This window comes from Cyrtonyx montezumae, unplaced genomic scaffold (genome assembly GCF_038088225.1).
Source record: "Cyrtonyx montezumae isolate F1298 unplaced genomic scaffold, pur_monq_1.0 scaffold_9, whole genome shotgun sequence".
NCBI classification, from domain to species: Eukaryota; Metazoa; Chordata; class Aves; order Galliformes; family Odontophoridae; genus Cyrtonyx; species Cyrtonyx montezumae.
Genome location: NW_027072100.1, coordinates 9,090,217 through 9,151,164, shown reverse-complemented (window position 1 = coordinate 9,151,164; position 60,948 = coordinate 9,090,217). Strand labels below are relative to the sequence as shown.

Here is a 60,948-nt window from a genome sequence, read left to right as displayed (position 1 = left end):
GTGGAAGCTCTCCACAGGAGATGCTCTGCTATGTACTTGTGAGACCACTGAGGTGTGATGTGGCCCTTCCACAAATGTGGGCAATTTAAGACGCCCACAAACGTACATTTTAATTAATTCCGTGTCTTACCCCCCTGCGTTTGTCACCCATGCACACTTTAGCTGACAAAGTTTACGGAAACAACTATCATATTTTAGGTTAATCCTGGGTATAAAGACTTTAGGGTGAGTAAGCCAGCGCCTGCGTGGGGAGGAAGGAGAGGGGCACATGCGGCAAGGGGAGAAGAGCTCCCGACTCCTGCTGCCTGAGATGCCCTATCCACGGAGCTCTAGCACACCCTCGGTAAGCAGCAGGATCCCCCATCTCGGGAAAATAAATACATCGGCACTGCCTGGCTCAGCCTCCCGGGGGCGGGCCGTGCCCGGGGGGGCCGGGAGCACCCCAAGGGGGCTCGGGGGGCTCATCCCAACCGCCCCAGCTTTCGGCACAGGAGCGTCCAGCGGAGCATTGCCCTTTTAAGCTGTGGCCCCACTGCCTCCTCCCCGACTCCCGGAGGGGCTCCGGCAGCCGCCGCGACCTCCGTCCCTCCTCCCTCCGCCCTCCCCGCCCGCCTCGCTCCCGGCGGCGGCGAGCGGCAGCTGCGCTCCGTGCTGCGGGCGGGGAGAGCCCCGGGGCTGCGGCGAGCCGGGTGCCCTGTCCCTGCTGCCCCCGTCCCTGCTGCCCCCGTCCCTGCTGCCCCCGTCCCTGCTGCCCCCGTCCCTGCTGTCCCTATCCCGCTGCCTGCCCCGGCGCACTCGGGGACCATGGGATGCTGCACCGGTCGCTGCACCTTGATTTTCCTCTGCACTTTGCAGCTGGTAAGTGGAGGCTCTCCGGGCTCCGGGGGGCTGACCGGGATGGGGATGGGGCTGCCGAGTCGGAGCTGAGCCCACAGTGCCTCGGGGTCGGGGGGGTTCTGGGGTTGTGCCTCCGCAACTTCGTTTGGCAGTGGGGCTGCGCTGCTCCGCTGGTTCTTAAAACTCAGAGAAACGTGGTCGTTACGCTCTTGTTTCTTTTTCTTTTCTTTCCGACTCCTCAATTTATAAGTTTGTGTTTGTATATGAAATGCAACGAAAGAAAATCGGTCTGTCAAAGGTGTCCCGGCGGGTTTGGTGGCGATGCTCAAAACCGAACCACAACTTCCTCCGTGCCAAAAACCTCCCGGTACCTTCACACCTTCTACGTGCGGCTGCAAGAAGGAGTTAAGGCAGCTGGATCCCACCCTGCACCGGAGGGGTCTGTGCAGGCGTGAAAGGAATTATTTCAGCCGTCCTCAGGGGTGATGTGCTTATATGCAGTGTGCTTATGCATCTATTTAGGAATGAACTGGCCGGTGTGAAGAAAGTGTCCCTTGTAGGCAAAGGCTGCTCATCCCCGTGACATCTGTGTGTGTGTCGATGTGAGTGGTGATAACAAAGGTCTGCTTGTTCCTGAGTGTCTGTGCATCCAGCTTGGACCTGGAGGGTCCCTCTCTCGTCAGTAGCTTAGGGTCTCCAGGGCTCCTCCAGCCTTAAAAAGGAAATGACAGCTTATATGTAATTAATTTCATTTCCAAATTTGCTTTATTCTGGAGCATTAGCGGTGTGCAGGAAATGGCAGGCTTTCTCCTAAGTTCTGTTGAATAGTGAGCTAGTGCCAAGGGGCAAATCGAGTTAAAACTCTTTGTTTGGGAGTTGCTTACTGTGACAGCAGCTTATTTTCTGCCAAGAGGCAACCAGCAAGCGGGCACTTGGCTGGAGGTGGGAGAGAGAGATCAATAGAAAAAATGGGAACCTGCTAGTTTTCAAATGTAAGCCGTTGGCCTAAAATGGATGGGATTGGTGGGAGTGCAGCCCTGATAACTGTGAGGAGTGCAGTCAGAAGATGTGGATGGAAGATTTGACACAGTTAAACAAAATGCAGAATAGAAGTTTTTTGCACAAAGCATCTCGCTAGGCATATTTATGAGCGTGCTGAATGGCCAGGGAGTTCATTCAGCCTTCTGGATTATTTCTTTTGATTTTTCACCCGTGATCACAGAAGAAAGAAGCTGCACCCTGTATTACATTAGAAATTGGCATCTCAACACTCACTGTCTCTTAAACCCATCACTGTGTCATCCTGCTTTAAGGCACACACTTGCATGCACTGGAGGGAGGGAAAAAAAAATAAGAGGAAGAAAAAGAGAAAGCCATTGGCTGCTGGTGCTGCTCTTATTTCTGACAAGCGTGGGAGTTTTTTCGTATCCAAGATACAGGGACAAAGAACCCCCAGCATTTTATTTTCCTCAAGACCCTCCTCCTTGAAGAAAAGAATCAGTTCGGCTCATTCTTAAGCAAGTTTGGATGCCTGAGCCACAGCGATTTCCCATGGCACTCGCTGGGTGAATTGGTAGAGCTGGAAAAATGTGAGTTATGGGGAGGGAATTCCTGGAGCTCCACTCTGCTGGGAGTGAGGTCAGGAGATCCTGGCTGCTTCCCAGCAAGTGCTTGGGTGAGGCTGAGCCCCATCCTGGTGCTTATTTTAGTTATTTTCTTGTAAGTCAAACTTGTCTGTAAGTCGTCGCATCACTTCCACATCAGTATGGCCCAGTGACTGCAGGACTCACTGCAGTGGGCTCCACCGAGACAAAACACTGAAGCAATCAGGCCAAGATCATCAATAAATTATAATGACGTGAACTTCCTTTGTTCCTCTCATGTCTCTGCTCCGCTTCATTTGATACTTTGAACCCTTCCCAGCCTTCCCTGTGTGCTGCTGAGCACCGTGTCCCCTGCAGTGCAGGGGTGAATCCTGGCTCCTCGTGGGCAGTGGTTGCTTTGCCTTTCGTTTAAATGGGAGAGAGGATTTCAACTGTGGGATTTCCCTCTCCAGTTCTGCAACTCATCCTTCTGCTTCAGTATATATTCTCCTGTCTGTTCCTCAAGGCTTCATCTGTACACAGTGAATGGAAACATGAGATAATGACACTTCTCCTCACAAAAAAGGAGGAGGATTCACCATGCAGCGTGTTGTTTTGGAGATAGCTTTATTATTAGGTGCAAGTAGTTGAGTTAGTGTACAGGGAAGTGTTTGCAAACTGCAGCTTAAATGTTAAGAAGAAGAAAAAAAAAGAAGAGGCAGAAACTGAACTTATTAATCACTACTGTGCACACAGAGAAAAAGTTTGTGATCCAATTGGAGAGCAGAACAGCCCATGAAGGGAAGGGAGGGCTGCAACGCAGTGTGAATACCAACGAGGTCTGCAGCCCCCATGGGCAGCTCAGGGCTGAGCGAGGCGAGCGGAGCCGAGCAGAGCACGTCTGTCTGGAGAAAATCAGGGCTGGCTCCCCAGCGGTTTGCTAATCAAGAGGGGGAGAGGAAGGCCGGCGTTTGAATAAATAATTTGCCACGTTCCAATTTTAGGTTATTGTTTGCCTGCAACGTCCACCTCAGGCTCCTGCTGCCCATCTGATCTGCGCTGTAAGGAGGTTCAGGTCCTGCTGTGGCTTGCTGCACTGGATCCTGCCTTTCTTCCCAACCCATCCCTGTCTGCAGCAGAAGTCAGGGGGAGCGGCCGGGCCAGGAACACCCTGCAGATGGGAGAGGCACCAGGCTGTTTGGAGCCCAGAATTTGCTTGTCCCATGCAGAAATGAGGGTTGGGAAAGGCTTGTCAAGGGCAAGCTTTCCCAGTGGGTGGGTCATGGGGGGAGAAAGTGCATGAGGACTAGGTCTCAGGCAGTGAAACATTTAAGAAAAGCACTGGTTTTCTGCTTTGCTCTCTGTCGGTCTGAGATTGCACCCAACCGATGTATTTTCTAGGGTAATAAGTGATCATGTCCTGCAAGCACTACGTAAATTTATTTCCACCAAGCTGAGCATGGAAAAAATCTCTCCCTCCCTGTGCCCCGTCCCAATAAATCAAACAACTGCAGTTTCTTTACATTCTGTCCATGAATTGAGAGCTCAGATGCCAAGCAAAGCCTGGAGACAATTTTACAGATACATTATAAATCCCCATAGAATAGGAGCTTCTAATGGAAAAAGTGACTAATACCTCAAACGAGCACAGAGCACGGTGCCCTGGGATGGGACTGCACAACGAGACTAACCAAAAGTAACTATATACCTTTATTTATTTATTTTCTTGTGCTCTCCTTCTCCCTCGCTCCCTTCTTGGCAGTGCCTTTTTAATCTCTTACAGAAGGGGGTGATCGGTGCTGGAAACTATTTGAAATCAGCACAGATCCTTCTCTAACTGCTCCCTTGTACCTAAAGGGGTCGTGTCAGCTTGGGCAGGACATGAAGCAATGGGGTCAGGGTGGAATGGAGCCTGGCAGATAGGCACACAGGATGGTACACACATCAGGGAAGGCAGGATCTGGGCGAAAATAATCCCAGTTAGCTCAGTGTGTGGTGGGCTCAATGTGGTCAGTACATATGGGTCTGCAGAAGGGAGGCTGGAAGAACATCCGTGGGAAGGAGTGAGCAGGACTGTAGTGGATGGGTAGGGAAATGGGTAGTGGCCCATCTCTCCCTGCTCTGCAGCTGCTCGCAGAGCTGGGCAGGTTCCTGCATCTCCTGGGGAGCTCTGAGACTGGCAGCTGGGCCAAGGCTGAGCACAAAGCACCAAAGGCAAGAGCAGGTGCAGGGGTGAGCACATTGTCCCTTTGCTCATCACACTGATTGGGACCAATGTGAAATTACCCTATTCTCCAACTGTCTATCTTCTCCACGTTTTGTGCTCAAATTGTTATCCCTCTAAAAGAGAGACCGTGTGCATGCACAGCAGCCAGCACCATGATGGGTTGAACCTCTCCTGAAGACCACATACAATACTCCATTTTAAATAATAACAGAAGTCAAAAGAGTACATTTGACAGATGCTGTCTTCTCCATGTCTGTTCCAAACAAAGGAAAATTAAGCTGTGCCAATAATAGAGCTCGTCAGCATTTTCCACTGATGTTGACTTTCAGTAGAAACCTGGGGATTTGACTAAATGAATATTTTCGTGAGAAGTATCTGCTTTCCATAGACAATTCTGACTTTTTTTTTCTCCAAAGTTTTGGCCAGAACATTTTGGCAAAAAATCAAAAATGTGCTGGCAAATGCTTGCTGTGCTGGCGGGCATTTTTAATTTTGGAGTTGTGGGGGTTTTCTTACAAAAAGTTGAATTTTTGCAAGTGGAGATTTTTCTTTTTTTTTCTTTTTCTTTTTTCTTTTCCCTTGTGCAGCTGGAGTCAGTAATGCAGCAGTGGTCCGAGCCCAAAATCTCCGAGCAGCACCAAGGAATTGGGGCCTGGGAACACGCAGGGTGTTTCAATGCAGATTGTGTGTTGCCAGCAGTCCACATCTGTGTTTCCTGTAGTGGTGGTGGTACTCACAGGAATCAGATTTCCTTGTGCCCTCTGACCAAAACCCATCCAGTACTTTCTGACCAGGAATGCCATCTGGCAAAGCCCAAGCCAAAATGCAGCTGAGGGCAGGCTGGTGCTGAAGTCAACTCTTCCCGGAGCCCTTGGGCTGTACTTTGGCTGACATCGTGCTCCACTGCTTTGCCTCCTGCCTTTTCTGACCCCGAGCACCAGGGCCATGCAGGAGAAGAAGGAGGTGGATTTTCCCCAGAAGGGAGCCCCTCTCCCCAGGCCGGTTTAGGGTTGGGGCTGGGAGTGTTGTGGCTGCCAGGGGCCCTTCCCAGCTCAGGCTGACGTTGCTCCATTGTGTGTTAATAATATACGGAAACTTGGAGCGTTCTGGCTGGGGTGCAAAATGGAGCTCTTCCAAGAATCTGCTCCAGGGGCCCTCAAGTAGGAACTCTTGGAGAATAAGCTGGATAACAAAGGCCAGATTGTGATTGCTTTTCCTCCAGGAAAACCCTGGAATAGCCCATTGCTTTTTGAGCATTTAGGAAAATGCATATGATCTAGCAAGGTCTAAGTGCCCCAGCTGTAGCTTTCCCTTCTCCCATTAAGCAAGCTGAGTTTGAGGTCAGTAGAATTGAACCTTTCCATTTGAAAAGCAGAGATAATTTCTGATTAAACGGCCTTATGCTCACGGTGTTCCCTTTGTACTGGCTGGAGTAGATGTCATGAGCAGACCTGACTGCCCAGGTTGTGTCCGTAGTGAGCTTTGGTTGAAAGAGACTTTTCAACAAAGTGGGAACATTTTTTATCTCAAAAGTAGTGCATTGTTTTTCCACTCTCTATCTCTAGAGCATGAGAGGAAAAAAAGGACAGTTCTGGCCTCAGAACGAAAATATTCTGGCATTCAGCAATGCTTTCTGGAAATGATGGGGGCTTTATTGTGCCAAACCCCAAATATTTTGAACCTTTCAGAAGTGTTTTCAAGCTTCTGTCAAAAGTTGAAAAGTTTCAGTAAAAAGAAGTTTGGGTTTTGGTGGTTTTGGGTTTTTTTTTTTTTTTTGTGTCCAGGATATTTTCATCTTCCCAGTATCTCTGATGTTGGGAGTTTTGATGTTATTCCTAAATACTAAAGGGAAGCTTCTCACAAAGAAAGCACAGGCTTTGGTGTTGCTCAGTGGCTTGTTGAACTTATTTGTCATCTCCTTATAGGCCAATGCTTTTTGATGTTCTTGTCGAAGGAAACCCAATGAGTAACACCATGCAGAGCTGCCAATCTGAGGTAGTTCATAATCATTCCAAAACCATATAATGATCTTAAGATTCCAAAATAAGAACAAATAACTTCTGCTCTGTTTGTTTGTTGAAATCTGATGAGGTCAGACTCCCACTTCATGTTCTTTGCTATTGTAGGGATTACAAAAGCAAGGATTAACAGTAGTAACAAGTAGGGAAATAGTAATGTAGAATAGTAGTAGAATAGTAGTAATAAGTAGGGAAATAGTAGTAAAAGGAAAGTGGGTGTTAACAGTTGAGATGAGAAAGACCAGTGTCTCAGCAAGGATCCTGCTTCTTGCCACTGTAACAGAACTGCATTTCACATTGAACACAGAAAAGTCAGTGGTGGTGTTGTGCTGGTGTCTCTGTGGGTTAGCTGACTTCTGAAAACCCTCGAGAAGCAAAGCTCAGGAGCTTTGTTTCACTTCATGTTCCATGTTTCATGGGTGAGAGGGAAGTGAGCAGCAGATCTCTGCTGGGGTAGGATCAATTGATTCTCCCTTGACTTTGCTGTAGCTCATTAGCATCAATGGCCTTTTCCAAGGGGTGCTTTTTGCTCTCATTTCCACAAGGACTTAATTGCCATTTTTTCTGGTGTCTGTGGCTGGTTCTCAGTGCAGCTGCTTCTGTGTCAAGATGTTAGGCAGAAATATGTTGTTTATCAGGGAAGTTCTCGTCCCAGATTTTCTCTCAAAGGTGAGAATTCACGGAAATTAGAAGAGCAGCTTATCTAATTCCCTTTTCCCCTTCATCCTGGATGCTGTTTGGATGAATCTTGCTTTAGTAATTGAGGTGTCAGATTCCCTGACACCTTTCAGCTGAAAGGATGATGGTGTGGAAGCGGTGACCTCCACTGCCATCTGCCACAGCCTAATGAAAATATACTGTGGGAATCAAGGCAACAGCTTGCCTTCGTCACCTGCTCGGAGAAGGCAGACATCAGGAGTCACTGTGCCAGCTTCCTTTGCCACCTCTCAGTGACTGGCCAGCCCAGCAGGCAGCTTTCCACCTGCTCTCCAGTCTCTCCAGCAAAATACCTGCTTTCTTCCCTATTTTTCCTTCTCCAGTTCTTTCAACCAATGCTAAAAACTCCAGATTTAGGATCAACAATGTATTTTCTCTGCACTGATGCAGCAAGCACACAGATGACCACTCCAGCCCTGGCTGACAGAAGCACAGGAGCACAGGCTGCCACCCTACTGCAGCAGCACAGCAGTGGGATGGGAGAGCTGAGTGTACATGGGATCTGAACTCCATGCCTTGTGCATCTCAGAGATGAGAACATGTCAAGGCCAGCAGAGAAGGGATGCTGTTGTGCCACCCCTGAGCAGCATGCTGACCTAAGGGAGGTGGGTCAGAATGAGCAAGTGAACAGTCACATGCTCTCCTTCTTCACTGAGCACTTGGAGACCTGAGCAAAGACACAAGAGAACAAGAGCTGAATATTACCAAGGACAGTTTAGTTAAAGCTCTCCAGAGCTAAATATACTTAAGAAAAAATGAATTCTGGTGCTCGAATGAATACACAATGACAGCAAATACATGAAGCCTGGGATGATGTCTCCTGTGAGACCTTTTTGGGAAACAGGGTTCTCTCTCCCTTGTTTGTGGTGACCCTGACAACAGCCTTGGACTCATTGAAGGTGCTGCATTATGTTTTCCAAGTGCTGTTCTCTTGAGATAGTTCATCTGTAAGCACTGTCCCAGCTGAACAGGGAAGGTGAGATAGAGACCATGAAAGAGGGGGATGGGGTATTTTATTACCCATACAGATCTTACAAAACATTGAGCATAACCTCGCATAGATTGCTCTGTATGGTGTACCCAGCCACAATGGATGAACAGCCTTAGCCCAATTAACAGTTTGTCTCTGCCTTCAGCTTCACCTGAAACTATCTCTGTAGTAACCAGTGCTTAATCTTGGTACCAGGAAGGTTAACCTGGAGATCAAGAGGGATCTAAACCCTGATCATAATCAGTTCTGAGGTTTGGACATTATTCTTACAGTAGTACGACACCAAGAGCATTGCTCTGCGTCTTTGTGTTGAGAGGGTACTGGGTGGCACTCTCAGCTCTACAAGCAAACCTTTCCCATACGTGAAGTTCAGCAGATAGATGGTCTGCCTGTGGGGGCTGTGTAGCAGGGTCTCTCACTTTTTCTGCTGTAGTCCAGGTACTCAGGAGCATGTAGCTCCGTGCTATGGGGTGTGGGGACTTCCTCATCCTTCTTCAAAGATTCTGCTCCCGTGATGCTCCATTAAGAGGAAAACAGTCCCATATTTGTGAAAGCCTCAAGTCCAAGTGCTCAAGGGCAAAGATGAGGGCTGTTGCACTTCCCAGAACCCCAAACACCTTTGAGGCTCTGGGTAAAGCAACCCCCATTCCACACTCACAGCACTTCCCTGGAGGGCTGCGAAGAGAATGACCCAATCTCTGGCCACATTCGAAGGCTCTGTGCATTTAGATAGCTTGCACAAATATCTGAGCTACTGGCTCAAATCAGGCCCGGTTCCTAATTTCCCATGGCTCCTGGTAATCCGTTAGCAGCAGATTTCCATGTGTGAGACGAGAATGGGCTCTGACAGGCGGCTGGCATCCGCACCTCCAGCAGACAACACGCTTCTTGTGATATCATTGTGGGAAAGGCAATACACCTGCTTATAGTGTATACGTACAGAATTAAGGGAGAAATCTGATTATCCTAATTACTCAGAAATGCAAAATATGTGCAGAATACAGTGTGGCTAATTAGTCTAGGGGACTTCTGGCTGTTTGGCGGGGTGTTGGGAGAAGTGTAATGGGAGCTCTGCTCTGTGCCCTGAGCTTCTCAAGAGTGTGAAGAAAAGGGAGCACTGGGGCTTTGGAGATACAATAAAGCAAATTGCAAAGCTGAGGAAGGGCAATTCTTTTTTTTTTTTTTTTAATGCATGCCACTTTTCTAAGATTCTGGGTCTTCAAATTGCCCATCTCATTATTCAGAGAGGAAACATTCAAAGGAAGGAAGGATGGGTCTGCCTCGCTGTGCTAACAGCTGCTTTGCTGAGAGCCTGTGCACAGCACCTCCTCAGATGTATCTTTTCCGTGTCCTCTTTGCATTCATGTTGATGCCAACAGATTCTCACATGCTCTCAGAAGCTTGAGAAGAAAGCAGGGGTAGCTGGTTCTGTGAGTGGTGCTGCTTCATTTGCATTTCATGGACTCATTTGCACCATGGAAGTGCATGTTGAAAGAAATCTTCTGGCCCCAAATCTGGCTGCTTTTCCCAAAGGCACAGAGGAAGTCAGGCAGCTGCTGGGCAGGGATGCTGGGTGTGTCCCATGTTCAGATTCAGAGAACCAGGCTGGTTCCTCCAGCCACCAGAGGCACCAGGACAAGGCCCAGGAGGGCTGACAGGGTCCTACAGTCACACAAATCTCTGCCATCAGTCCAAGTTTGGGCCCAGATCTTCTGGATGTAATCGGTGCACAAAACACACACTCATCTATTACTTCTTGTAACCATGCTTCATACTTTTAAATAATCCTGTTCATCATTTAATCCTTACTCTGCCAGAGACTGCCATCTACCTCAAGCTTTTCTAGAATGGTCAGCTTTGTTGCTCTTAGGTTGTTGGTGATATCTAGTGTGCTCAGGATCAGTGCTGTTGTCAGTCGAAACCAATGTGAGCTGGGAAGTCAGCTATGAGATGTTACAGGGGGGTTTGGGCTTCCAGGGTTGCTTCTGAATCATCTTAAAACTGAGTTGTGTGACATCCTGAAGGAACAGATAGGGCGATATAAAAAACTCTGCCATGGCTTCAGACAATAAAGACTGTGTCTCCCTTTTGATGAATAATGGCTCTTTGTTTTATTCCTTAGATGACAGGGCTGTTACAATTGCTGAGAACCATTTCAGTGCTAAATATATAGCTGCATAATAAAGGCTCTACAAACTATGAACTGAGGCTGAATGGCTACTTGAGTGAATCATTTAAAGTATGATGAATTTCTGAAGCAGCTCATGGTGACAGGAGGTGAAGAGCCAGTAAACTCCTCTGCAGATCACTTACCCAAAGGATGCTTTCCTCACACAAGACGTAACCCAGGATTTTGTCTCATGGTGGCTCCCACGGCCACATTAAGTTCACTGTTGAAATTTTGGACGCTATCCTACAAAAACAGGCATTTCAGATGGAGTTCCACTGTTTGGGGACACAGATCTAGCAAAAATCCTGGAAAACCAGTGCTGGCAAACAAAGTGGGCATGAGAATGCAGAAGTAAATCCTTCATTCAGCTGTAACCCGGAGTTAAGCACTCAATGGGATTTTGATGGAGCACATCAGAGAGAGTGATAGCCTGGAGTTGCTTCACCAAGGAGTATAAGCTGTTTCTTGCACCTACAGTGCTTTCACACTAACAGAAGAGGCGATGCATGGATTCCTTTACTGCTTTAAACTTGGAGGATTTCACCTCCAAGTTTTGCCAGATTAAACTTCCTTAAAAGAGTGTGGCAACAAGGATTTGAATTTTCATAATGTGGATTAGTGCTTTTCTATTTTAGCTAATCTTTGCAAGCAGAGCTGCAAGCAAGAAGAGTGAGTAAACCGATAGGAAAGTTTGGAGCAAAGGCAGCCCAAGAATGGGAGTGTACCAGGACTGAGAAACCATCTCACACCCCAAAGGCAGCAATACAGGGAGCAGGAAGGCAGGGCCAAGGGTGGATGAGGCTTTTGTAGCAGATGTTAATGGAGGGCACGTCTTTGTCCCCTTTGGAGACGAGTGTTTGTGAGTGCTCTGCCTCTGAGCTGCCACCCCATGGGTCAGGGCTCAGCCCCTGCAATGTCACCAGGCTGCACTGCTGGGATACAGCTGGCTGAGGTTTGTTGCAAAATAACCAGGCTGCCAAAGTGGAACCTATTTATTGGCCTCTGATTTAAAAGGAGAGGGGGAAATAAAAATGGAGAAGGAAAAAAAAGAAAAAAAAAAAAGGGGGGGGGGAAGGAAGAAAAGGAGGAAGAAAAAAAGAGGGAAAAGAGAAATGCAGCTTGACTGTTGAATAAACCATGAGGCATTGAAGAGCGGGCAGTGAGGAGGATTGAGGCAGGAGCCCTGGGGAGCATTGCAGTGAGGGGACACCAACGTCAGCCGGGAAACAAGGCATGGAGGGGGGGGAGGGGGGCAGCCACTGTGCAACGCGCTCAGAAACTTAATTGGGGAATGAGCTGGTGGGAGGCCAAAAGATGTGTGCGATGAAACTGGGCTGGAAGTCCAAACAAATTGGGCAGCACAACAGAAGAGATAAATTATGCTCATGAAATAAACAATGGCTGAGTGACACTGTATAAACAGTTGCATATAATAACGGCACTGTTTGTCTCAGCCATCCTAATTGGGAGGCTGGGCGGCATCCGATGAAAACTCTGCATTGCACATTTTCCACTTCTAATGAGGAAGATCCCCCCTCCTAAAGAAATCCTCCCCAAGCCCTATTTAGCAGCACTGAAAGGCCTGGTTTCATTCCATTTTCCCACAGCAAACTCATCCTGGCAGGAACTGCATTAGGGAGGACAAGTAGAAAATGATAATAAATTGAGGACTTGCTCTTATTTCGCCTTGTGACAAATCTATCCAGTGGGTGACTCAGGAAGGGTGATAAGAGTATGGATGGGGCTGCTGCTTTCCTTTTGACGCTTGGTCATGTGGAAAATAACCCCATTCGAGCCCTCGCTCAAAAGGGCTTTGCTTTTAAAATAATGCTTTTTAAAAGGCACTGAATCCTGATTTACACTGTTGGAAAGCCAGCAGCTCGTCTCCATCAAAGTGAATGTCATGGGTCTCATTTCATCATCTGCTTGGGTTGAAATGCAGAAACAAAAGGAACACTGCACAGAAAGTAATACAGTCAATGCCATTAATACATGTGAAAGAACTTGTTAAATCTTGGGATATATATATATATTTTTACTGTGTTGCCAGTAAATCTTGGATAAGGATCTCTTGTGTTATCAAACCCCTCTCCAGTATGGCACAGATGACATCTACAGGAGCATGTGGCGGTGTTGGGACAGGGAGCACCGGAACACCGTGGGCTCCCTGACTTCACTCAGCTCATTCCTCTCTGCCCTGTAATGCTTATTCCCAGCAGTGATCTAGTTAGTAGCAGAGAAGTGCTCTCACCCTTTCTCAGCCACCCAGAGCAGATTGTGCTCCATGAGCTGCTTCATCAAACCACCACAGAGAAAAGCTGCTCTCTGGCATTTTTTCAACCAGACATGCCAAAAACTTCACCATCTCCACTGCACATCATCCTCACTTGGTTCATCTGTTTGAGCAGACTGTGTGTCTCTGTTCTCTGGCTTTTCTTGACTTAAGAAAAAGAGAGCTGGATCTCTGCCTGGGTCACAGCTGGGGAGCAGACCTGAGAACTGCTCTTTGCAGTCCTAGGGAGGCCAGGGGTGCTGCATGTGTTACCTGTAATCAGGAAAGTGATGGATCAATTATAAGCAGGATTGATTTTCACCCGGTGAAGCAATGGGATGATGAAAGTCAATAGTGATCGATTCATTTTCCTGCCCTCTGTAGCAGGGAAGCTGTTTATGGGGACTGTGGTTATTGGAAAAGTCCTGAGATACCCCAAAACTTTTGTCAGTCCCTGTTTGTAACAGAACAGTTGTTTTCCTGTTTGTTTCAACTTCAAACCCTTCCTGTCCAAAGCATTTTACTGAAACCAGAAGCTGGGCCGTAAAAATGTTTTCATTTCCAAAATATTCTTTCTTTTTTTCCCAGTCCTTTCCCACCTGGTGCTTTGATGACAGGCCTGGAAGTTTGCTAGTGCATTCTTTAGGGGACAGCAGTCAGTATTTCTTCACCGATATTTATTTTTCATCTGCAAGCATGACAACTTTTTCAAACACATTTTTACACGGGGAATGTTACTCGTGTCCCTTTTTTAACCAGCATAAGCACATTTTCACATTAGGGCGGGTTTTCTTTGGCAGAGCACACACAGCAGAGTGTTACTAGTGATGATTACAGCTCAGCTGTCACAGTATGAGTGATTTTACACTGACGATAGCATGCACGAAATGCAAGCAAATCTCTTGGCCGGGTTGTGGCCAGACTCCTAAAATACTCCAGCTTCTAATTTGCCTGAAAACTTCCAGCATATTGCCGTGACGTGCAGAAGGGAAAGTCTCCTGAGTCAGTTTTGATACGTTAACCAAATACTTCAGCAGTATTAGCTCATCTGCTCTGTTCTGACTTCCCAGCTGCTTATGAGACTGAAGTGACGTCCTCCGATTGCAGAGGGCAAGGTGAGATTAATAGCTGGGGCGAGCAGCAGTGGGGAGTCTGGCAGCAAAGTGACTCAGCATCCCTTGCTGGGTGTCACTGGGATCTGCTCTGGGTGCATTGCCCTGTGACAGGGCTGAACCTGGGGGATGCAGGCGTGGAAATGAGGTGAGGGCTCTGCTCTGTGAGTGTGACAGTGGAGGGGAAGGAGAAGGGGCATGGAAAGGTTCCCAACCTAAAATGTCACTTCTGGTAATCAATATGGGCATGCAGGCATTCAATAAAGACCCCGTTACAATGATGATACCATTCCTGCTGGTGCATTAATATGGAATATTAAAGAAGAATTTTACAAATGCAGCCTAAATCTCTAACTATCCTCTGCTCAAAATGAGGGTATTATTTCTAATTTCACTGTATAGGTGGGAACAGAAGGTTAACACCTCTGCTGGTCCACTTCGATGGAGCTAAGCCAAACCCAGGAGACAGATCTGTGTATAGGAACACTCTGGTTTGTGCTGGCTGGGGTGGGAGACAGGCTGAGTGCTGGTGCACTGATACACCTGTCTCAAGGAGCTGCTGCTTGTGCTATTACAGCAGGGCAAAAAGCACCATATGTAGCTGCTGGCAGGTGGAATGGGAAAGCTGTAACATCACGGGGAATCCATCCCTTTGGCTTCACATGTTGTCTTTCCCTGAGCCTACAACTTCACAGTTAGGCTGGAGTGCTAAGAGGGCTTCTCTCCATCCCAGTGAGGGAGATAAAATCTTCATTGCCACTTTGCTTTCCACGAGAGACAGATGCTCCATGAAAAGGGTCCGTTTGTACTGTAATTACTGGTGCAAGTTGCTGGGTGGCCGTGCCATCTCCCCGCCTGCTGCAGGATGATTACAAATGGGCTTTTCTTCCCAGAGCAAAGTTGCAGTGAGACCGCGGCAGCTCCCAATTTCCTAGATTATTAATAATAACAATATCATTTTCGTTCTCCCGTGCTTCTCACAAGCCCTGCACTTTCCTTTTAATGAATCCTCTTCGCTTGCTGCAGACTCTGCAGTGACACCCGCCTGATTTGTAATGTAAATAGGCAGCCCAGTGTAAAGGCGACCTGCGAGAGCACCACAGGGCTCTAATTATAATTTTCATTAAACCCCTTCTGTTTATGAATATCCAAGCAATCTGGCGTTGCAGCAGGAGCAAGAGGAAATTAAAGCAATGCTACCACTTATCTCCAGCATCAGGGAGGGATGGAGCCAGCTGCTGAGCACAAACTGAAACAGGGCCCTGCACTTTCCTATGGACAAAGTTCTGAAGAGTTATTCCTGTTCTGACATCCTTCCCTTCCCGAGCTTTGCCCCAGCTGCAGAGCTAGGATGAGATTTTCCTACAGAGGCACTGGGCAGTTGCAAGTGCCATACGCGTGATCCAGCCCTGACCTAATTAAGGGGCTCAGCTGCTCCAGCTCCCACTGCTGCGTGCCGTGAGGAGCTGGGGAAAGCAGCTCCCTGGGTGAGAAAAACAGCTTCAGGAGGTCCCAGAGAGGCCCTTTTCTTACTCCCAGGCCTCAGTTAGGCTTCTGTTAGGAGAAGGTGCTGCAGGTGCCAACTGGGAGTGAGACTTGTAGGGTGCACAGGATGCGAACAGTTGGCTCCATGGAGCTCAAGGTGGGAAGTGCTCTCTGTGTCACAGTGACCCTCCTTTGGGCTGTTTGTGGAATAGGACAGGGGAAGAGCTGAGCTTGGATTTTTTGAGCCTGAAGCAAGAGTTTATTCCTCCTTTGGGAAACCGTCAGTAGAATATTTGGCAATTCAACTTCAGGATAACCAGATGGAAAATAAAATGGCAGTTTCTAATAAACGCATAAAAGGTAACAAGGATAGCAGTGATTCTGTCCAGCTGGTATCTCATGAGCTATATACACTCTGTGAATCCTGATCTATCCCCTGATGTGCTTGCTCTTTTCTTCCAGCAGCAAGATGAGAGAGCAAGGTGCTACCTAGCTATTTTAGCTAAGCAGACCATGCTCAAGACAGGAGTTAGGTCAGTCCCTAGAGCCAATAACTACTCACAAATTTTCAAGAATTTTCATTTTTCCCCTGTATCCCTGCTATGAGAACAAACCCAAACTTTGTGTGGCCTTCCTGGCGGAGCAGAGACAGAGATCGTGTAATATAATGCCCTGTCGGTAGGAAATAAATCTCTCTATTACCAAATTAAATTCCCGCTGATCTCCTGTACTGCTCTGCCTCACAGCCTTCCTAGTGTTCAGATGGCTTCATAAATGGTTAGCAGATCTCCCGAGGGAGATGGCTGGTGAGTTAATGGCACGTCTTCAATATACTTCACTCAACAGTGAAATTTGTGCTGCTGGTGGGAGAAGGTTCCCCCCCACACTGAGGCTCTCACCAGGGCCAGCACTGTTGGAAGGAGATGGCTGGGACAGGGCTGTGAGTCCTCCAGTGGGAAGAGAAAGCCAGAGCCTGGGATGAGGCTGTGCCATTCCAGGCATCTGGCTGAGGAAAATGTTAGGAACTTGTTGAAGAAATCTTTGTGTCAGTCGCAAAAAGTCATGTCCCTGTTGTTCCCCTGTCTCCATTGCAAGGCTGCAGAGCCAATGCAGAGCTGTGACACTGAGGGAGGAGAAAACGTGGGGGCAGGGCCTCTGTGGGCACAACTGATTAATTTGATTACATTTAGGAAACTTAGGTTTGAATGTTGATGTGGGTTACTAATAGAACAAGTTCCACGTTCTTGTCAGAGTGCTTTTTTTCGCCTGGATCACAAAGCCACCTGCTTATTAATTTAGCCTGGCTGCTAATCTCAGCAATCAGCAATCACAGCAGTGTGCAAGACTCAGATGCCATCAGGAGGCACAAGAAGGAGAGAAGGGAGCAGAGCAGCTCAAATTTCTGATGCTGCTGTGCAGCACCTGCTTGCACCTCTGGCTTCTGGCTGAGCCCTGTGGAGAGATGTGGTCTTGCAAAACAGAACGGGCCTGAAGCAAGACACTGATTTAGGAGAAAAATTCTTCATAGGAAGCAGTCTTTTTCCTGGGAAATCTATTCTGAGCACCATTCAGAGAGCCAGTGCTGGAGATCCTCTTTTCTCCGCTGCAATGTTAAGTGGAAGAGCCATTTACCTGTACTGCTGGCTGCCCTATGAACAACCCTGTGCTGTGCTGCTTCTGGTAGGGCAGCATGAACTGTGGGGTAATGGGAAGCCCTAGTCTTTCCAAAGCTGGATTCTAAGCACAAACCAAGAGTACCTCAGTGCCAGTCTCATCCCTTGTGTTTATTGAGGATCATGCCTTTCCTGGAATGCTAAGCAGCATTCAGGCATGTGGGACTGAATAATTACATATCTTCGCAGCCAGGATGTTTGTGAAAGGCATCAGTGACAGAAAGCACAGCAATCAAGGTCAGAACAGTGACACTTCTGAAAGCATTGGTACCAGTTCACAGGATGGGAGAATCCAGAGCAGAAATGTGCCAGAGCAGGGGAGGTGAGGATGCGTGTCTGTGCTGTGCAGCAGGAGGATGGTGATAGGAGGCTGTGCTGAACCACACTGAGGGGCTGAGCCTGCCCAAGTACTGTGCATGACCTGAACTTCAGCTGTTAGATGGAGCAGGCTGAGAGCTGCTTGGGCACCTATCTGCAGCAGTGGCTCCTCTGACAGCCTTGCCTTTGGAAGCATTTGTACCCCCAGCCCTAGGAGTGACCAGTTTGTTTCTAGAACACAAATTATTTAAGGCTGTAAGGTCTGCTGCTGGAGGCCTCCCTGAGGTCTATGTGAATAGAAGGGGTTTAAACAGCTCCTGGGGAAGGAGTGCACCAAGCTGAGCAGAGAATGGGGCTTATTGTATCCAGTGGCCAGAAGGACCAAATGCGTCTGAGAGACAAAGTGACAACCAGAGACCTCCTGTGCAATTAGTCTCTTGACCTCTGTGATTTGGAAAGGGATGCTGGGAAGGGAGCTGTGGATCACAAGGCCCCAAGGAAGGTTTCCTTGACAACACTTACTGAAGAAAAATGAGGTTTCATGAATGCAGTGTGCATTAGCACGTGAGATGCTGACTTTAGAAGAGGCAAGGACGCGGCACCCAGCAAACAAGCTGCTTGGATAGGGGGATGTGAAGGAGTGGCTCAGGGAATTGCTCTTTTTCAGACGAACTTAATTAAGCAGCTATTAAGACCATTAATATTTATTTAGAAATGGAATCACAGTGGTAAAAGCAAGCTCGCCATTTAACTCAATAATTTTTCTGCCTGTGAATCCAAACAAGTATCTGGTGTTGCCAAACTTAAGCTGTTTTGGGAGAATGCAAAAATAATAATAATAATAAAATAAAAGATACTTGTGTTCAAAACCTAAATTGATAGATTTAAAAACAAGACATCTGTGGCTTTCTTAATTTCTTCCTGCTGTTTCAGCTAGCTGCACTCAAACATTCATCCGTGTATGATGTCTCACAGGGATAACAGTGCTGTGACTTCGCCCTGAACTCAAGCCATCAACCAAAATACCGCAGGAAATCAATGCCTTTTTTTTTTCCTAAAGAAAAGGCCCATGACCTTTTTCAGCGAAAGTCTTGGCCGCCCTGATGGTGTTTGCACAGCAGACAAACAACGAGCATCTCCTTAAAAGCAAGGCCAGCTGGCAGGAAGTCAAAAGCTGAGTCAACGCATGGGGACTCAGCCAGGCAGCCCAAATGTTGCAGGGTGCAGGGGGATCCACAGGAGCAGTGCAGTTCAGGCAGGTGGGAAAGAAAATACAGGACTGCCCAACCCATCCCAAACCAGGGGGTGGCTCAGCCCTGCAACGAGAAGCAGTGCCACATTCCAAGATGGCTGTGAGCACGACCCTTCTAGCTGGCTCAGAGCCTGTTCTTGTGTGAGAGCTTTGTGATAGGGCTCTCTATAAACTCTGCCTTCTCTCCTTTCTTGTCTTTCCCAGTTGTACCAGTGAAGGGCAGCCCGACAGAGAGCTCTAGCTTGTTTTGTTTGCCTGGCTAAGGAGAGCTTCACATGCTCATTTGCTGTTCCAGTTTCACTCGGGTCAGCAGAAATGGGGTTTATTTCAGGAGAAGGAAGTCTGCCACAACTATTCAGATTTTAGTACAGCAACAAATCACTTATCTTAAGGATTGAAAGGTAAAAGTGTTCTATGGTCTAGAGAAGCAAAAGGAGCAGAAGAAATACTATTTTTAATAAGAATAGCCATAAAGAAGAAAAGATTGTTCTCCCTGATGGAAAGATCCTGTCATTTTTGAATGGGTGGAAACCTGTGCCACAATCTGTGAAATTTCTCTTTACAACCACTACCTCTAGACTGTAATAGGGATTCTCAATAGAATAGCATGAATCATCCATTGTAAAGAATGCTACAGCAAAGACATGGCTTTTCCTCTGCTCACCAAGAGGGATTGCAAAGAGGCTCAGTGTGCGAGTGCAGGTCTGCTGCTATGTGTGGGCAGGGGCAGGGCTGGCACTGCCATTTCTGCATAACTGCAGGCACCAGGCAGGAAGGGTATGACTGCATTTCTTACCTCTGCTGCACAGTTACCACAGCCAGCTTAGTGAAACATCAGCCCTGTGTACCTGCAAATCTCAGCGGCATTTAATAGGTATGCTCTGCACACAGAACTGTAGTGTAATGAGTGAAATGGTTGTTTATCTATTCGTTTATAGCAAATGTTTTCTTAATTATCCTGGATTCCTAGGGGGACAGGGACAAGCTCAGGATAACTTCAGACTGCATTTCTAGCAGTTGGATTGCAGAGCAGCCTAACCACCTGCATGCCCATAATACAGTGCTGGAGTTTCATCAGTAATATTTGAGTTTGCTACCAATGCCCATCCTACATTGCTTCTGTTCATATAAATGAGGAAACAGCTTGCCTGAGTGCTCGCATCACACAGAATCATACAGACTCTGCTCCTGCTCCCCTTAGCTGAACCACAGGCAGTCACAGCTGAACCACATCTACACCTCCCAGGGATACAAAATTATTCAAAAATGCAGGAGAAGGAGCAAAGAAACAGGACAGAATCAACTTGGAGATCAGGGCAATTGTAGGGAGAAAGTATGTTGTGAAGCTAATGTGCAAGGTAATTGGGAAAAATGCAGTATGGCCAAGGGGGAGTGGTCTCTCCATGAGCTGTGCAAAGGTGGTTTAGCTTGCAGCTCTTCTCACCCTGAGGTCACGGGAACCCAGGTACATCATCTTCAGGATGGCTGGGTACCACTCAGTTCAAAACCTAATGCTTTCCCAGGTCGAAACAAGCCAGGAAACATCAAGATTGCAAAGGGCAAGCTTTCCTCTTTTACGCAGCCTAACAGGAAATGTTCATTTGAGAGTAGAAAACACATATCTAAACATGGATGCCCTGATTCTTGAGTACACATGTAGGCAGAATCTATCTTAATCCCCTTTGTGGGCTTGAAGGCAGGAGGTGAAGACGAGCAGCACAGGGCATTATCTGTGCAGAGCACACAGCCGCTGGTCCCCTCGGCTAAGTGACACACAGCCATGCCATCTCTGTGCAACACATGCTCTCACGCTAATGGGACACACAAAGCCAATTAAATGCCTGATTGGATGAAGCAGTCACAGTCAAGTGACCCACTGCCAGCCAGTCAGGATTCAAAATTTCCAAATATTGTTAAGGTATGTGCACTAATCCCCTCCTAAAAGATTAAGAGTTTAACCTCTGTTTCTGATGAGATATGGAAAATCTCCCTGCTTGGGGGACCAGGCTGAGCAGTGACATGAGCTGTCCCCACCATGTGCTGGCCCAGAGGCGGCACACGGCCACGATGCACATCACATGGCATCTTTCTTACACTTCAAATTGAACTGTTTCAAAGGGAAGACTAATTCATTTGCAAACGAGAAAGATTTTGAGACCGTCACTATTCCCTGCCTGTCTCCCCATAGCCCTTTGCTGGTGAAGAGATGCCAGTGAGGAAAGCTGCTTACTGATTGATCTCCCTTACCAGGGCCAACGTGGATTTCTCTGAAACAGAGATTTTTGTTGAACTTCCACGATAGTGTTGAGAACTGCAATATCTTTCTGGCCCAAAAGAGATGTGAGGGTGATTTCCCCACTGATTTGAGAAGGAGATGCCCATTTGGTAGGTGTGGTTTCCCTTATCGTGCAGAGGGATGGCGACCTGCAACCACTCAACCAGAAGTCATTACAGAAGCCAGAGTGCTTGGCGCCCAGCTGCTGTTTAAAAGCCAAACCAGGAGAAAATGTCACATTTCATAGCTGATTACATATAGTAGACAAGGATCATTCATGCTTAACGTCTAATTACTAGTTAAATTGACTATCAGTTATAAATAGTAATGATTTATTTAGATGAAAATAAATATGAAAAGTCATAACGTAATTGCAGCGTGTTTCTCTGATAATTAAACACCCTGAAATCTTACAAGAAAATGTGGTCTTGGAATCTGCTGGAAAAAGCCTCAGGAAGCCTTTTGCTCCCTCCACTCACTGTTTCACCTATAGATAAAACATTTAAAGGTGGTGGGGACATTAAGGCTTGCATGTATCTGGATATTTGTTTTGCTCTTACAGCTGCATGCATAACACAGTGTTCAGAACCAGATGAGCAGCTGCTCGCCTGCTACACAAGCAATGTGTTACAGATGAAACCCACATCTTAATGCAAATACACTTGAAAATCAGCCCTAGCACCTCAGCACTAATGGAGTTTTACTTCTAGAATATAGTACTAGCCTTGAACCAGGTTATTAGAGCTGGTAAGTATGTCCTCCTGGAAAGCCAATGTGTTTGCAGAATTTCTTTGCTGGATGGCAGGATTTTCTGCTGGGGGAAGGTAAAGGGGAAAGTTTTCTCCTCCCTCTCACCTTGATGGATGTGTGCTGCAGAGCAGAAATCTGAGAGGTGTCAGGAATGATGGAGTGATGCTGAAAGCTCTGATAAATGAGTTCTTGAAAGTCCTGTTGCAGCCATTTAAGGTGTTACTGTCTCACTGCCAGGGCTGCCTCCCCATTGCAAAGTGCATGGAATAGAGGACATGCCTCCACTTAGGCACTAGAACTCATGGTCCACATTAGCTCAGCCACAAGGGGGAAAGGGAGGGGTGTGAAGAAGAAGGGGGGATGTAGATGCATGTCCTGTGCTACTGAATTGGTTCATAGGCAGTAAATTGTTTTGGGATTGGAGTAATGACTTCAGCTGCAGTGGTGATTTGCTCAGGGATCATGTCAAAACCTTGAGAATGAATGTCACGAGTCCTGAAGCTGTAACTTTCCTTCTTCTTCTCCCTTCCAGCTTGCTGCATTAGAGAGGCAAGTGTTTGATTTCCTGGGATACCAGTGGGCTCCTATCCTAGCCAACTTCCTCCACATCATCATTGTTATCCTTGGCCTGTTTGGCACCATTCAGTACAGACCTCGCTACATAGTGGTGGTAAGAAATATCTGCTTTGTTCGGAGCCTTTCCTCTGGTGGGACACAGCAAGTGATGAGGAACCAAGTAAAGCCCTTGGGAAATCAGGCATGAGCACTGCAAACAATTTTAACAGGAGGTGCCTGGCTGTGCTAAAGAACACATTGTTCGGTGTTCTGCATTTCTGCTGTACTTGCTCCAAACTCGGAAGATTTCAGATGTTTATTACTTGTACCAAAAATAACACAAAGACACTGCAGAACAGAGAGAGAGAATGAGATGCTGGACAAACACATGGCAGTAGCTCTTCTACTCCCTCCAAAGCTCTGCCCCTGTGCCTCTGTTTAGGTAGAGGACTTTCTGCATATGAGAAACAGAAGAAGAGGCAAGGATGATGGTGCCTCAGTGCATTTAACTGTCCCTAGCTGGATCGTGTATATGTATATGTATATATAAGCTGATTCCAGTGATTTCCTTACGTTTATTGCTTCTCTCTTTCCCTCCTGTTCTCTTTTAGTATGCCATCTGGACTGCAGTTTGGGTCACCTGGAACATTTTCATCATCTGTTTTTACTTAGAAGTAGGAGGGCTCTCAAAGGTGAGTGGGAGCTTTGTGAGTGCGTGCCCAGGCTTTGTTGCAAAGAGAACAGAGCTAGTAGTGAGATAAGGGAGAGGGGACTGCCTGGGAATTAGCCTCGCTTTCTCTAATACGGAGAGTTGCTTTACTTGTGGAGAAAGAATAATGCTTATTGTACAGCAAGAATGGGGGGGTTAATAGTTAATCTGGAGTTCTTTGTTGGTCAGTACAAGTAGTGGCTGGAATAAGCCCTGATGGCATATGGGATAAAGTGTCATTGCTTTTTAAAGGTAAGAGCAAGCCTGCCAGTAGAGTTATCTTGAGAAGAGGTGGGGTTTGAGGGCTAATTCCTAGCTGTGATGTGGAGGTAACTGAGGAAAGGCTGTGAGCTAACTGGATTATAGCTGATCCCCTTGTGGTCTGATAGCACCAAAGAAGGAAGGTGTGTGATGGGGAGAGGAAGGCACTGGGGAGCAGTGAGCATGTTTTCTCTCTTGAGGAGAGGTCCAGTGAGGGCTCAGTTTGGGCTCACTTGGACTAAGAACTTTGCTGGAACTCCTTCTCTTGATATCTTTTACCTCCTATTCCTGTTGAAGACCTAATGTCCTTCAGCAGTAGGGACTGGTACATGTGGTGAATGCACTGGGCAAGGTGTCTGGTGTTGGACCTTGTAGAGGAGGCTGGAGCATCTCTGAACTCTGCATCAGTGATGTGACTTCTCTGTCTTAATTCTTCCCTCTTAGTTACAGTGGCCTCTGTCCAGGGGAGCAGTGAGTTACTGTCTCTTCAAAGATAGCTCTTTAAAAATGCAATGAGCTCAGCATTGCTGCCTGCTTGGTGAGGGGTGAGTCAGAAATAAGAAAAAAAAGAGAGGTGAGCCCCAAGCTAAGCCTGGGCTGTGAGCAATGAATACGAAGTGTTGCTCCAGCTTAGTGGACTAAGGGTGATTATGGGCTATGGGTTCACTTCAGAGCATTCTACATCTGGCCTGAATTCCCAGGTCACGCATCTGAATTGCAGTCATAATTGGAACAGCATTTCATTTTTATTTTTTTAACAGGCCTACAGTAAGTTGTGAGTGACAGCATAAATCCTTTGCAGATAAGAACATGTAACATCTTAATTCCTCAGTTAATCTCCATTTCCCCTCACAATTATCCAAAGAAACTTTGAGAGAGTTCTTGCCCAAAACGGCAATTATTCGTGAGCTGGAAGCTCAGCCTGAGATGATCTTCATCTTGGCTGCAACCAATTAAAAAAAAATCTTATCTAACTGTTTTAAAGCTCCCTTATGAGAGGAAGTACTAACTTCAAAAGCTGCTCTGGGAGCTTCCCTGACAGCAGTGTTTGCTTCCAGCCAGCTGATTGTTTGTGTTTACTAATCCCAACCTGCCCTGCATCAGGTGAGGTGAGACTGCTGTTCTGCAATTCAGACAGCATGAAAAACTCGCTTTCTCCACTGCAGAGGAGCTTCACTTCATTACCTTGCTATGTGCTGTTGCTTGTTTAAAGCAAAGCCAGTGTGTAATGAGCCCTTATTTGGCTCGTGGGATGATTGCTGTGACTGGGGACTTCTGCTAGAGCTGAGCTGCAGTATGTGCTATTACTGATGTGCTGGGCTTCTCTCTATAGCTGCAATGAAAGCTTCATGCTGCTGGATAAGTGGCAACGCTGGAGAAACCAAAACCAAAATGCTGGTCTGTGGTAAAATGCTTTACAGCCTGTTCTCTATTCCTTCTGAGTTGTTTAATTTTAAAAGGCTGTCTTTTAAGAAAAAGTCATGATGCTTTTTTCCTGTTTCTTTGTAACGAGTCCTGCAGTAAGCAGGTAGATTCTAAATGTTAGAAGAAGGCTTCTGGTGGAGTGATGCTGGTGGAGCCGGTCAGGTAAAGGGTAACTCATTAACTACTAAACTAAACGTGCTAGAGAGTATTTCAGACAAGTGTTTCACAATTGCTCTGTTTCTGTACAAGATTTTAAGGAACTGATAGCTCTGAGAGAGGTCTTTTCCTCTGATTCCTGGGAACCCTGTGGCAGAGAAGCATTCATGCCTGGTCCCTCTGCCTTCCTGACAAGGACAGTCTATCGGGGAGATCTGTCAGCAGCTGGCTAATTTATAATGACAGAATGCAGAAAAGGCAGTGAGCTAGAAAGAATGGGGCTTGTTAACTTAGTGACTGATAATGGCAGCCCAGTGCAACTGAGATAGGTGATAACTCAGGTGGGGTGAGAAAGGAGAGAAAGGACTCAAGTGTTTTTTCTCTAACAGGTTTAGCCTGGAGAACTGAGGAAATGGTTATGATGGTGTAGTGGAAATTCTAAGTCATGGCTTGAAAATGTGATTGAGCACATGGTAGGAAGGTAGGGCCACCCCAGGGGAGCTCAGGTGCATGCAGTGTACCCGAGTGATGAGTCAAGATTTGAGGTTAACTTGTAGGAGATCCTTATATGCCCAAGGCCTTCCTGAGGTAAGCAGCTTTTTTTCCTTTGTATCTGTGGTATCTGTGGCTGCTGCACTCGGGCTGATCCTCACTTGCTGCAGCCTGGGACTATGCCACCTTACTATTATTGCTATTATTTCCATTGCAGTATGGTGTTACAGATGGTTATAAGCACTCATAACAAAAAAAAAAAGATTATTTGCTTTCATGCCTAAGCCTTAATTTGCTGTGGGGAGTGAGTGTGAGTTGCAGACAGGGCAATGCCTTGCAGGACAGGGCTGTGGTGGGTATAGAAGCTCGCTTGAGTGCCTAGCTGAATGAATAAATGGAAACAAAAGACACCACAGCTGTGAACTCTATGAAATGAGGTCCTATTACAGTCCGTAGACAAGTCAACATAGGGATTAATAGACTCAGTCATAAACCCAGTGTTAGCCATAGAATAAAGGCTGGTAGGTGTGTGGTTGTTAAACAGTGCTACAGCAGCTTCCTGTTCACTTTCCTTTACCGAGCAATTACTCCTGCACTGTCCCTTTCCTCCATTCGTTGTCTGTTGCTTTGTACCTTCTGTTTACTCCTCTATTTTCCGTTTCCCAGAGTGCTCCTTTATCCTCCAGGTTCCTCCAGCAGTGCTTGCCCTGTGCTGGCCACGGAGGCCCTAAGGATGGCTGCTCTAGCTGCCTGTGCTCAGTTATAATGACCTGCTACCTGTAGCTACCCCCAACCACTAGCTATAGTTACCTTTAAGGTTTTGGCCTTTTTAATCTGAAGGGAGAACGTTGTTTTCTGCTCTGAGAATCTATTTTCTATTTCCTGTGAGAGCTAAACTGACTTGACTTCTATTTTTCTACCCTGTTATTTTTTTTATCTTGCCATCTTTTCATAGTAGCAATAATGGAGTGTGAAGTATGGCACAGGAGAATTCCATTAGGTGGACAGACACAAATGGGTCTGCACAGGTGCCTAAGAAAGCACTTCCCTTGTTGCTGGAAGGCCTCCTAAGTGCGTTAGCATATGTCAGCTTTACTGGAAGTGCTTTGCTAGTGAGCAGGCAAGAGATGCAGCAATCTGGATTTTAAAAGCTGCTTCTCAGCACCAGCAGCAAGATGGTGATATCTCTCTGAGAGGCTCTTGGCAGCTCTGCCTCTGCTCAGAGTTCTGAGCACTCTTGTAGCGTGTGGAGGATGTTTTGTCTCTAGAAGTTCAGTACTGCTGCTCCGTATCACTGTGCTTGGTGGGACTCACAGACAGCCTGCCCTACAGACTGCTGCTCCTCTTCCTCTGGCTTGTTCCCTTTTTTTCTCCTTTTTCATATATCCAGCTGTTGGAAGCTATCTTCTGACTGCGTAGGCTGTGTCTGATATGACATACATGCCTCTCCCTGCCTACTCAGTGCAAAGCACTCTGTGCTGCAACACCTCAGTATGAATTGTCTCTTTGAATGAATAATTAAAATCATGCTGGTAAGACATATGAACGCTGGTCTGTCCAGCTGCCACACTGATCGACTCTTCGTTGTGTTCTTGGGGAGTGTTCAGAGAGGCTTGAGGAATTGCTATTGTGTGTTTCAATGGACTCTATCCCTTCCCCCTGGAGTTATTTATCTTGCAAAGATCTTTTGTTGTTGTTTTCTTCCATCCTTTATATTCTTTCAAGTCTACAAAATGTTTTGATCTGAATTCAGAGCCATGGTGGTCTAGTTCTCCTCTTGAAACAATGAAAAAGGAAGTCCTTATGAGCCAGGTGATGGAGGGGTGCAGGAGGAAGTAGCTTTTATTCCATAGAACCTGGATGGCATCTCTGGGATGACTCTGTACCTGAATAAATCCTGAGAGGAGGGTGGATAAATGTACACATAGCTACAACTGTCCCTCAACTCCACCTCAGTTTTGAAACTGGAAGCTTGTGTTTCCAGTGAGCAAACCACATAGGTGCTGTGGCATTGTCAACAAGCTGAGAACTGATCGAAGTGCTTCTCCATTGTGTCAGGGTGATGAGGCTGTTCAGCACGCGTGATGTTATGTAGATAAATGTTACGTTTCTCAATTTGGTAAGAAAATATTTCCAACTTAAAAGATGTGAAATGATTCTGCTGTCAGCTTCTGGGAGCATTTGTACAATGTTCAACTTGTTTCCTGAGCCGTTTTAATGCTGCGTTGTCTGGTAGTTAAAGAAATACTGAGGAGGGAATTCAGAAGGCTGTTAACAAGAGTAAAACCATCTCTGGTAAGTCCCTTAAAAATTATTCTTAAAAAAGCTTTCAGAAAAAGAATATTTTAAAGTAAGCTTACAAAACACAGCTGTCTTCTCTGAGTGTCAGAGCTAGGTGTGAGTTTCCCCATGGGAAACAGTGAGGTGAGGCTGGGAGCAGAAAACAGACTCTGTAAAAGGCAGGCACTACGGGTTTAGTGCTGTCATCCTCCTCCTCACGCTGATGGCAAATGGATAGCAACCAGGTGCTACAGCAGTTCAGAGCGAAATGTGATTTTTGGCTGGCCTTCAACATGCTCCTGGGAAGGAGCTCGTATCGCTCTTTGCTCATATTTCCCTGGAGGCTGAAGGTTAAAGAGGAAGCGATAGCCCTTCAAATAGCATCCTGTCAAGGAACAAGGGGGAGTGCGGTTACGCAGCTCGTTCTCTCCCTACAGCAGGGCTTGCTCCCTTCTGGGACTCATTAGTATCTTTCAAGCTGCATACCGTTTTTAAGAGTATTTCAGTATGTTTAGACTTCAAATACTTTATAGACAGGTTCGGGGAAACAGCTGTTTCCTAAATTTTCTTGTGACTGATCCCTTTCTCGTGGTTTTAGTGTACCTTATTTTATAGTTTCATTTCTCTTCAACTCTCCTCACAAATGAAGCTGGCAAACCACAGGAGACATCCTAGGGTTGTTTTCCTCATCTCCTAGCAAGCACTGAACAACAGAAGGTCAATTAACTGATTTTCTTGAATGCTCTTTTATTATGCCTCATTCATGCAGGTATCCTCCAAGGACACCCATCCAGGGACACAAGCAAAGGGAACAGCAGTGCTTTGCTTGTTGAGCTCCTTTCATTTGCGCTGCCCTTGTGCCCTGCAGTGCTGCAGACAGATGCATGTGCAGAAAGGTGTCTGTGCTGTGAACCTGAGGGCATGCACAACTCCAGTGAGCGATCAGTATTTGTATTGTATCTGTGAGATGGATGGCTCATGTGTGCAAGCTGATGTACTTTCAGAATTCAAATGGGCTCCTTTTTTCCAATCTGCTCTTGATTGGGGTGTAATATGTTTTGGATGGAGTTGGAGTGTAATTGTAGGTGAAAAACAGTGACTGCTTTTTAGGCTTTTAGGACCTACAGTTCTTCCACCTGCCTATCTGCAGCCCAGTGCTTGTTCTGCTTTTTCAAGCTTAATTCACAAACAAGTTTTTTTGCTTCTGCAGTAAAGTTAAGCCAGAAAAAAAAAGTATATTCTCACTCAGACCTTGTCTGAAAACAGCCAGTTCTCTCTCATTTTAGTCTCTAAGGGTCAAACTCTTTGATTCCTGCACTGATGATATGGAGGTTCAAGAAGGAAAGCCTGTTCTTTATTTTTCACGAGAATTCTTATGTATTTGGAAAGGAGTAGAGAAGAGCACAGGATAAGGTGATAGGTGGGAAAATCCATACATCTCAAAACATGCACAGCAAAAAGTTGGGAGAGAAAGAGCAAGCTTCGTGGGAAAAGCTGTGATAGGGGGAATATCTGAGGGCCACTGAAGAGTAATGCCCAGCTGAGGGAGAAGGCTGAAGATGTTCCTGCCAAAACTGCAAGAAGATACAAGAGGAAATAGTCTCTTGAAATGTAGATAGCACAGCACCTTGCACTGTTATCTTGTAGCTGCCAATCTCCTTATTCCTCCCAGCCTTTAAAATGCAGACAGCTCTTTACATTCCCAACTGTTAAATCTTCTCTATTGTCTTTCCTTTGCTATTCAGACTGCTTTTGCACTGGTGCCATACTTCATCTCCATGCCCTCCTCCGTCTACTGTAAAACAGATCCCATCTGTTGTAGTAATTATGTCGGGAACTTGGCAGCTGTCTTCTCACTTAATTGTCCACATTTCTTAACATGTGCTTCCTGCAGCATATTTTAATAACAGCTCTGCAAACTGTTTTTGAGTATCTGTGTTGCACTGAAGGGTTCCTACACGATGTGTGTGCTGGGGTGGTTGGCTTCTATTCACAAGTTATCTGGCTACCACTCTCATTTTCTGCTCTTCCAACTCGAGTTCATGTCTGGCTGCAAATACAGATACACAAAAGTCTATCTGCAGACCTACCTGGCTGAGCTCCCTCTATGGGCAGCAGAGGTGGGCCCTCTCTCCTGAGGGTGATTCAGATAGGCACAGGTTAGCTGCCCTCTGTTGTTCCCTCTGGACTGTATGGTGAACCAAGGCTGGTGAGCTGCCCCATTAGGTTTCTCATGTTAGGAAGTGTGGATACCCCAAGCTTGGACTGTTGCATTTTTAGGAGCTGCCTCTTTCCTGCAGGCTGCATGTAGGACACTAATATGAGGGTGCTAAGTAGTACATGGATAGGTGCTAAACATTTTAACTTGGGGGTGTATATCCAATATTTCCTTTCTACCCAGTAGAGTTGCATGGATCCTCTACCTCACCCATGTTGCAATCTAGCCTTCAGAATAAAACTTCTAGTCCCTTTTCCTGTGGTCTAAAGGTGATGTTGATCCTGCATCAGAGTGATGCTGGGCACCCAGCATTGCATGCTCACCTCTGCACTGATGCTGATTTTTCTTGTGCCTTCCTGTTAGTTCTCAGTTTGTGCTTTGACATCTGGGGGAGGACTTTGCTGTGTCCTATAAGCTCAAAATGCCAAAGTACTTTTGGGCATACCAACAGGTACCAATTTTTTCCCAAGTGTGGTGCCACTTTTAAATGAACAGCTGTTTGCACGCACCACTCCTGCACTACCTGTGTGGTGTTACACCATGTAACGCTCACAATGGCATTGGTTATCAAATTTGCAAAGATAAGAGCAATACAACAAAGCTGTCTGAAGTAGAGTTGATAAGGAATTGCTGGGAAAGTGTTCCTGAGAAGCTGCAATCATCACTGTGAGGTCAGCTCAGCTGGGTAACTTGACCTGAGTGAGGTTGGCAGTGCATAAGGTCAACAGGAGAGGCAGAAACACCATATGTTAAAAGTGTGGAAGGAAACTGGACAGTCTGAAATGCTAGGGGATCTTGTTAGATGGATTTAAAGCTAGGAGTGTGGGAAGATCTGTTGGGTTTTGAAATTCACTCTGGGGGTATGAAGTTCTTATTTCTCTAAGTTGCTTCCAGTACTTGGAAGTACATACCTAGAGCATGCTTTTGGTTGTTTTTTTTTCTTTTAACAGGATGCTTTTTAATAATGACTATAAGGCCCATGTACTTTGACCTGTGATAGCATTTCTTGAGAGAGGGGATGTCAGAAATTTTAAGTTTCTGTTGATTTTTAATATGGCCTCCATCAGAAAGCATGTCAGATACTCTCAGAGTTAATGGAGATATCTTTGCAACTTTTCTCTTCAGGACAGTGAGCTCTTGACGTTTAACATCTCCCGGCATCAGTCATGGTGGAGTGAAAATGGTCCTGGCTGTGTAAGGAAGGAGGCTTCAATGTCTGGCATCGCAGGACTGGATAGCCACTCCTACATCTCTGTGATAGGCTGTGCCCTGGAGTACCGGTACATTGAGGTCATGCACAGCTCCTTCCAGATCCTGATTGCGGTGAGTACAGTGCTGAGAGCGCCACGGGGCAGTGGTTACTCAGGAGATACTGTTTTCTTTCCAGATGCATAGCAGCCTATGCTTTTCTCTGATTTTTACATCATGTGATTGCAAAAGCCTCTGTAAATGTTTGGTTGTTTTCCTGTTCTCTTCTCTTGTGAATTTTACTGCTGTAAAAAATTGGAAATGAATAGCAGGAATCTAACAAAGTCATGCATCACATACAACCATCCAATAACAAATCATTCCATATCCCTGTTGGAGTGAGGAGATCTGTGTTTTAAGTTTTAATATGGACATAAGCTGCTCTGAAGAGGGATTTCTTCTGATCTATGTGACTCATTGTTGGTTGAGGGAGCAAAAATGTGCCTGTTTATTGCAAAGAAATAAAAGGGAGAAAAATCCTAATTGTCAGAAAATGAAATAGACTTTAAGGAAGCACAGAAAGCAGCATGCTTTATTTCTACTGACGCTTAAGATGTGCATTAAGTATTTCTATTGACTCTTTCCTCATCTGAGTTTTCTATGGTCTTTAAATACTCAGTAGTAATTAAACGTACTTAATGTTCACTGTTCATTAATTGCTCCTCATTTGTGGAAAGGAAAGGGAAGGAAAAGGTTCATTGTTTGCCTTACTTCATAGGTGATCTTGCCTTTTGTAGCTGCAGTAGAGTTAACAGCCTGTGTCTTTCTAATCTGCTTTGGCTTGTCACTTTGTGGTTAGTGGCTTTAAGTACAAACTGATGTGGACTGGTAAAATATGTGTGTTTCACCTTTCAGTTTTGGCTTAAGAAGGAGTAACTTGCCTTGGTGAAATGATGAAGGATTGCAAATACAGAGAAACTCCAAGCTTCAGGAGATCCAAGTACTTCTCTGCAATTTTTTTTTAAACAAATTTCCACTGCCTTCATCCTGTATTTCCTATTAGCTGGGATAATCCATGTGACCCAGTGAACTGCAGGTAGCAGGCAAGGCTTGGGCTCTGTTCTGGCTGTGTCACACAAACCAGGCGGAGAGAGAAACTCCTGTTTCCTGAGTTGGATAGACTCCCTGGCTCGTGTGTGGGCTGTTAATGTTCTCTGAGGTTTTCCTTCAGGGAAAACAATCCAAATTAAAGGATCTGTGAGTTGCTTCAGTGTGTTTGTCTGAGAAAACATAGACATCCAAAAATTAGAACTTGTTTTCTTTTACAAAGAGCTGTCAGCTTGAACAGGATTGATGATCTAGTTTGGTGAAGTATATGGAAAGACTTTGAAGTCAGAACATCCCATAAGTGGACTCTAAGTGCAGAAACGTGTCCCTGTTAGCATCCTTTCTAAGCATCTGAACTGACACAAGCACTTGTGCTCTAGCCTAGAATTTTGGCCAACAAATATTCTCAAGTTGGATGAGAAAAAGACTTTTGCTTTATGTCATCTCATTAACTTGAGCAGATGGCCCTAACCTAAGTGGTCACACAGATTTGTGTCTGCGTCTCCTGGGGTGTTTTCTCCTTTGCCTGCATCCACAGGACACTGAAAGGGGCAGATAGGGAGACAGAAGAGGAAACTGTAAAAGAAAACAGGATATAGGTAAATATCTTCTCTATCCTTCTTTCTGGGACTTCATTTTCAGTAAGTTTTTGCATCTTAAACTCTGGATATGAGACTACAGTACTCATATGCAAGAAAGCCCATATGAGCTGAGCTGTGCAGAGTGAAGTAAATTTCTACTTGTCCTGTAGTAAAAGTAGAGTATTGAAGCCTCAGGCCTTTAGCTCCTGCCAGCTCGGAAATGCTCATATAGTTTTGTCAGATAGTGGGGAAAATAACAGAACTACTTCTCCCTGCTTTGCTAAGGTAAGGCAGAAAGAAAGCTTTTTCATATTCTCATTCCGACCTTGTCTGAAAACAGCCAGTTCTCTCCTATTTTAGTCTCTAAGGGTCAAACTCTTTGATCCCTACCAGTATTTTCACTGTTCCCTTTATCTCATTTTAAGGCAGATTTTATTGCAGGCTGCTGTTCTTCCCAAAGTGCTTGGCAGGTACTGTGCAGCAGGCAGGCAGAGAGGCTGGATCAATACTACAAATACATGACTTGGAATTGAAGGCTCAGGGGATGCAGTGAGGGATATGACCTAGTTCCTTCCTTGTCCCATGCACATCTGAGATCTGAATAGTCAGTACCTTGATAAGAAGGTGGAGGGATAGGTAAAATTGTTGCTCTTTTGTTAGTTTTGCTTTGTTTAAAGGTTTTTAGAAGTTGTTTTTTTTGTTGTTGTTGTTTTTGTTTTTAATCCCTGGTACAGCAGTGCAATATCCACGTTCTTTGCCTTGTTCTTTAATATACAGCACCTAGCTGAGGAGTCTTGTTTTCTGGAGATACCAATACCTTGAGAGTTTTGAGGGACTGTAGTGCACTGTGTTGTGTACTCGTGGAAAGGCTAAGTTAATCTTGCTGAATTTGATTTTACGTGCCAAAGGAAAGGGAAAGCAAACCATACATCAACCACAGCGATGGCTGTCATCTTGAATCCTGCTGTGGCTATATTATCCAACTCCTGTGCATGCATTTGAAGAGGTCTCAGCCTACTCTTGTTTAGAGTTTGTGTTCCTTGAAGGCAAAAGCAACTCCTCTAATCTGGAGTGGGATTAAACTTGGGCATATCAGTCAACACACAATATGAATAGCTGTATGGCCCAGTGTGGAAACCTTGCTTGATGCTTTGGCACAGAAGATATTGGAAGAAAAAAACTTGTGAGAACAAAACCTCTTCAAATCTGTAATGGTATGTATAGAAATGTCACCATAAATCTAATCCTACCAACCCAATCAGGAAATGCAACAGCAACCATTTTGTCAAAAAATCTGTTTTGTATTCTTAGCAAGGATTTTTCTTGCATCTCCCCATCTTGCCAGCCAGCAGGGAGAGGAGTGATTTCTGGTTTTGAAATATGTGGCGTAGCTCTGGGCTATCCATATGGTAGTTCTGGGAGTGGGGAGGGTTAGGCTTTTCCTGAGGCTCCTTTGAATGGGGTGGAAATTGGAAATCTCTTCCCATTGCCGGCCCGTCTGCTGTTTTCACTCCAACTGACAGGCTGGAAGGTTCCCAGGAAGGCAGCAATGCAAGCTTCGACAGCAGATGCTATGTGAGAAGCAAGGCGCAAGAGATGCTTTGCTGTTGGCAGCAGCTAGATTTTCAGAGGTTGTGACTGCATCCAAATAGTAAAGAAGGTCAGAGAATCAAAGGATTTTGCTTCATTTGACTGTCCGGTCACAATATTTTTTACTTCACAGGCTGTTTTTGCTTTTTACAGCTTGTGAATTGGCCAGAGATCTCTTTATTTAAGCCCGCGCCCCCCCCTTTTTTTGCACTGAGAGCATACGTGCTTCCTTAGCTTTGATTAGAAGTGAAACCTGGAATTTATCTGCACTGAAGAAGACTGAACATATATTGGGGGGGGGGGGGGGGTGAGGGGGGGGGAGGAATGGGAGGTTTCTCTTTTCTCTGGAGATTAGAACTGAAGTGCCCAGAATCTTTAGTAGAACAGATGTAAGACTAAAGCTAAGATTTACCCAAGCAACAGTAACACATCCTAAAATTTTTGTTCCCATTCTTGTATTTTGTATGCTTGCAGCCAGATACTCCATTTCTTTAGATCTTTCTGTAACTCAGTGTTAGTGGCTCCAGTTCTTTCAGTGTTTCTCTTGCATGAGTGTTCTTCAACTTTTTAAAATTTACTTGAGATGACTGAGGAATTAATTTCTTTTCTTTGTAATTTTGTGTATGCTTGTCATTTCTGCTTTTCTTGCTTTGCTGATCTGCCCTAAGAATGCTTGGGACATCCCATATCCATCCTCTATTGTTCAACAGTGTGTCCATTCCCAGGCTGTCTGACAGACTGACTGAACACACCTGTCTGCAACATGTGTTCCTAATAAAAAGCTTAATCTGATACTTGTGCAGCCTGGAGGAAGCTGGTACTGAACATGCAGAACACGTGGAGAAACAGCAGCAGAGGCTAAAGCCCAAGAACATTCTTTGGGGAATTAGAGCAATAGCTTAGTGTCATTTTACCTCACTGACTTTTTCAGTATTTCACAAGTTCAGTAAGCTTAATTCCTCCTCTTCCACCTCCCCTATGTAATTTGCAAAGATCTAAGGATTACTTCTATTCCCTGGGATTGTGGAGTTTAAAACAAACTCTTTTTTGTTTGTTTGTTTTTTACTAAAATCAGCAGCAAAGATTGTGTTTTGAGCAGAAGTGAAGTTACTTATAAGTTCTTGGCCTCTGTGAAGCTTTCTTCTGTGTTAAATTCTGCTACTCTTAGTGATGTGTCTTCATCAGGAATGAAATCAGGCTCTTCTGGTATCTTTTGAAGTCTATCCACTCTATGTTCTAGCAGACTCTTACAGTGAAAGGGACTAGACAATAGGAATGGCTTTCCTCCTGTCTAACTATCTTTCACTCACAGTTCATGTGACACAGATATCAGAAACTGCAAACTTAGATAAGGCTTGTGTGTGTGTATGTTATAGCATACAGTAATAGTGGATGGATTCAGAGATGCATTTTGCATGGCTATTAACCCAAGGCATGACAGGAAGATCTGGGAATAGAGAAGACCTCCCTAGGGTTCCCTTGGAATCAGCATACATTCAAGATGTATCTTTTCTGCTTGGATATGTGTATGTATGTAAACCACATGGTTTGACCTTATATCTTATGAAACGTAAAATGATGAATCTTCAAAGTAAATAATAATAATAAAAAAATAGCGGAACAACCACACTCCTGATTTGATTCTGGGGTTACAGAAAACACGCATTAGAGGCAAGAGAGGCAGAAAAGGGTTTGGAGGTCCATTGAATGTTGTGCCAGCTTTAAGCTGGAGCACTTTATTTTTCCAGGAGCATTTCTAAGGGTTCGCCTTGCTGGCTTACCGCCGCCTGTGTGGGTGCGGATGGGGACGGTAACGCGGGCCCGTTTCAGCACCACGGCCAGCTCCTCCACTCGCCCAACGGACCAAAGAAGGAACGAAAGCTGTTAACGTAATAGAAGCACGAGAAGAAGAGAATATCTGACTATTCTTATTTTGTTTTGTTTGCTTTTAAAAAGACGTGATTCTGTTTGGAGGTTGTCAAAGTCAGCAGGTAAAATCAGCTGGCCACTACATGTGGCCTTGCTGTTTCCATCATGTCTGATAGGACTTTTTCTGATCAAAGTATATTGTAATTTATAGAAAATTAGGGTGAAGCAATAGTTTTGAAAATGCACAACAGGGGAAAACTTGAATGCATGGAGCCACCTCTCCTCCACCATGGTACTGGGATATGTTTTGGTAGGGTTCACCCAAAGCAAAAGAGAGAGCTAGGTCGTCTCTTAAGTAATTATAGGAGATTGTAAAGGAGATACAGGGCTTAGTGGTGCTAGGAAAATGTTCCATTTCCTTCCAATGAGGTGTTCTTTGTCTGGGAGAGCTTGAGAAATCAAGGATACCTTATAACTCCTCTGTAGAAATCTCATTAACTTGCCTTTTGTTTTCTAGTGTGATGTATGTTTCTGTCATATTAAAAATGAATGGACTCTACTTTTCCGGGTTCACCATGCATCATTCTGTCTTCCCATAGAGTGAGTCACTGTATGCTACATCCTAACTCTTGTTCAGGAAAATTGAGTTCACAGTGGAAAACAATTATGTCTCACAATAACTTTACTAATACAGTTACTGTCAACCAAGATACTGCTAAGTGGGGTGTTACGTAAAGATGTAAAATGAAGGATGGAGAGGATATTTGATTAACAAAAAGAAGGCAGAGCAAAATAAAACCTTGCTGGATCTAGAATGTTTAACTCCTATTGTACCAAGAGTTTGTTTCTCTGTTCAGTCTGGGTAAAAACAGTACTGAAATAGAGTAAGGTAGTTCTGGCACATTAGAACTTCTACAGACCATCATAGACTCACTAGGCTGCTATAAAGTGTTCTCTCAAGTTTTCTGCTCTAAGTGCTGCTCTGAGCAATTAGTTGACATGGTGGTTGCTCCATGCCAAGATAGGTGCTACTTGCTGTTGTTTCACTGTTCCTGTTTCTATCTGGTTCCTAGGAAGTAGCAATTTCCTGCTAGCCTATGCAGTGTTTGAATTAAAACCATTGCTATTGCTTTGTTTTTTGCATGCTCCAGCCCATTTATTTTGCATGCCTGAAGTTTGATTACCTCATGCAGAAATCTTTATTCTCCAAAGATAGGAAGATACGTAGAAAATGTGAACCTAGAGTAAGACTTGAATATCCTTCCAATTAATTTTGATCTCCATGCCTAAATGCCTAACTTACAAAAGATCACAGTAGTTCTGAACATTACTGCTAGTAATCACTGTTTTTCTGGTTAACTAAGTTTCTTTCTCAGCTTCATGGAAGCTACTCTCATCTTACTAGCAACTCCTACACCTTAGTAATTTCTCTTTCCTTCTATGCCATTTATTACAGAAATATAGAGCTGATGAGTTCTAGTTCCTGTTAACAAAACCTGTATGCAGACAGCAGTCTAAAATGTTACATCAGGCACACTCCTGCATGCCCATCACTTCTTACTAAGAGTTAACATAATTTGGTAGTACTAATAATAACAAAAAGCCAGCCCATGTTTCTCCCAATTGTTCTGGCAACAGCAGGTCACTACTTGAAGGTGAGGATGGGTCTTGCAAGTATTTTGTTTTGAGCTTTGAGCATGCTCCCTGCAATGTCTTCATCTAAACTTCCACCTGCACTCCCTACTTTTCAATAAGTATGACTTGGCTTCACCATTTCAGTAGTGCTGCCAAGCAGAGAATAAATACTGGCTGTTAAAATCATGCCAAATGAGTTCTGACCAGCCTTGCAAGATTGATGTTGAAATGACCTATTCTCTCTATTTTCTAGCTGGTGGGTTTTGTCTACGCCTGTTACGTTGTTAGTGTTTTTACAGAAGAAGAAGACAGCTGTAAGTATTTATCAACAGATCCTTTGGCAAAGATTTTATTGAATTTTCTTTCTCTCTCAGATGCTCATCTATCAAGAATGAGTTGCCATAAGACCTCTTTCCATTTCTTCATCTATGTGATGTGGTACTACCTACCTTTCAAAAATCAGCTATTTTTCTGTGAGATTTTTTTCCCCATTTTTCAGTAAGTGTTAGACAGTATGATCTAGTTACTCGTTCAGCACAAAACAAATAAAGACAAGAAAAAAGGCAAGTTTGGTGTTATCTACTCACTTGAAAGGCTTTAGAAAAACTGGACAGATTTTCAAGCTTCTACAGCTGAAGAGCAATGCTTCTGAAATGTAACTAGGACAACATATAGTGAAGAATAAGCCTGGTATTTAACTGGGCCACCTGATTGAGTATCATGTGCCAAAATGTGAGGATAAAGCAGAACATGAGATTTCTTGCCAAGAGCCAACCTGACCTTAATTTAAAAGCAGAAGTAGCATATGTGAATTACAGGAAGGATGAGGAAGCTGACTGTTGTGTTTGGTAGGCAAATCTCTCAAGTGTCATGTATTCACTATGATGAGTCAGAAAAAAAATTCAGAGAAATCACATGGATGGTTGAGTCTGCAGGACCTATACAGATACCTATAGCCTGTTCCTGGATTATTACCCTTCTAAAACTCCCTTTGAGACCAATACTTCCATAAACACAAGAATGGATGCAAAGAATTCAAATGACTGTGAAATCTGATTTCAATGGCAATGTTTTGCCTGTCTGCTTTTGAACTCTCAGAATGTTTAAGTTGGAATAGCCTTAACAAAACCAGTGGGTCTAGGGCAGTTTACTCTAGGTCAGGACCTGACTCAAAGGCTTTATATCCAAATATCACTTCCTTTACTGTAAGTAGCTCTATTGTTTTAAAGAACAGCTGGTATGGATGTTAGCTAAAAAAAATGACAGCTTTGAACTGGTTATCTTAAAGTATGTGAAGAATGTTGATTTCACATGGGAGAGATGAGATACATTGCTTATCTGACTTGTCCCCATGTTTGGCTGTTGTTTCCTATGTGGCTGAACACACCGTGATTCTACTGGCTTTATTGATCACTTGTTCAGAGCTTGCAAGTGCATTTATTGAAGGTGTTAGATTGCAAGTAATATCTTAAAGATTGCCCTATAGCCCTCCAGTTAGCTAAATAGCTTGAATTCTGAGCCTCTTGAATATTGTAAAGCAATAACTCTACAGGGCTTATTTCAGAGGGGGAAGAGGCAATCACATGGAAGAAAGTATTATCTAGAAATGCAGAGCAGTAAATTTCAGGATATGGTTGGCTGTTCCCCACTAACAAATTTTTTTTCCCCTCTCAGTTTGGAGTGAAAATGTCAGCTTGAATAATTAACAATGACAAACCATCAATATTTCACACTCACAGTGGTAGATCCTTCCAGTGACCTGAACAAATTTGAGCTGCGTTTTAATTTTCTTTTCCATTTGTGGTTTCCTTTAAATGTTCCTTTGATATGCAGCATGAAGTAATTATAAGTGCTGAGGCACATTAATCAGGATGCTCATGCTAACGTGATTTTCATGAGAAAACATGGCAGTAGGGATCTACTGATGCTGAATTGTGGGCAAGAATATTTTAGACATGCTTGTGCACTGAATCATATTGGTGGTAGCAATGGTGACCCATAGTTAAGATTTTTAAGTAATGCAATAGGATGTGCAGTTGAAATGTTTGTGCAAGGTACTAGAAAGTTGCTGAAAATTTGTATTTTTAGGGTTTTCTAGTTTACTTATTTTCAAATGAGGTGTAACTGCAACTTTGTAAAAGAAAACTTTTTTTTAAAGTAGTTAAAAGTTTAAGTCTCACTGGAACTACTGGGAATTATCACCCCAATTTGCTTAGAACCTCTGCAGCCTTGCTGTTAACTCACAGGTCCAGAATCACAGTATCGGCATGAAGCTATTTATTAACATGGAATTTGTGAGGATACATTGCCCTTGAGTTTCTAAATGTATTTTCAGAGGATTTTTTTCCATCATATATATTTAGTAAATATTTTTTCTATTTTTTGTTCATTTGAAAAAATACCCCCCCCAAAAAAAACAACAAAAAACTCTTAAGCTAAAGTCTAAAATAATAGTGCCACCTTCAGGAAAGGAAAAGACATTAATATACGCAGAACATTCCAGTTATATTTAAATGGCATTTGAATGGGATGGCTTTCATGCTTCCAGACAAGATTCCCTAACTTGGCACCAAAAAGTGATCTAGACTGGATAAATGTTACAAGTTTTTTGCGAGGCCTACTAGGTCAGTCACAAATTGTACCACGTCTTATGCTGACTGATCCAGCTATGTTGGCCAGCTTGGTAACGTAGACTTGGCCTAATTTCAGGGGACCTAAGAGAGAGTTGGAAAATTCCTCCATGGTTACTAAGGAAATTGTCACTTAAAGCATTCCTTGTTTAGTTACATTGCCCTTTTGTGAATACTGAAGAAGGGAAGCACTGTTCCTCTTTGTGTACAACTAAAAGAAATTGAGTTGGCAGAGGGGACCTGAAAAATATCAGAACTGAAGAAAGTGGGGTATTACTGCAGTTCTGCAGAGCTGCTGCAGTCTGTCTTGCAGGAGTGACAAGTGGGGCAATAAAATACCCACTTCACTATATAGCCTTCACGAGGACTGTTGTACTGCCAACTTTTCTGCTGGCATTTAGTCTCAAGCCAGTCCCCAGCTTCCTTCTTTCAGCATGCGATTGAATGGCCAAGCCTTCATCAGCTCCGTTTTCATATAAAAACACAGCATGGTGGCAATACCCAAGGAGCCTGAGGGAGGTGCTCTCATTTTTCTGGAGTCGTTTGGTTTGGCTCTTTTGTTAGCTCTGTGCTGAGTCTGATGTTAGCTGAATCTCCTCCTTGGCAAGCAAGCTGTCCTAGGAGATCCAGGAAAAGAGATCTGTACAGGGAGAACTTTCCACTTGGCAATTCATACCTGATTTTTTTTTCCTGTCTCTGATTTTTGTTATGTCATGACACACTCCAACTTCTTTTATTTCCTTTCAACTTTCTGGCCATGTTTGTTTATTTATTTGAGTTTTGATTTTTTTCAGTTGATTTCATTGGTGGATTTGATCCATTTCCTCTCTACCATGTCAATGAAAAACCCACCAACCTTTTGTTCAAGCAGACATACCTGTAAGTATCGTGTCCTATGCTAAGAGGCAGTGCATGCCTCTGCATTTGATGGCTCAGGTGCCATGGGTTTGGGTTTTTTCCTTCTCACAGGTTGATTTCTCCAGCAGGCTTTTCAGATGTAGAAGGAATTAATAATTAGCAGAACAACAGAAAGGGTGAAACTGACTCTGCTCAGCTCCTGCTTGTAAGAGTGAAGGTTGTGTTGCCATATTCAGCTTCTGACAGTGCAGTTTGAAGGGATACACTTGTGCTTGCTGTAAGATGTTACTGTAAACAAACTAGTGGATGTGTTTTCCTTGAAGAAAGCGAAGAGATTTCTTTAGCAACAAGTGCTGCCTGAGCAGCTACAGGTAGGAGCCATGAGGAGGGAAGAGTCAACCTCAGTGAATGCTGAGAATAAGTCATAGCAATAGCAGAGTATGACTCTCCATCTTAAAGCTGAATTATGGTATGTCAAGTTAAACCTGAATTACTGGGATAAAATATAGACAAGCCACATTCAAGCTATGCCTTGCTATGTGGGTAGCCACGGCTGAAATCAGACCTATGTACCAGTGCACTTTTGATAACTGGCCATGTCTCTGCTATCCTTCCATAATCTTCTCATAACATTACCATTAAATTTGCATGTAGAGAATAAAGATCTTGTGATTTAGAAAATTATCACACCATCAAAATAAAATGAGTGTTAGACAGTTTGTATGCAGGACAGGTTTGCTCTTAATGTTTCAACGTTGTTGGAATTCTGTTGCCTAGAACAGTAACTTGTATGCATGTGGCATCCCAAGAGATCAGAGGAGAGGGGGGAACAGGAAGGGCAATCATCCTAGCAGCTCCTCTTGCACTACTGTGATAGACATTAAATTCCAGCTTCTGCCCTCTGCTAATCCCCTTCTACTGCTGAAGGCACAAGAGCATGCTTTCATGCAGTCCACTTGAAAGCTGGTTATTAATGAGATTCTCAAACATAAGGGCCAGTAATATCTGTTTAAAGCAGCAATAGGATCTGAATGTTTGATGCTCCTTACATCTAGTTGCAAGAGGGAATTCAATGTGCAGAAAATTTTAAAAACAACTGCTAAGCAAGGTTGGTTTTTGGGAATGATGTTACCAGAGAGCTCTTCCAAAAAGAAATGTGAGACTAGGAGAGAAAATTGGTGTAGAGGGAAGAAAAACTACCTCAAAATAGATTTGTAGATGTGGCCCTGTAATGTAGTAAGAACTTACTTCACACTTTGTCACTGCAGCACAGCACAAAACCAAGAGAACAAGTCATTTCTCTAAAGCAAATAAATTCCCTGTAATTTTAGGGGTGCAATAGCATTAATAGAAAGGATATGATGCCACAGGAGATAAAATGAGAGGAGAATCAATATTTAGTCACAGTGAGATGGAATTTTCCATGGTCAGCAGAAGCTTTGGAACTTCTTTAGGCAGCTCCCTGAATTACTAGCTTAACACAGTAGTGTATTTTTATAGTATGATCATTGAGTTGCTTTTTTCTAAAATGACAATTCTGTTTGTTAAAAAGCTAATACTTGTAAGTGAAGATTTCAATATAGAAACCCCCATTGAGAAAACTAGAATGCAAAACTCCCTTAAAAAAAAACTCCCTTAGAATGGTCTTAATAAGTAAGCTACTACTAATTCTGTTATTCAGACCATCACTCACATACTGATAACTTCTGGCAGCACAGTATAATATTTCTTTCTGGATAACTGGAGGTGAGAACAGCTGCTGAGGAGTAGATAAGGTGACCCTCTATAAATTTCATAACAGCCACCAAATACTGATTTTTGTTTATTCTGGACTGGCTCTTACCTTTCATCTATATGCAGGAGGGGGAGTAGGAGCAGATACTTGATTCTCAGCTAATGATAGTGTGGGGTATTGCATTCTGGGGCACTGAGGGCCAAATGCCCTTGTCATTTAGCATAAGGGCTGAAGACATTTCATTTTATATCTTTTCACGATGCAAAGCAACAGATACATCCAACTTATTTCAAGTTGAAACTTATAGAGCAGAAAGGGACAAGGAACATGTGCTTTCTGTTGTTTTTCCTTATGAAGCAAATCCTGCATTAAACCAGATTAATTTTATAACTACTGACTGAGCTAACTGCAGCTGTGAACTTAACTTTCATTTTAGGATGAAACTTGTCAGTAGTCAGCTTCTCCCTAATAATGGTGCTGTTGCTACAATTCTTCAACAGGACCACTTTTGTTCCTTGTCCAATAGGATTATCATCTTCACACTGGTTTTACCAATCCTTTTCTGATGAGATCACATTTCTTTCTCTTCTCTGACTCTTCACTCTTCTGTGTCCTGGCTTGTCTTTTATCTTTCCAAGTCTATCTTTCCATGGATCTGAAGGCCCCACAGAACAATGACATCAACCCTCTCTGCTATGCATAGTTAAGTGTGAGATCAACACCCATCACTTTTGTACTGAGTACCCAGCCTATGGGTTAGAATTCTAACTTTGACAGTATATTTAGAAGTTAGATTACACGTAGACTCTTAATCTACTTCAGCAATTATCAGCTGCTAAATTCAGTACTGGACATGTGCACCCTTGTTTCCAGCCCTCACCTTCTACCCACTGCATTGAAAGATGTTTTTAAATGCTTTTGCTTTGTATTGAAAACATCTCCCAAAACTATTACTTCCAGACCACAGCCCAGTTATCAGTATCTATTATCAACCTGCTTTATCTCTGAATCTACTACTGAACTTCAGTTCAGTTGCAAGGCTCCAGTTAATGAAAAACCAAGCAAGTGGTCAAAATCAGCTGTTATTTTTACTTAAAAAACAATCAGTGTTGTACTACTCCTTACAATGGCATGATTTAAATACCCTTCAACTTATTCAGCCTTTCTACCCCTCAGAGGACAACAGCGATGTTCTATAAATAGTCATTTCTACTTCAGGTTCTACAACTGCTTCTGTTCTACATTTCACTGACTCAAAAGAGGAACCAAAGCTCCTTAGAGTCACAAGTTTAAGAAAGAGACCTCCAGTTTCACTATGTAGTGGAGTTGCCCTCAATCTCACTGCTGTTTACCTCAACACACTGCACTAAGTATCAAGATTCCTAATATATTATTATATATCTATTACTTTCTGTGTGAAAATATTTAACCACACAATAGCAAATTAGTTATTGGAAACCAGTTTCAACTGGAAAGAAGGAAAGGTTGAGCTCTTGTTTTTCATTAGTTAAAACTCAAATTCAGGCCATGTTTGTTCCCAGTTCTACTATAAGTAAGTGTGGAAAGATTAACCAACAGTTTTAGTAAGAAACTGCAAATTTACGTTATTTCCAAGTAGTTTGTAATGCCTACCAAGGCAGCAGGAGGTTCAGATCATCCTGATAACCCATCTACACTTCCCACAGGCTGTAGCCATTCTTTTGACATAGCTCTCAATTTGTTTCAAGCAGCAACACTGCATAATCTCAGTCAGTGCAAAAGTCTTATAGCATGGTTTCGATCATCGTTCAGTGCAAAATCTGGGACTCGCTAGATGTGAGGAAGTAGCCTCTATTCATTTTAAAGATGTAGAAAAGGCAACACATCTCTCCACCTTTGAAGGCCATAGTTATAGGACCATCAGAAAACCACACAGCTCTGTAAGGCACCTGTCCATAACATTAACGCAACCTGGCACACTGAGTACTACAGCACATTGATAGCTTAGAAGTTTAATTTGTTTCTGTTGCATTGCTCCATTTCACTGACTCTGCTTCCCTCACATCTACTTCTGTGAAAGGCCATAGGTAACAACAGAAGCAACTTTTATCAGATGTCATCTTCAGTACTGACAGGGTAGCAACAGGGTGGTTGGTTGAATGATTACAGACTCTCATTGGTAACTGCTCACTTTAATACCTCCTAATCAATTAGTTTCTGGTGCAGTCAGCCTGCTAGCCATAGGCATGAAGCAGCTGTGAGCAGGCAGAGTTAAAAGAATAGATTGCAGATAACTCAGAGCAGGTTGAAAGTAGGTTCAGTACAGCAGACAGGTATGAAACACTGTGGGAGGGAACAGGAACTAAAGCTTCCTTAGGATTGTTTCATTTGTTTCCTCCAAACTTTTTTGTTGTTCAGAGCATTTTATAAAGGAAACCTTTATTGGAACAGGAAAAATGAGCCCTCTTTGGCAAAACCAACAAAAAGCTACACGTACACAAATGCATCTGCTTTCCTTTCTAGGTAGACTTCCCTCCCAAACAAAAAGTAAATTAAAAATTGCTGACTATCAACCTGAAGCTACATGTTTAAGAGGTGATGATTCAGCTGAAAATGTTCACTCATCATTACTGCTGGCTACAGAAATAGATATGCTTATACTGATGCTTCTGCACTGAAACTGCAGTGATACGCTTTTTTTTTTACAGAGCTACTTTATTCCAATGCTTTTAAAATTCCTAACCAAGTATTATGCATTTCCAAGGCTCACAGTACATGGATCTAACACTTTGGCTCACATCTCTCCCCTACTCTAACTACAGAGTATTCAAGTCCAGTATATACATAACATGCTTTCTAGACTCGAAGAGTACTTAACTACATGTTTCTGATTTCTCAGTCCTATTCCCTATCTATCTGTAGTCAACCATATTTAGAAACTTGGAACAGAAAAAGAAAACAACAAACAGAACATTTTTGTCCTCATTATTTCCAGTTTGTGACCTTAAGTAAAAAAGAAGTCTTGCTCTACATTGACATCCTGATTTCACTCTTCCTTCTCTACAGGCCTGCGTAAATGAGGAGGAGCCAGAGGATGGGTAAATCTTGCACTCCACCAAAGGTGCTGCAGGAAACAATCCCCTGTGGACTGGGTCTATGGCAGAGGAAATGCAGGATGGTGAATTCCATTCCATTTTTCGTTCCTTGTCTTCTTTTCAAATGCAATGAATGTACATTGAAGGATGACCACACAGTCTGCTCTTAACTCTTCAAGTGCCCTGATGAACCATTCCTACCACAGTAGGTGGCTCTAGCCAAATGGCACAGACTGGAAATCCTCAGGCAGAAGTTCACTAGAAGCCTATCTCAAGGAGAAGTTGGAGCTGCTTCCTTCCACCGTGGATCCACAGAGAAGGAAACACTGCAACACCCTGGGACATCTCATATGTTCTGTAGTTAGTTTCTTCCCTTTCTCCTTTCATTTGTTCTGGACAGAGCCTGAATCTCCTGATACAACTTCAACTCTTCCCTGTCTGTATAAAAATAGGCAGGAGCTACTTGAGTTACTTAGGCTCTCTTAACCACAACCCCTGCCCCTCTCCCCCCCCCCCCTTTTTTTTTTTTAATGTTGTAGATAAGAGAGCTTCCCTTCCTCCCCTTCATCCAGGACCCCCTCATTCTCTACTCCTTAACAGTTATCAACTCCTTCATAGTAAGAAATTTGTCTTGGATTTTAATGTTGTGATTTAACTACCATAAATGCTGAACAGCTTAAAAAAAAAAGACCTAGTACAATTGCCAAATCTGCACTTGGTATGGAACTTAACCCCATAGCAACATGCCAAACTTAGAGCAGCTGTAGCTTACTCTGGGTTTGCCCATCCACATCTAGTTAGTGGTATAGCCACATGCACAACTGATATCTGCTGCAGGACACTGGAAAATGCCTAGATCCTCATGGTCATATGCTTTTGTACCTGCTTTCTTTAACAAGCAGAAACACTTACTCCAGGCACAGGCCCAACAGCTTCCCACTGAAAGGTATTTTTGTGATAGGATAACTTTGAGGGGAGGGAGTGGGAAGGAAGAAAGGGGCAATAGAACTGTAATTAAGTTGCATTAATAGGCTGCAGCAACAAATTAAACAACAACAACAGCACCAGTTTTGTTAGCTACATCTCCCAGGATGTTCAGCATCAAGCAGGGAAAAAAAAAAAAAAAAAAAGAGTAAAAAGAATACTTGTCTGCCATCAGTGGCATTCTTTGGCTGAAGCATTCCACAAGCTGTTGTCATTCTTTGTGTTGTCTAGTCTAAGAGTATTTGGGATTCCTCAATAACGCTTTACAAAAGAGCCAAGCCATAAGCCACGTTAGGGAAGGAAAGTGCAAAGAAGTGATATTAAAAAAAAAAATAAAAACATTAAGTGCTGAAATTCAAAGAGACAAAGAAAAGTGCATCATTCTATCTCTTCATTTTTGTTAGCATAAACATTTATCCTTTGTACTCTGACAAAGCTTTCCTACTGGCCTGCTTATACTAGACTAACTCTTAAGTACTGCAAAACCACACAATAACCCTCTAACTCTGCCAGAACAGCAACTCACAGTTGTTTCCCTTCCCAGCGTGCAACGAGATGGAAGGAATAGTTATTCCCACGCGGGGGTTCCTTTATCAGAGGAAAGGAGTGCCCTCTATTGGGGATAGGCAGCACTTAAGACTACGCCTAGTCAAAACCAGCTCGTACAGAAGGTGTTCCTGAAATGACAAGTAAGAAGTGTGGGGATGCTGTTTCTAAGTGTGGAAAGGCTGCAAGAAAACCCCAGATATAGCTGGGCAATTTCTCACCCTGTAGTCCTTTTGTTGCTGGGCTAGGTTCCAGGCTCTGAGCTGATGTTTAAGAGAAAAAAAAAAAACACTACTCCAACACTGAGCTATTTTTTTTTTTTAATTCTCCCTTCACAAACTGCACATCCACTTAAAATTTAGGCAGCTTCTGCTGTCATTTATGGTGGCAAAATAAAGCCAGTGATACCTTGAACCCTGCCACAACAGTTTAGCACAGTGATACAACTCTTCCCTACAAAAGCTGCTGGCTGGCAAGAGACCCACCAGCCTCTGGAGTTTGAGAGTTTAAACTGTTCAGCTAGTAATTTCATCTTTGCCATGAGCTGCATTAGAATTACTCCCTCCTGAAAACAAAGGTAAAGAGCGCTGCCCTCCCATGTGGCCCAGGGAGGGGACTTCAACCCTGTCCAGAGTTCAGGGTTAGAGCCTGTGCTCCAGTCTCTATAAATGCATTTAAGAGAGGTATTCAAATTCTCCAAGTTCAGATGCATACCTATTCCTACTTACACAACTTCACATATCTGGTCATTATCCTCCCTTGATCCTCATTTTTCATCTAGGACTCTGGAGATACCATACCATCTTGAGTATTTCAAAGGAAATTAATAGATGGTAAGAAGTTGCTTCTACCACTTATGCTTGCAAAGGATGGAAATTTGAACAAGCTTCAAATATTCTAGGATCCCACCTCCACCAGTAGGGCATTATACTGGAATCAGATACTCAGACCACCATATGACAAGCCTTTTATTCAGTGAAAAGGAACAGGAAATATTAAGAACATTTTCCCTGCAGTTAACATGCTTCCAAGGCTGTTGCTACATGATAGAGTACTATAGTTAAATTAAAAACCAGTTTCGCCAGCAAACAGAAGCCATAAAAAAGTAAGTTTCCTTTGAAAAAGGATTCTCTTAGCAGAAGACTAGTCACTAACAGCCAGAGAAGAGACTCCACAAGGAAGTTTAAGATCATCCTGTGACCAAGACCATTGGAGAGTCTCTCAACATCTGACTAGGAGGATAAAGAGCTGAGAGCAGAGAGGTTGGGGAAACAGAGCAAGGTTACATAGATTTGTCAAAAATAGTTTCTCTAACTGTTGAAAATTCAACAAAAAAAAAAACAATTCAACCTCAAGAGCTAGACTCTACTTCCCCCCTCCCAATACATTCCTACTGAATATCCTAGCTACTACAGAAAATACTTGGTATAAAAATACTCTAATTTTACTCACACTTACAAAGGAATCCATCAACCCTAGCAGGATATTCTCTAAACTGCTAAATGAAGAGTACCAGACAGTCTGCTGAAAACAGCTCTTGATTTCAATGTAGAAAAGGGATTCGTTTGAGAACTCAAGAATTTGGAGGATTACCTCTGGTGAAAGCCCCAATTTAAAGGACAAAAAGCTAGCATAGCTTCTCTGGAGCAGTCCTACAGCAAAGATCAGAGCTAATTAGCAGCTCTTACTGGAAGTACTGTGGATAAGAAGGAGCTTTAGGCCAAGCGACCCTGCAGATAAGGCTGCTCCAGTAACAAACATTCTCTCTACTATCTCAGGAGTGCATTTTGGACACATTTTTCCTTTTTGCACATTGTGGTTCAGGACATGTAAGTCCTCACACTCCCTCGGATGACTGCTCTGCAAATAGGACACAGTCTCAAGTTGAGGGCACATTCTCCACAAGCTACCAGGTGGCCACAGGGAACAAACACAACGGACACATCCTTGTCCATGCATACTTTGCATATCCTTTCTTCCCGCAGGCGTCGGAGTTGTTCTTCTGTGCTCAATGGAGAGTCCTCTTTATAGAAGGAAAAAGAAAACCCAAAGTGTTAATATTGCACAGCTCCAGAGAGCAAATCATTTTGATAGGAAGTCACAGAGCAACCGCTCATCATTTCTTCAGAGTGACAACAAGCGCTTTTCTCAAGTAGATTTTGCTTAAGCATTTTTAGCTGCAGCTATTAACTCTAGCTTATCTACTTAAGACTTGGTATGCCTGCACATTATGGACTGTGCAGAGAGATGTCAGTATCATCGTACTTCAATACATACCCCTGTTTAAAGAAAACCCAAACTGTTTTAAGAAAAGTCTGCATCACAAAGGAGCTCTAAGTCCCGAGCAAGATCTCTATGTTCTGCCACACTTCAGGCTACTACACATTCCTTCTCATGAAGAAAATACAACTATCATTGGTATTGTTACTACAAAAGCTAACTTGATCATGCCTGAGCATAATTCCCCCACCACTGTCACCCCAGTGCACCTTTTTGTTGTACAGGTTGCATTTCTCCTCTTGAACTTGATATTTCAGTCTCCCTCTGAGCAGCATCTGTTTAACCAGGAAAGAAGGCATTAACCATACTATTTCTCACTCTTCAGACAATGCCACTTGAAGATAGAAATATGGATATTTCTGCTCAAGCAGCCTTCACAGAACTGTCAGCCTCACTTACTCAGCCTGGTCAAGCTGATGCTCCCTGGTGCTTATGCCAGTATGTCCTCATAAGGAGGTTAACACATGCCTATGACATATCTTCTCAAAGTTCCCCCCCCCCCCCCCCCCACACACACACACACACAGAGGGTGGGGGCACACTGGAACAGGTTGCTGATTCCCCACTTGTGGAGGCATTCAAGCCAAGGCAGACTGTGGCTCTGGGCAGCCTGATCTAGCAACTGGCAACCCTGCCCATGGCAGGGGTATTGAAACTTGGTGATCTTCGAGGCTCTTTTCATTCCAGGCCATTCTATGATGATTTTATGACTCTATCAGGCAACAGGAGCTATAAGCTGCTTGTTCCTGCTCCTTTGCTATTGTTTAATTGCTCTCTCAGTTTTGTGGAAGTCATTTTATTTTTGTCTTGATAAATGTAGCAGACAAATATGGAGAGAGTAGCTTTAGAAAGCAGGCTTGCTACTAAAGAAAGGCTGCAGAGAAATATCTTCAAATAAGCTTCACTTATCAAGCAGACTCCACAAAACAGACAATACAAAACAGACATAGATAAACTGAGTAGAATACATATTATCCAAACCCAAGTGCAGCTATTCCTGATGAAGTAACTGATGCAGTTTTAAATAGGCTTAGAATATGCACTTGTCCTAAAAGCCTTGCTTTAGGCAACTGCCTTAATCAGCTACACCTACAGATGTAATCTGTGCACAAACCCCACATAATGCACACATACTACTGCAATTAATGGCAGCAGAAAATATTAAAGACATCTACACCACAACCTATTGGAGGCAGTTGCTGTGCCTGTATCAGTTACTCCAGTAATCACAGACCCTCCAGGTTTCTTTATAGTATATCACCCTTCAGCCTCTCAAAGAAAGGCAGCCTTTGGTATGTGACTGTTCTTAATTCCAGACTAGGAAGAGAGAAAGCAGACCCACAAGACATTCACAACAGTGCTCAAGGTGAAGTGAATAAGAGGTTGGACATCCACCAGGAGTGTGGGTGGGCAAATCAAATCAGGCATACCTCTGCTTTCCTCTGCCCTGCTGCACTCAGCCCATTCTGGCTGAAGCAGATCAGAAATCAGTTCAGACTCAGAAAGGTAGAATGTCCCAGTCAGTATGTATTTATTCTCTACCAGGCTAGCCACCTGGGCAGGGTTAAAGCCCATCTCCAGGACATTCCGTGCTACAGAAAACTGATCCAGAGATGGTCGTGTCCGCAACTCCCAGTGCCTTAAGAGAGCTGTAAAGCAGTGAACAGACACTTGACAAAAAAGAGAAAGTATGCTACTCTCTGAAACTATTATGTATGAAATGGCATTAATTTCTGAAGATTAAAGTTACCCATGTAGATAGCTCAACATCAAGATTTACAATTTCTACCCCTAATCATAACTCAAAATACTGAAAGCAATTTCATAAGAGCCAGGATACTAACTTCAAATGTTTTATTCTCCAGCATCAATGATGAAAGTCTCCCATTTCTGGCCCCCATCCAACAAAAAAGCCTCAAAACTGCTTTGAGGAAGATAAGTAGAGCCTCCCAGATGATGCCTCCTCTCTCAATCTAGCTCAAACATTCAACAGTAAATGCTGAAATGCGAAATCCAGCTGGCAGTTCATCAAAAGGCTTAAATTTTTAGGCTCACCTATCAGACAGGATCTTCAAGAGAGTGAGTAAATCAGTTTTCCACAGTTACAGGAGCCAAGTTTAATCTACTTAAATTTCCAGCAGCAAATGATGATGATAGATCCCCAAGACTAATGCTTTCATAAACAGCAGGGACTATCTAGCTGTTCTCTGGCCTGCTTAAAATGCTGTGGTCTAAAAGACTCAAACATCACAGAACAGACAAGTAAAAGTAAGATGAGATAAACAAGTCACTACCCAGACTAGCTAAATGCAATTGGTCTTAAACAGGCTAAGTAGTCTCACAAGTACTTCCTGTGAGAGAGACCATTTCCCAAGAATGAAGAGAAACTGCTTTGAGAATACAAAAACTTTAAACACCAACTCTGAATACACAAGCAAGAGTAGAGTAGAAGAAGCTACAACGCTTAGACATAACATAGCACCAACCTTGGAAAGCAGAGGACTCTTGTCTACTCTGATCCCTGGAATCTCTCTGAAAATGCCACAAGAGAAATGTGTTCAAAACGCCCTCCAGCAACAAACTTGTACACGACACACAAAATATTCATGACTCACTGGAGGTGTAGTGCCGGAATAGGATTCTTGAACACTACTAACAAATTCTCTCCCCATTGACTGCAACAAAAATTCACACCTATAAGCAGAAATATTTCAATACATTAGTACAGAACCTCTTAAGAGAGGGTAAGAAGGTAATAGTGTTAAGCTTAGAAGCAAGTAGCACCATCAGTTTATGATCCATTACAAAGATACCTGTGACTCTCAGCTGTCAGTACTTCAGTATTATGAAACTGAAGAACAACTGCGTGGAATGCACATGTGTCTTTTGGTCTCGCAACAAGGGACATTTGTAAGTTTAGACAGTTTACCTTGGATACCATTTGGCATGTTCCCTCCAAGGATCATCTCCAAACGCCCAGTTCCTCATACCTCCATCACAGTAAAAACACCTCACCACATCATCTTGCCCTGCAAAAAAGATATTACAAGGTAACTTCCCACCTGATACACCCTGTGCTCTCCTAGCTCTTGATCAGAACCTGAGGAGGCTCAGCTCAAGTCAGGCTACAGAACAGAGGAGCACATGACAGCTTGCATCACACAAGCTGTTTAGGGACACAAAATCCAGATACAGAACTCCCAGAGCTGCAGCTGATTCCAGAACTGGGTCACAAGCTAACAAACAGCATGTATGGGAGCACCACAGTTAGCAGGTACAGACCATCCAGCCCTCCTCTGCCAGGTTTCAGAGTACAGCTGTAATGATGCCTATAAACATCTCCTTACCATGATCTGCCATAAATCAACAGCTGACAACATACATTGCTTCTGTTTCGTAGGCATAAAGATTTGCCACAGCACATTCTCAAGCTACCCCACCCTGCTACTGTGCTTCACCTCACCATCCAGGAGGTGGAATTAAAGCCAAGCACAGTTAAGAAGTGTCCTTAAGACAGGACATTTGCAGGCAATGAAAATGTCAGTGAATCCTGGTAATAAGTGTGAGTTACAGACACAATCTTCCAAACACTTGTGTTAGGAGAACTGTTTGAGTGTTTGCTTCCAGAGTTCTCCAACTCTGGAAACAGCAGGGGAGTGCCAGAACAGGCTGCTTCCTAATGAGCCCTAAAGTGAGCCTCCCTGATGGACTCTTACACTGCTGCTCCACAAGTGACCCAATCCAACAGAAGATGGGATTTCAGCTACAGACTCTGCTTTATAGTTTGTTCTGTGCTCCTGGCCAAGTTGCTCTTCTTTTAAGTTGCAAAGCATTTAAAAAGCAAAAGCAGGAGATCAGATGAAATGCCTATATTGCTCTTCTGTTACAGACATGAATGCTGCTTAGCCCAAACTGCTGCACTCTGAGCGAACAGGCAGATTCTTAGTATTTATCTGGAGTTACAACAGGGTTACAGTTTCACTGAAAATCTTGAAGTTGACAGTGAACAAGCCAGCCACTTCCTCAATCCAGCCAGAAAGATCAGATCAGTTAGACTCCCTGATGTGCATGTCACTGTGTTGTATCTCAAACCCACCACATTTAAGGCTGCCCTTCCCTTTTATCTTTACCAAGTACTTAGAGAAAGGCAATACAACCTCACTCCAGCAAAGGGAATCTCATTTGAGATACAGTCCACCCATCACACAAGAGTATGTTAGTCTGCAGACCCTATCATGTCTGTTATCAATGTCTGAATGTGAAACTAATGAGTTCCATTACCACAAGGAAGAAGGGATGTTTCTAACACAAGTATCACTATATTAGACCACAATAAATACTCCCTTCCCCCACAGTATTAAATTACAATCATGAAAGTACTGTAAAGATTTTTTCCAACTGCTCAGTCCAGGAAGCAGTACTTAAAATTGCTTCCTAGTCATCATAGCCCTCTCTAGCAGGAACAACTGAGGATTTGTATGCGTAGCATAAGAAATATTGCATCTCTTCCTCAGAAGTAGTTTTTTAGTTTGATGATACAAGTCATTATGGCAACAAGCCACAGTGACAGCAGATTTGCTATCTTACAAGTTTTATTCAAATCTGTATTTTTGAGAAGGCTGGAGTGCAAGACAGAGCTTAGGAAACAGCACACCAAAGAAGTGCCTCAGGTCCTTCTAAAAGCATAGGGAACAAGTAGGTTCAATGCATCTTTAAGTACACATTCTGATAAAATCAGTTTTAAACTTCTACTGCTTTTCCTTGAATAAGAGCTAAGAAAATGCAACAGTTTCAAGTGCTTGAGCTAAAAAGAAAACCTTCCAATTCAGCAAGCTTTCTTTGATGTCTGGGTAACTACAAGCTGGTATAAGACTAAGTCAGCTGATATACATGTATTCACACCACCAGGACAGAACCAGAAGAGCTTCACTACCAAAAAGTTGGAAAAATATTTCAGCACAAGGTCACAAGCAGCTCCTAGAACAGCAACACCAACAACAATACTAAGTTACTACACAATACTGAATCTGAACCAGGGTAGTAGCTGAAGCTGCCCTTGCAACATTTTTTGCTTTTGTGAAGCTACTGTACAACAGAAAAACAAATACAAATGGTCCCTTGTGGAGCAGGATCCAGATTAACTCTAGGAGAGCTCTCAAACGAATTCTTCCACGTGCTTTTGGTTGACCTACTACATGAATGTAACACTCACTACACTGTTAAGTGATCTGAAACACTGTGTTTACAGGGTCTGCTGTGACTTCATTATTTGCATTTCAGAATGACACAGCAAAGCAGAACTTGCCTCAAGGAGGCTCCACTCCTCTCTCTCATCTCAAGAAGTGATAATTCCTCCAACACTTGGAGTGTAGTAAACCAAGTTCAGCTTGATTTACTAAAAGTTACTTTGATTTATGCGAAGTTCAGCTACAGATTCCTCATACAGTAACTTACAGAAATGCAGTTCCACAGCACTACACAGTCAGAAGAGCTGAGTGTTCCTACCTGTGTAGAAAAATCCTGCTCTAGCCAGTTGCTCAGGACGCATTTCAGTATATTGTGGCCAGTTCTGAAATGTAGATAGTCTCATCTCCTCTGTTGCCATTTCTGGGTATTCAGGTTGGTTGGGCAGGGCTGCCTCCTCACTGTCAATCCGCTGCAAGAGGCTGAGGAACTGCCCATCCACACTGTCAAACAGTCCCTGAAGAGGAATGTGTCTGTTCCAAACAGCTTCATGATAAATGAAATTACAGAAAGGGAAGAACTTCAGGTGCTCCACTACTGGGCAATCACCAGGCTCCCAGTCTTTCAGGATACCACCACAGTTGAAGCACTGTACTTGATCTTCTGGGCCCACAAAATAAAAGCCAGCCTTGGCCAAATCCCTGGCAGACACAGGTGAGCTTTGTGGCCACTTCGAGAAAGTCCTCAGCCTTCTTGCTTCACCCCTCATGCTGGGATTGAACAACTGGCAGCAAGTAGCCCTGAGATAAGTCCCCTCTGCTGGTGCTGTGTCTGCCATGTCCTCGTTCTGAAAGAGAATGAGAATCCAGAGCAGTCAGCTGGATTTCTGGTGTCAGGCTGAACTCACCCTGCATTGTTTGCTCTACATCCCCACAGCTCATCCCCATGCCTATTCTGGAATGCTCATGGTCTTTGCACAGCTGAGCTTGTTTCAGAATTGCAGCCCAGTCAGAGGTCTGATGTTTCTGGACTTTGCTGCTCAAGTTTTGCTGAGTCCTCACTAGTGAGTCTGAAGGGAAGAGGCTCGCACTTTCTGATCCCTTCAGCCAATTTACAGGAGAGATGCGATGCTTGCAGGAACAAATAGCAGATAGGGAGGGCAAAACTTATGCTGACTCTTACTGAGCACACCCAGCTTCCAGGCTCTGATCTGTGTGTTAAATCCCCAGTCATTTTATTCAGTTATCATTAAAAAGACTGCACCCACCCCAGAAAAACAACAAGAACCACCACCCTTTCAGAAGGTACTACACAAAGCCAAGAAAAGTAACACACAAACAGGCATCCTCTCAATAGAGAATCAACAGTTCTTCCCTGCACAACTAAACTAAGTCACAACTCATATACTGCCTCTAATATTCTCTACATGGGCAGCAAATACACTTTCAAAGACCAGGGAATGGCCACAAGTTGCGCCAGGGAAGATTTAGATTAGACCTGAGGAAGCATTTCTTTTCTGAAAGAGTGGTCAGGCACTGGAATGGCCTGCCTAGGGAGGCGGGTGAGGCACCATCCCTAGCGCTGTTCAAGAAGCGTTTAGATGAGGTGCTAAAGGACTTAATTTAGTAGTTGGGTAGAGATAGTGATAGGAGGATGGTTGGACTAGATGATCTTATAGGTCCTTTCCAACCTTATGAACTTATGAACATACAGTCAAACAACCAAGAATCAGGAACAATTTACTTAATTCACAAGGAATCCCCATGAAGTGAAGTCACAACACATGACTAAATGGCAAGTACAGTTACTTTTATTTTTCTTGAATCAAACATTCTGAAAAATCCTTTTACTACCCAACTCAGTAGGTCCACTCCTTCCAAGGAAAACAGACCACTGGTCATCAAAACTAAGCATTAAGCATCCAGAACCAATGCCCCACACATGAAGACTAGAAAGAAAAACTAGTGTACTTGCAATTCAAACTCTTGGTTTGTATGTCAGCTTTGGATGTGTAAGTACACTACTGCAACACACTCTGAGTACATTATAGAGACAAACATTTACACAGAGAACACCAGCACAGCAGCTTACTGTACAGCAAGCATGGTCATACAAAACTTCAGAGGCACTTAGGCCATGAGCATCTCTGAAGGAGTATTCCTCTGAAATAAGCACTACAGTTCATTTAAGGGAAGAAAACTTGCAGGACATTTTAATTGCCAGACCTATGGAAAATTGATTTGTGAACTTTTCCTATAGGTACTGCACAGTGAGATTTTAAAAGCAAGGATGCTTGCTCAGCTCCTTGTCTCCCACAAGGGAAGCAAGCAAGGAAAAGGAAGTTCATTAGAAATCAGAGTTCTCTTCCATAGCCATCATCACAAAAGACAGTTGTAAGTAAAGAGACCCTACGTACTTGTTTTAGAAACTTTTTTGTTTAATATATTGAACCACTTACTGAGAACTATACTGCTAGTATATTAAGCTGCTGATATAAACACCCATAGCAAAACAAACCAAGAAGCTGTATTAGCACCAACACACAGAATTTGTTAACTAAGTAAATTTACAAGCACACAGCTTTTCAGCCTGCACAGCAAATTTTGGTCTCAAAACACAGAAGTGACAGAGACTCAATCATTAGGTACAGTTCTTCAGCTGGAGAGCTGCTCTCATCAAGGGTCTAAGCTAAATGAGAATTAGAATTACTGTTCTCAAGATACTAAAAGTCTTTTCCACCTAGAATATGACTGAGAATTATTATAGGCTACTTTCACTTAGTGAGTGCACATTGCAAGCATTGTAGCAAGCCTCACCCTGAAACTACAGAAGGAAAAAAGAATTACTATGCTAACACTTCACAGCAGAATCAAGCCATTGTGGATTTCTTTAAAGTACACTAAGGGATGGAGGAAAAGTATTCAGTTGGGGAAAAAATACTACAGTGCCTCTACATTAAAGATCCTTCATTCCTTGCAAAGGATGTAGATCACCAATAACATAGCTCTCTAAATTGATACTTCAAATAGCTATAACACAAGTAAGAGCCAGTGCTCACTTATCAACCACTAAGTATCATCACTCCATAACATACTTTCAAAGCAACATCACAGACAATAGCAACAACATCCTCCAACAAAAGCAGAAAAGTTATTAAAAAGTGTCAAAAAGAGCCTTGTTTACCTGAAGAAAACTATAGAGCACAAAACTATAGAGCACAACCAATAACTAAGCTCCTCTCAACCCCACAAGCTTATACACTTCTCAGCAGTATATAGGCCTTCTAGAGAAGTAGCAGAAAACCCTTACAGGCTACAACCCTACCTGGTGCAGAGGCCATTTTAAATGCTTTATTTTCCCCTGATTGGTTGGTCTCATTTTGAAATTCTCTATTGGCTAAGTGGCCTAATTTGCATCTTTGTAAGTGTGAGCCACCAGGGAAAGATAGGGAGTTAATTTCAGGTTTCTTAAGGAAGGTGAATGTTGGAGCCCCTTAAAAAATATTGCAGTCTCGTGGTGTGGTTAAAACCACAAGAAAGGGAATGCACCACAGCCCTTGTGGGGATGTACAGATGAATCACTAAACATAGCTACAATGGCAGTCAGAGCAGCGTGCATGGCATCGGGCAGTGTTTAATGACTAGTGGGATGGCTCTATTATGCACTACAAGCACAGATACGCTCAGCGTGCTCCTGACTTTGCAGATGTTACCTCCACTTTCTAATATGCAATTAAGTAGTTGCTTGAAGGCTTGAAAGACTCTGTGCTTCATTTTTCCTGTCCCTAAAATAAGGACTAGTATATTCCTAGTTCAGAAACATGGTCTAAGGATTAATTAGCCTGATGATTATGTCTATTAAGACCGCTTTGGAATCTGGCAATGTAATGCAGTCTTTAAGTAGACAGAAATTACCTCCATGGCAAATGTACAGGCATCTTAATACAGCTTTCCAGAAGCCACAGGGAAACAGAGGGACTTTATCGTCTGCTGAACCAGGTCCAAACATCACTGGTACAATAAGGTATTAAGAAGCAGTTGCTTTTGAACCAGAGCAGATGACACTGATCTATACCACAACAGAAAAGCACAATTTTTCCTAAACTGATCGTGTTTTGTACAACTATGATTTTTTCCTTTAATTTCTATGGATAACACAGTGGGAAACATAACCTCATTCTAAAAGGAGATTGCTCAGATGTAAGTTCTGACATACACCAAATATTTCAGAGGGCACAAGGGCATGACAGCAGATCCCTAGAAAGAAGGTGGTAGCCCTCAGCACTCACAGTAATGCTGTGACTATAATGGCATTACTTTATCTTTTTTGCCTTGCTCTCACACATGCATGTTTTGCACCTTACAGTCTCCAGGAAAAGGTACTGCAAAATGGACAGATAACATCAACAAGAATTTACTGAAGAATGCTTGATTACTTTGCCTTTACTTTGGGAATTAGCATTAACTCATGCTACCATCACATCTCTACAATTTGGAATATTTCTGTTCCTTTGCCTTCCTGCACTTTAGAATAAAGAATTTTAAGGACAGTGTTGAAAGGTGCAATTACTTGAAAATGTGTTTATCTCTATGGATTTGGTGCCTGAGAAGATGCATGCAGCTTACTCTGAAGAATGCATCTTTGGGAAAGCATAATTTGCCCATGAGCATAAGAATGGTCACAGGTGTCTTATGCTTGTAAAAAAATGACGAATTGAGATTTTTATTTTAAGAAAAAAGATCCACATGTCCTTTTCTTACAGGCAAGCCCTCACAAAGATTTTAATTAAAAAGAGTTGCTTTTAAATGCACATTTCTGAAAATCCCTCGAGCAGTAGGGGGCAGTACTTATATACAGAATTTACACAATTCTGAACGTGTGGAACTTGTTCTTTTTAATTTGTCCGTAATGAGTTTATATGAAATTGTACATTCTCACCTGCTCCACAATTCCTGTTCTTGAGGAATATATCATAAAAAGGTAAGATACAGAACGTACAAAATCCCTCTTACAGAGGTTGTTTGAGGGCTCTCTTAGTGAGTTGTAGCAAATCACCTGCTCATAGGTTAAGAATCATTAGCTGTTCTCAGGAAGTCTTTTACATGCTATGATGTGGTCTTCTACTGCTTATAACCAATTTTCTTCTAATCGTGACCTCAGGAAGTCTTGGGAACGTGGCAAGCTCCTCGATCTGCCTACTAGGTCATGCCTAGGTGTTAGCAGCCTGATGCTGCCACAGAAGGGTTAGAAAATCTGACTGACACAGGGAAGTACTGATGCACGGCAGTGTTGTGGCATAGGCGTACTGAGCTGCCCAGCCTTTGCAACCACACTGCTTCTAAGGAGAGGCCCTGAGCTGATGGTGACTGGAGCTTTGATTCCACTTCTGCTTTGCTTCATCTATCAAAATACATCACAGACACCTTCACTTCCATTTAAGAGATGGTGAAGCAGAACACACTGAAGCTGAGTAACTTGTCAGGTTTGGGAGGTGCCTCAAGCAGTGTTAAGACCAGACTTTCCTTTTTTTGTGTTGTCATTTACCCACCCACCAAGCCTCTCAAGGAGGGAAAAGCAATATGAAATTTCAGAAGAACTGGAAGGCAGCTGCTAAGACAATTTACAAAGCTGGACTGATTCTGGCAGTGATTATTAGCTATGAGTTTTATTGTTGTTATTGTTAATATACCATTCTTTTAACATCATGCAATCTTCAAGAAACGTTTAAGAGAACAATCCAAAACTGTTTTCTGTGGGAGGCACTCAGGTTTTGGAGAGATCACTAACAAAGGAAATCTCAGAAGTACAACTACTGAGATCTCTGTAGCAGGAGAAAATGAAGTGACAAGACTGATGAAGAGAGAAATAAAAAATAAACTAGCACGATCAAGAATAGAATTGAGGTTTTATT

General features: G+C 43.6%; 2 protein-coding genes across 3 annotated transcripts; one reads left to right on the top strand and one right to left on the bottom strand.

The window, feature by feature from the left end:
- The first annotated feature begins 600 nt into the window (after positions 1 to 600).
- Positions 601 to 46,598, top strand: NKAIN4 (sodium/potassium transporting ATPase interacting 4). Of its 2 annotated transcripts, XR_010623335.1 has the most exons (8): positions 601 to 858; positions 22,213 to 22,350; positions 22,847 to 22,927; positions 30,902 to 31,099; positions 38,000 to 38,060; positions 41,171 to 41,255; positions 45,472 to 45,543; positions 46,015 to 46,598. XR_010623335.1 is itself a non-coding variant. In XM_065754567.1 (7 exons), exons 1-7 carry the CDS (start codon positions 805 to 807, stop codon positions 46,022 to 46,024), a joined length of 627 nt encoding a protein of 208 aa, XP_065610639.1. In that variant the 5' UTR covers positions 601 to 804; the 3' UTR covers positions 46,025 to 46,598. The 2 variants fall into 2 exon arrangements, 1 of the variants encoding a protein (XP_065610639.1); XM_065754567.1 differs by lacking the exon at positions 45,472 to 45,543.
- A 2,795-nt stretch (positions 46,599 to 49,393) lies between these two features.
- On the bottom strand, positions 49,394 to 55,884 carry BIRC7 (baculoviral IAP repeat containing 7). Its single transcript, XM_065754333.1, has 7 exons — positions 55,359 to 55,884; positions 52,783 to 52,882; positions 52,469 to 52,547; positions 52,340 to 52,385; positions 51,284 to 51,502; positions 50,063 to 50,128; positions 49,394 to 49,596 (listed from the first exon to the last, which is right to left on the bottom strand). Exons 1-7 carry the CDS (start codon positions 55,873 to 55,875, stop codon positions 49,394 to 49,396), a joined length of 1,230 nt encoding a protein of 409 aa, XP_065610405.1. The 5' UTR covers positions 55,876 to 55,884.
- Positions 55,885 to 60,948: the final 5,064 nt, after the last annotated feature.

Coding starts and splice junctions, on each gene's coding strand:
- NKAIN4 (XM_065754567.1), top strand. CDS start 805: ATGGGATGCTGCACCGGTCGCTGCACCTTGATTTTCCTCTGCACTTTG. Junction 859..22,212: donor TCCTCTGCACTTTGCAGCTG/GTAAGTGGAGGC, acceptor TCTCCCTTCCAG/CTTGCTGCATTAGAGAGGCA. Junction 22,351..22,846: donor GACCTCGCTACATAGTGGTG/GTAAGAAATATC, acceptor GTTCTCTTTTAG/TATGCCATCTGGACTGCAGT.
- BIRC7 (XM_065754333.1), bottom strand. CDS start 55,875: ATGGCAGACACAGCACCAGCAGAGGGGACTTATCTCAGGGCTACTTGC. Junction 52,548..52,782: donor CATGCCAAATGGTATCCAAG/GTAAACTGTCTA, acceptor TTCTGCTTATAG/GTGTGAATTTTTGTTGCAGT. Junction 51,503..52,339: donor AGAGTCCTCTGCTTTCCAAG/GTTGGTGCTATG, acceptor ACTGCTTTACAG/CTCTCTTAAGGCACTGGGAG.